Here is a 61,184-nt window from a genome sequence, read left to right on the forward strand (position 1 = left end):
CAGCCAGGCTTCTCAGCACTCATGAATTTCCATTTTAAAACAACAACTGCTCTTTGAATTGAAATTCTATAGCCAGAGAACAAGAACAAAATGAAAGCCTTTATCCTTAATGAAGGTTTATGACAATAAGGTGATTTTGAGTATTTCTTAATATTATTATGTGTTCAATGGAAAATCATTTTGTTTTCTTTGGTAGGACATAAATAATTAAAAATAATTTTCCCCAAACCAAATGAAAATACTTAGATATCTGAGGGGAAAAAACAAAAACAATAACAAATGATCCAAATGATCCAGAGCTCTTCCATTTTAATCTTCACACTTTCCTTTGAGGAAAATACTTTTATGTATAATCTATAAGTAATGATCCCTTTATATGTTTATAAACCACATCAGACCTGTTGAAACAATAAAACAAAACAAAACATGTTTTTGTTCTTATATAATTTTTATAATTTCAAAGAAAGAATAAGGAAAAAGTCACCTGTAATTGCATCACCCAGTGGTTATCTCATTGTATTCATTTCTTTAACCAACTGTTTTCTTACATTTAGCTTGATTTAAAAACAACTATTATAACCATTTGCTCCTATGCATATCTTTGTAGCTACATTTTGTTCAAACCTCTATTTATTTCTTGAAAAAGTTGCCTACAGGAAGACTGCATCAATTTGCTCACTCACCAACCGTATATGAGAGGTAGTCATGTAACTATTAATGGTTTATATCTAGTGAAACTGAAGGCTGCAAACGTCAAAATGGTTCCAACATTAGTGTCAGTAAAACAGGGTTGGACTTGAATCCTTGCTTCCTTCCAGTTTATTCTGTTGCGCTTCCTAGGAGGAGAATGACCAAATTCGCTGACATTTGGGGCCAGGAGTGATGGGGAGAACGTCTGAGACACACGCATAGGGTTTTGTTTTGTTTTATTTTTTGTTTCAGTCAGTTGCCCAAAGAACAATAGTTAGGAAACCAAGCCCTCAGAGGACCGCATTAACTTGTGCAGTAACAAGTTCAGGGACGCTGGGTGTCTCAGCTGTTCAATAACAAGAGAGGGGCGGAAAGGAAGGTTGCCATGGCGATGCCTTGCCGCACGTGCCGCATGGGGGTGGGGGCGGAGGTGACCTTCTGCAGAGCTAAAGGAAGCTGTGCAAGTCGCCTATCCTTGGCCTTGGGATGCGGCCCAAATTTGAGGCGTCTCGGCCGCTGCCTGGAGGCGGACTGGGAGCACACTGGATCCCTTGGGGAAGGCACGCTGCCCTTAGCATACAGCAACCCCCTCCTGGCAGCCATTTTATCGCATCACTTATTCCTTGGCTTCTTCCCGGCTCAGGCCTCAGTGGAGCCCAGTTCATTCCAGGGTCTGCAGCGGGAGGCGGGCGCGCCCCACACTGCGGGCTCGCCACGCGGTCCCTTGGCCTTCCCCATCTTACGTGCAGCTTCGCGCCCGGAAGGGTTGGTTTTCGTGGTGGTTTGATGTTGGGAGGGGAAATGGAAATTAAATTCCCGGCAGACCGGGGTGCGATCTCACATCTTGATCCTACTGCGGGTGCGTAAAGAGAAAGGAGACGCAGATGTGATTCGTAAGTGAAGGCTGTAGTCTTGGCGCACTTGGCAAAGGCTTTTTATTTCATACATTATTTGTATTCTGCCGCAGTGATTTCGGAGGCAAAGCAGACGCGCACTAGCCTGGAATTAAGACACGTATTCACACATTCGTTAAGGACGCCAAGCAGATACTAATCCGAGGTGTTTTCACAGAAAAGAGAAAATGCACAGGCAGCACATGTCTTTCTATTTCACTCCGCTGCAGTGGGGAGATGCAAGGCAGGGCCTGAGTAATAGTATGCTTTATTAAATTAGGTCGCAGTGCCTGCTTTAGGCATTTCATTTTTCCACCTGATGGATGGGGTGACACTAAACTGTGGCATTTTCTTGGTCTGCACTGTGTTTTGTATGTGCTACATGGCATGCAGTTTAGTGCAGAACTGTTTTTTTTGACAACTGGAAATAGTAACTTCTGTAATTACTGTACAGTGATGTAATCCAATGAAAAATCTTTTGGGTGGGGGGAAGAGCGTAGGCAGAAAAGATTGTTAAAGACAGTGATGATGGGATTTGGAGGCATAAAAAGGATAACAAAGCAGAAATAATTTAACTGCCCTCAAGCTAGGAGCAAAGCTCATTTATAATTCTCATAGTCACAGAAGCTAAAAGCTAAAAAATGGTTCTGTGAGACAAAATCTTTTCTAACATTGCCTTTTCACAGTTGGGGAAATAAAGATTTAAAGAGGTAAAGAATTAACTTACCAAGGTCACAAAGCCATAGGAATACAGAACTGCTTTTCTGGTTTAACTACGCTAAGTCAAAAAAAGCGAGGTATGGAATTAACTGCATTGAAAAATGAATGATTCTCAAACTTTTTATCTCAGTCTCCTTCACACTCTCAATTATTGAGGGCCCCAAGGACTTTCGTTTATGTGAATTGTGTCTATCACTATTTATCATACTAAAATGCAAAATTTGGAATAAAAATACTTATTAATTCATTTTAAAATAGCAATAAAACATTATATGATAACCCAAATAACCCATTTTTATGAAGAAGAAAATTAATGAGATACATAGATTTCCATTTTTTGAAAATTAATGTGGAGCTTGTAGTTGGAGTCTCATCTCTGCTTCTGCATTCAATCTGTTTTAATGTGTTGCTTTGATTAACATACATGAAGAAATCTAGCCACTCCTACCAAAAGAGAGGACCTGGTACCAGAAGGAGTCTTGAGAACTCTCAGTAAGTGGTGTGCTGCTCCACTTGTGGAGAGTGTTTCAATAACCAGTTCATCATTGAAGGAGAGAAAGCCCACTTTGTAGCACTGCCAATTTCTCTGGTGTAAATACTCCCAACATGGCTGATAATGCAAAGTTGGGAAAAGACAGGCAGTAGCACATTATTATATAGTATTTCTACCATACAAATACAACAGCTAGAAATAACCACAAGAGCCTAACAAGATTGTAGTAAAATGATGAGGAAATGATGGGTTGTGAATATCTATTATCTTTACGTTAATTTGTTTCATTGAACGTTTTTATAATATACATTTTAATAATGATTATGTTTAAGGACTGACTCACAAAATTCTTTAAAATTTGACAATGGGGACTGCTGAGTCAAATGGTATTTCTGGTTCTAGATCCTTCAGGAATCACCACACTGTCTTCTACAATCGAACTAATTTACATTCCCACCAACAGTGTAAAAGTGTTCCTCTTTCTTCACAGCCTCGCCAGCATCTGTTGTTTCTAGATTTTTAAATAATCACCATTCTGATTTGTGTGAGATGGTATCTCATTGTGGTTTTCATTTGCATTTCCTTAATGATCAGTGAGGTTGAGTATTTTTTCATGTTTGTTGGCCATATAAATGTCTTCTTTTGAGAAATGTCTGTTCATGTTCTTTGCCCACTTTTTGATAGGTTTGTTTTCTTTTTTCTTGTAAATTTGTTTAAGTTCCTTGTAGATTCTGGATATTAGCATAAAAATTATTCTATTATAAAGATACATGCATGTGTATGTTCATTGTAGCACTATTCACAATAGCAAAGACATGGAATCAACCTAAATGCCCATCAATGATAGACTGGATAAAGAAAACACGGTACATGTATATGATGGAATACCATAAAAAGCAACAAGATCATGTCCTTTGCTGGGACATGGTTGGAGCTGGAAGCCATTATCCTCAGCAAACTAACACAGGAACAGAAAACCAAACACCACATGTTCTCACTCATAAGTGGGAGCTGAACAACGAGAACACATGGGCACAGGAAGGGGAACAACACCCACTGGTGCGTGTTGGGGGTTGGGGGAGGGAGAGCATCAGGATAAATAGCTAATGCATGTGGGGCTTAATATCGAGGTGATGGGTTGATAGGTGCAGCAAACCACCATGGCACATGTTTACCTATGTAACAGACATGCACATCCTGCACATATATCTCAGAACTTAAAATAAAATAAAATACACACTTTGGGAGGCCAAGGTGGGCAGATCATGAGGTCAGGAGATCCAGACCATCCTGGCTAACACAGTGAAACCCTGTCTCTACTAAAAATCCAAAAAAAGAAAAAAAAAATATTAGCCGGGCATGGTGGCGGGCGCCTGTAGTCCCAGCTACTCCGGAGGCTGAGGCAGGAGAATGGCGTGAACCCAGGAGGTGGAGATTGCAGTGAGCCCAGATTGTGCCACTGCACTCCAGACTGGGTGACAGCCTGAGACTCCATCTCAAAAAAATAAAATAAAATATAAAAAATAATAATAAAACATAAAATTTGACAGTGGGTCCTTAAGAGATGATAGAATCTGCTCCAGCACACTGCTACCTCCAGGGATCCTCAAACCATAATGGGACAACCAGTGTATTAAGTTAATTCATCAAAAATTATTAAACACTTTGTGCTAGTGTCTGGGTAATACATATATTGAAATACACAAATAAAAGAGTAATATCAAGGGTGGGGAAAAATAACTACAAAATGCAATAATTTGTGCTTAGTCCATTCAGGCTTAGTCCATTCAGGCTGTTATAAGAAAATACCATAAATGGGGTGGCTTATAAACAAACATCCATTTCTCACAGTTTTGGAAGCTGGGAAGTCCAGGATCAAAGCACCAGCAGATGCAGTGTCTGGTGAGGGCTGCTTTTCTGGCTCATAGGTGGCAACTGTTTGCTGTGTCCTTCACATGGTGGAAGGTGCAAGACAGCTTTAGGAGGCCCCTTTTTTTTTTGAGACAGTGTCTTGCTCTGGAGTGCAGTGGTACGATCTTGTAGCGTCTGCTATATGCTATGATTTCACCCCAACCTTCATCTGAGGCCACTTTTATAAGGGCATTAATCCCATCATGAAGGTTTTTCCCTCATGACCTAATCACCTCGCAAGGTCCTACCTCCTAATACTATCACATTGGTGATTAGGTTTGAACACATGAATTTTGGGGGAACGCATTCAGACAGTAGCAATTAGGATACTTTAAACATTCCATTATTAACTCAATTTGAGTTAGTTATCTGGCTTCTTTATTGCTTTCCTAACCACACCCTTCCCTCCAAATGATAATGTGTTTGTTTTCTCTAGATGTTACCATTTTATATTTTGTAGTAGGGCTGTAGGCTAAGCCAATATTTTCATCTGACAGCAGTGATCTGGATGTAACATCTCTCTAAAGGTAAAATATTATCATCTTTACAAACAGAAGTACATAAACCTCCAGGATTTATGAATTTAAGCTTCTGTGCTACAGACCGCAGGATTTGTTTGGTCTTCAGCACAAGCATATTGTTTCCAGATTGGAGGGGCCATACTCATGGTGAATGCTTGAAATATGTACTGACATTGTGGAAAATTAGTCATTCAATGATTATTTATTGATCATCTGCTATATGCTAGAAGCTGGGGAGCTTACCGCCCTAAGTAGCTACTCAGTGCTTAAAGCCAACACTGATCACGGGTGCTTCCCTGGGCATTGGAATTGGTGTGAAATAGGCATTGCCCTGAGCACTGTGATGGCAAAGTGTAGGAGGCACAGTGCCCTTTTTTATTCTACAACTACTCAGCTATGTTTCATGTGCACACTCCCATGAACATATTCTTTAGTGATGATTTGAGTCACATTTGCTCTGGTTGCTGCCTTGCAACATTTGAAATGATTTGGAAATAAAATATTTTTATTTGTTGGTTTAATTATCAAATATAAAGGAAAAGCAATTCAATTACAAGAGAGACTTGGTAAGGGCCTTACCAAAGGACCGTTGGTAAAGACCTATACACTGCACCTCGGCCTAGTGTAGGAAAAGCTAGAATGTGCATCCATTTTAGATGAAGTGGTCACTCAGAGGGCAGGGCCTGCTTTGTGTAGCTGGGTGTCATTGATCAAGGCACACCTCTAAAGGGTGTGTGGCCTAATTGTCAGCGATGGAAAAATAGATTTGCTGTGGTCAGAAAAGCAAAGCTCTCAACTTAGCATGCCAGGCTGCATTTCTTCCATGCCTTTCCTTATCATCTGGGGTTTTAGAAAAGAAATCTGGGATGAGGCCGAAGAAATGAAAGTGACTTCATGTGATTCTCATGACTTTGCTTCCACAACATATTGCCCTAATGGGTATGGGTGGAAGCTCTTGGGATTAGTCCCTAAGTTGTATAAATAATTAACTTTATGACCCAACTCTGTGAGAAGTTGAAATAAATACCCTCTAAAGTTCTTTGTATTTTTATAATAATTTCATGTCTAAGACAAAATACTACAGAAGTTCGTAAAGACTATAAGTCTTTTGACATTAAAGCTAAATATTGCTCTGATAAGACCACCTCCAAATCCTCACTGCAGAGGCAATTTCATTGAATAATTTAATTAAGTGCATGAGCTCTGAAATTAGACAAAGCTGTATTTGAATGCTTCCTCAGCCACTTACTAGAGATGTGACCTTGGGTACATAACTTAAAACCTCTTTCAGATGCCATTTCTTCATCCTTAAGATTCATTCATGCCAACAAATATTTTTTATGAAGCACCTATTATATGCAAGTCACTCTTTTAGGCACAGAAGATATTAACAAACAAGACAGATCTAGCCCTCTTCTCATGGCTAATAATCTGATAGATGGAGATAGATGATACACAATAACTAAAAATATAGAATAGAATGTAAACTGGTGATATCTGCTATAAGGGATTGATCCTTAATTTTTTTTTGTCTTGGGACTTTGAAAATCTTAAATTACAAAACACCTAAAGAAGTTTTGTTTGTATAGGTTATATCTATTGATATTTATCATATTAAAAACTAAAACAAAATTTTTAAATTATTAATTTATCTAGAAATAATAAGAATTACCCCATTACATGTTAACATAAAAACATTTTTCCCTGAAAATGGCTATAGTTTACAAATTAAAAACAAATTAGTGGGAAGAGTGTCATTTTCCACATTTTTGCAAATCTCTTTAATATATGCATAACAGAATACCGCATGGTGGCTCATGCTTCTAATTCTAGCACTTTGGGAGGCCAAGGCAGGAAGATCACCTGAATCTAGAAGTTCGAGATCAGCCTGATCAACATAGTGAAGCTCTGTCAATATAAAATTAAAAAAAAAACAACGAGCATCGTGGCATGTGCCTGTAGTCCAGTTACTCGGGAGGTTGAGATGGGAGGATAGCTTGAGCCCAGGAGCTTGAGTCTCCACTGAGCCATAATTGCACCACTGCACTCCAGCTTGGGCAACAGAGAAAGACCCTGGGTCTAAAAAATAAATATAAAAAAAAGAATATCCAGCCTCACACAGATAAGTAGTTGGAAAAGGGAAGACTACTATAATAGCATTTCCAGGTAATTGTGGCTGTTCCCTAATGCTACATCAAAACTTGACAAGTGGTCGTTTCCTTAATGTTAATCACAACGTAAAATCTAAAATCATATCAATGAAGTTTCCATACTTTGTTACATTAAAAGCCATCAGTCGGCCTTGCACTCTGAGTAAATCTTTTATCCATTTATGATTTTGTACCATCAAGTATTGGCCATTTGGAAAGTATTGCTTTACTGAATTATGCACATCTTCCAAATTTTGATGTATTTCGTTTTAAAATATCAGAAAGCATTTGTTAATATGATCAATATTATCATCAGATAAGTCTTAAGCACTGGGAAGCTTTCAAGCTCATGATGGCATATACAGATTTTCCAAAATTCTAATTTTTGTTGGAAAACTCAAATTTTGTCACTGGCAACAAATACTGTCAGTTGTTTTTCTTGAAACGACAGACTCACTTGTTTATTTTTTAGAAAATGTCTGCCAAATACTCAAGTTTTTCAGTTGTTCTTTTGAATAAAATGCTGCTCCATGAAAAATGGTTAATTCAGTTCTCAACTCAATTACGTAAGTGTTTTACTTTGAGATAATCATTGTCTTTGTTGTACAGCAAGAGCGCTTTATGTGTACTTCCCATTTCATCACATAGAATATTGAAAAGATGTGTATTTAAGAGTGGAGTTTCAATAAAAGTAACAGATTTTACTATTTTGTCAAGGATATTCTTTAGTGACGCTTTTTGTTTTTCATTCTTTTTTACTATTATTATTCTTTAAGTTCTGGGATACATGTGCAGAATGTGCAGGTTTGTTACATAGGTATACATGTGTCATGGTGGTTTGCTGCACCCATCAACCCATCATCTACATTAGGTATTTCTCCTAATGCTATCTATCCCCTAGTCCCCCACTCCCCGACAGGCCCCAGTGTGTGATGTTTCCCTCCCTGTGTCCATGTGTTCCCATTGCTCAACTCCCACTTACGAGTGAGAACATGTGGTGTTTGGTTTACTGTTCGTGTGTTACTTTGCTGAGAATGATGGTTTCCAGCCTCATCCATGTCACTGCAAAGGACATGAACTTATCCTTTTTTATGGCTGCGTAGTATTCTATGGTGTATATGTGCCACATTTTCTTTATCCAGTCTATCATTGATGGGCATTTGGGTTGGTTCCAAGTCTTTGCTATTGTGAATAGTGCCACAATAAACCAATGTGTGCATGTGTGTTTAGAGTAGGATGATTTATAATCTTTTGGGTATATACCCAGTAATGGGATTGCTTGTTTTGTATCTGGAACTGCATGGTGGTGAAACACACAATGACCACTAGTACAGCTTGGGGCCAATGCCTTGATTCATGCCAAGGCACTAAGGGTCTTATTTACTTATTTTCTTATTGCTTTTACACCATTAGTACAAATGTAGATACAGCAAAAAAGGCAGATAAGATCTCAATATTATTATGAGAATATGATTGTCCTCATGTATGCCCTGAAAGAGCCTGAGATTCCTGCAGGGCTGTAGAGCACACTTTGAGAACCACTGATATAACAAAAATAATTCAAGGGGAAGGGCCATCAATTGACTTGGGGAGGGTAGGCAGCAACTCTAGCTTGGGTGGTCAGGAAAAGCCTCTCTAAGAAGGTGAGATTTAAGCTGAGTCGAGAGGGAACCAGCCAAATGAAGGCTTGCAGGAAAAAAGAATTCTGATGGAGAAAACAGCTAATACAAAAGCTCAGAGGTGGGAAATTCAAGAATAGAAAGAAGGTCACATGGATAGGACAAAGTGAGCAAAGGAAGATTTCAAGATGAGCTTGGTCAGTAAAAGTAATATAATATCTGAATCACAGAATTGGTGTTTAAATAAAATAATGCTTATAAAGTGCTTAGCTCAATACTTTCCTGCTACCTAGCACCCAATAAATGTAGACTGTGTTACTTGTGTATGTGGTGAAACTATGTGTTCTATCAGCTTTGAAATCTGTCTTTTCCTGGTATGCACAAGCTTTGAGGCATAAAAGACTGAGGTTATTGTGTTCCTTTTTAGAAAAACACTGTCAAGGCAAACATGTAACTCACAACGCTCTAACATTGAGCTCAGCACACTTATAGCTTAAGCAGTTGAGCTAAGATGTAATGTTATTCCTTATCTAAAAGAAAAAAATGGTTTAACATATATATGTATAAGTTTGTTAAACCAAAAGTGCAGCTTAGTGGATAGGGAGATGTTTAAAATCCAAAAATGCTAGAAACTAGTAGACAGCATAAAATGAGATGCATTCCAAGAGAAGGACGGATATTCTTTTCCCACTAGCTCAGTACAGATTGTGATTTACATTTATCAGATAATATGTTCTTCGTGATTGCCTCAGATTCATCAGACATTAAATAAGCAGTTGCTAGCCTTCTGTTCATCCTTTGCTTAGCATCATATTATGGCAAGAACTGGACCTGATATCTTTGTTCATTTGATTATTTATTCATTCATCCACCATTAATTGATGTTTATTATAGAATAATGGTTGTTCTGGAAGCTGAGATATAGAGATGCAAGAAATACTTGCATCTCAAGGAATTCCCAATGTGGGAGATGAAGCAGATAAACAAAAACAAATATATCTTACTTGAAGCAAATACCAAGTATTGTGAGAGTTAAGAAGGCAATAAAATCTTTGTGAGGAAGGTAATGTGGAGGATGCTAAAGCTTCCTTAAAATGGTGACATATAAGCTGACCCTTAAAAGGATAAGTAACAATTACTGTATGTCAAAGAAAAAATTGCACTGGACAAAGTTAAACAGGCAAAGATGGCTTGATTCAGGCTATTCAAATAGGCGAAAGAGGAAAGAACACAGTCTGAACTCAATTCCACTGAAACGAAAGGAGGGAGGGGTTTTAAGTGCTGCAATGAGCTAGTGGAAAAGTACTGTGGGACATTACAGGTAAGTCATAGGCCACTGATATTTGCTAATTGGCTTTGTCCAAAGGAAAAAACAAACTTCCCATATCTATATGACAGGACATCATTGTACTACATGGAACAAGCTGCTCACCAAAGTTAGGCTCCTGCTTTCCCAAGAGAGACTATGAAATAGGGGAGACAGGGGCGCTATCTTCCTTGATGATTGCATTTCAAATACATGGCTCTCAGATCCTGAAGAAAGGCATTCCTGGGTTGTAAAACTGGCAAGAGACTAGGAGAAGATTTACATTTCTCAAAAGCAGAGGAAGGATTTACAGTTACAAGCTTTCTAAAGCAAACCCTCTAATTAAATAGAAGTCAGGGACCTGAAGTCAGGGACCTAAAGTCAGGAAGGAACCTGTCTAAAGGTTAGTCAAGCAGAAGAGACCCGTAGGCCATTTTGGTCACCAGAAAAGTATGCAGAAAAGTCATTTCAGGCAATATAATATAACCATGCCACAAAGCACATCGATCACTTAATATATATCACACTAAATACTTTGGTCACACACATGCACCCACATGTGCAATTCCCATTTGCTATTCACATTTTATGAATGATTAAACTAGGTCTTAGAGATATTAAATAGCATAGTCGAGGCTGTATAACTAGCATAACTGCAGAGCTGGGATTTGAAACCTGGTCACTTAACCCCAAATTAGATGGTCTTCACCACTCGTAAAACACTGCTTTCCAGCTGGTTGAAGAAAATATATGTATAACTTATTTTGAGAGATTGGTTTGTTTTCCCAACATTTTGTTGTGTTAATTTTAGACATCCAGCAAAACCAAAGGCATTTTACAGTGAACCTCTATGTACTCCTGACCTATACTCTGCCATAAACATTCTACTATACTCACCTTATTACATATCTCTCTCTTCAATGCTACATCCATCCATCAGTCTCATTTTATATTAGTACTTTTCTCCCTAAATACACCATCACATGTATTATTAAATAGATTTGAATGTTGTTTATAGGTTTTTTCTTTTTTAATAAAATTTACAAAATAAAATGAACAAATCTCAAGGGTACATTCACTGACGTTTAACACATGCACATACTTGTGTAACTCAAACTCATGTCAATACATAGAAACTTACCATCACCATAGAAAGTTTTCTCATGCTCTTTTCTCATCACTCCACCCTCAACCCCAAGAGGCAAACTTTCTTCTAATTTTATGCTTCTCTAGATTAGTTTTCCTTGTTCTAGAATCTTAAATGAATAAAATCAGACAGTATAGTATCTTATGCAAGGCCTCTGAATAGTTAGTTGTATGTGTCAACTTGGCTAGGCCATAGTACCCAGTTATTCTCTCAAACACCAATATGGATGTTGCTGTGAAGGTATTTTGTGTATGTGTTTATCATCTACAATCAACTGACTCTAAGTAAAGCATACTATTCTGACTAATGTCATTGGGCCTCATCCAATCAGTTGAAGTTCTGAGGAGTAAAAACTGAGCTTTGCTGAAGAAGAAATTTAGCATGACTGCAGCATCAACTTGTACCCGGGTTTCCAGTCTGCTGGCCTGCCCTACAGACTTTGGCCTTGCCAGCCCCACAATCACGTGAACCAATTTCCTAAAATACCCTATTGATTCTGGTTCTGTCCAGGTTTTGGCTAATTATAAATGAAGCTGCTATAAGCAATTTTTAGTAAGTCATTTTGTAAACATATGTTTTTATTTATCTTGGGTAATTATCTTGGTGTGAAGAATCATAAAATGTATATTCAATTTTATAAGAAACTCTCAGAACTTTTGTTCAAAGTGTACAATTTAATATTCTCACTGTCATATATGGGAGTACTAATTGCTCCATATTCTCACCAACACTTATTATGGTCAGTCCTTTAAAATTTTGCTATTCTTGTGAGTGCATAGTGGCATGGCATTGTTTATTAAGTTGCATGTCCCTGATGAACAGCTTCTTCATGTGCCAAGTGGCCACTTATATATCCTTTTCTGTCACGTATCTGTTCAGTACACTTGTCTATTCCTCCACTGTCCTTTCTATCATCTGTGATATCATCCTCTGGCCAAATAAATATCTTGAGAATATCCTCTCCAGGCAAGACTGGCTTTCATTAATATAGCATTTGAGAGCTATTAAAGTCAGTGTGTTCTATAGGGAGATCATTTAACAAGGATATATCACAGATTTGAAGATAAGACTGCAAAACATTTTTTGAAAAGCATTAACTCCTTTCCCTCTATATTATAGAGTGGTTTTGTGGTACAGAGTGAGTTGAATTACACTGTGTAGCTCTGTATATACTTTATTGGACACATTTCTTAGTTTTTAACTTAAATTGACATAGTGTTTCTTAGTCTGATCAACACTTTAGTCTGCTATTTGCCATCACTTTTTATGGGTTGTATTTTCTTACATGAAACATTCCAATCACTTGTTTATTACTTCTATTTTCCATTTCTTCAGTAGCGTAGAAACTTCAAGCCAACGTCTGTGGGAAAACTACTTGTGTCGAAGGAAATGCCAAAGATCTCACTATGTATATAGTGCAAGAAATGCAAATACTGTCTTTCACTCTTACCCTAATCTACTTACTCTAGTAATGAAAATACATTCTTAAAAAATGATTCAATTTCTCTGTATTACAAATTTAGGGAGAGCTTTTCCTTTATTTTTAAGTCAGTTTTATAGGTATATTTTCCCTTCACTTCTCTATCCTAGTTATAGAACATAGGCTGTGTTTGAAAAGAAAAATCTTTGCTCATCTCACATAGATAGAACCTTTATGAAATGAGGGAATTCAGTGGGAGATCTTATTAGTAACACTGACACTGCTCATTTTTTTGGTGAGACCTCGACAGTTTTTCCCATTTCTACCAGCAGTACATGTCATTTCTCATCAGTTATTTTCCTTTTTCAGGATATATAAAAAGAGCAAGTGGTATTGGGAGAGAAAAAAGCATAACTTCCTCATTGTTATAAGTTCTTAAGAACCAGGGACTTAGCAGTTCCTTGATTAAATCTAAAAAGACAAGAAACTCTTTGGTCTCTTTACTTATTTTTCTTGGTACTTTTGAAGTGATTCAGACCTTGACCCTCCCCACATTTAGAAATCAATACACTGCCTAGCTAATGGAGTACCAATACAAGGCCACCTGCCTACTTAGAGAGTTGTTGAAAGATGAGAGACAAAACCTACCACATTGGAGTTTTTGGTCTGAGGTTTTTGTTTGAAGCACTCAAAAACTTTCAATTTCATACAAATTCTTTTTTTTTTCTTTTTGAGACAGTCTTGCTCTGTTGCCAGGCTGGAGTGCAGTGGTGTGGTCTCGGCTCGCTGCAACCTCTGCCTCCTGGGTTCAAGTGATTCTCCTGCCTCAGCCTCCTGAGTAGCTGGAACTACAGGTGCGTGCCACCACGCCCAGCTAATTTTTGTATATTTTTAGTAGAGATAGGCTTTCACCATGTTGGCCAGGATGGTCTTGATCTCTTGACCTCATGATCCGCCTATCTCAGTCTCCCAAAGTGCTGGGACTACAGGCATGAGCCACCGCACCTTGCCCCAAATTCTTATAGTATATTGTGGGAATGGGGAATTAAAATAAGAGACTCTAGCCAGGTATGCGCCTACTCAGAGCTATGGAACGTACGGGCTTAAAGAGATTGTTATGACTTCATTCCCCTGAGTTGGGTTGAACACATGGGTACAAAATCTCTGGAGCCTCTCAGTGTTCTTAGTTGTCTAGAAAGCATGTTCTTATTTGATCTTTACAAAGAACTCTTTTAGTTTTTGCCACCCCCATATCAAAGTAGTGCCACAAAAGTCAACAGTAGGAAAAAAATAAAGGAAGTTCATATGGCTTCTCAAAGAAAAAAGGAAATGGTAAATTAAAGCCCTCATTTATTTGTTGATGAAATATTTATTGAGTGCCTACAGTGTTCCAGATGTTCTAGTTCAGTGCCTTGGATGGGGACTCCATAGTTCATGTCTAGTGGAGAGAAATAGAAATGGGCATAGTTAGTTACAATCTCTTAGATATTAGATATTGAGGTGTGCACAGAGAACTATGGGTGTTTACGGGAGGATCCACCTACGTGTGTGTGTTAGTGTGTGTATACGTGTGTATTGCACAGAATGTCAGTGATGGGTAGAGAAGATTCCTGTGAAATATAATACTATGAATGGAATTTTGAAAGGACGAGTGGGAGTTAGCCAGGGCAGTAGAGTAGAAAGGGTATTTATGCTAGAAAAGAGCATTTGCAATGATAGAGAAATATAGAAGAACATGGCTCATCTGAGGAAGGTCGAGCAGCTTAGTCTGATTGGAGTTCAAGGTTTAGTGGGGAAGAGTGGAGACACGTGAGGTTTGAGAGCTTTGCCAGATTGTGAAGGTTCTGTTAGGCTAAGTAGTGAGTAATGGGTGGACCATCAAAGAGGTTTAAACAGGAGAATGCCATAATCAGATCTGATGTTAAGAAATATCACTTTTGCAAGGTAATGAATGAATCAAAAAGCAGCAGAATGGTCAGCAATAGTAATAATTGAAAACACTTGGTAATGTTCAATGCCAGTCTTTATCAGCCTGCTTTTTAGGCACTAACCCATGTAATCCTCATGACAATTTTATTCTTGAGTACTATTATTATCTGTATATTACAGATAAAGAAGTGGAGACACAGAGCTGTAAAGCAATTTTTCCAGGTTTACTCAAATAATGAATGGCAGAATAACAACTCAAATCCAACAGGCTGGCTGTCCATGTTCTTACCACCATGTTAGACTGCCTTTCAATAACTACAGCATTTATTAAGAGCTTTCAGTATACCAGGCAGTGTTCTAAGCATGTTACAAGCAAAAGCTAATATGCTAGAGCCACTCCATGAAGTACTATTAATATTAATATTCTCATTTTATAGATGATATAACTAAGGAGAGGGGTTAAATGATTTGTCTAATATTACCTAGACAGTAAGTAGCAGAGATTGAATTCAAACTTGGCAGTCTGAAATAAGAACCTGAGCTCTTCACCTCTGTATTGTATAGATGTGGGTAGACTATTTAGGGGTGTGTTAAAATAATCAAGGCAGAAGTCATGGTGGCCTGAACTAACAGAGTGATAGTAGAGATAAGGGATATAAATCCAAGGTATATTAAGAAAGTAAATTTTAGGGAATTTAAAATGACTATTGGAAGAACAGTGGGGAGTGAAAGTAAGATATTAAAGATGACCTGAAAGATGAAGCCTAACACGTAGGGTCTTGTATTATTGTCTATTGTTGCATAATAAATCAATCCCAAATTTAGCAGCTTAAAACAACAAATATTTATTACTTTGCAGCTTCCATGGTTCAGGAATCAGGGTGAGGTTTAGCTGAGTGCCTCTGTCTCAAGGTGTTTTATTAGATTGCAGTCCAGTTGTCAACTAAGTCTGTGGTGTCATCTGAAGGATTATCTTGCAGAGGACCCTCCTGCAGGCTCACTGACATGGATTTTGTCAGGCCTCTGTCCCTTGTCACATAGGCCTTCAGCATGATGGCTGGCTTCTCCAGAGTGAGCAATCCAAGAGATAGAAGCCACAGTCCTTTTATAGGCTAATCTCAGAAGTGACATCATATCACATCTGTGGTATTCCAATCATTAGAAGGGAGTTTGTATTAGTCTGTTTTCATGCTGCTGATAAAGACATACCTTAGACAGGAAGAAAAAAGAGGTTTAATTGAACTTACAGTTCCACATGACTGGGGAGGCCTCAGAATCATGGCAGGAGGTGAAAGGCACATCTTACTTGGTGGTGGCAAAAGAAAATGAGAAAGATGCAGAAGAGGAAGCCCCTGATAAAATCATCAGATCTCATGGGACTTGTTCACTACCACAAGAACAGTCTGGGAAAAACTGCCCCCATTATTCAAATTATCCCCAGCAGATTCCTCCCACAACATGTGGGAGTTATGGAAGTACAACTCAAGATGAGATTTGGGTGGGGACACAGAGCCAAACTATATCAGAGTCAGCAAGTCCAGTTGACCCCCAGGAAGAGCAGATTACTCAAGGACATGAATACTATAAAGTGGAGATCAGTGGGATTCATCTTTAAGGCCACCTATCAAAATCTTTATTCCATGGCATCCCTTTCTTAGGACACCATAATATCCTGTTTGAAAACCACTGATTTAAATGATGGGCAGAGAAATCAGAGCTCAAAATGGAAACTGGGACATAAGGAACTACAGAGGTAAGAGAGAAGCCACAAGGGGCTTCTAAAAACCACTAAAGTTTTGGGAAATAATGTCAAATACTATACTAATATCAAAAGCCACCCCTGAGAGTATCATTTGTAATCTAGGCAAGGCATTTGCATTACTCTAGGGGAGTGGAAGGCAGATTACTGTGGATAGAACAGTGAAGTTAAGGAGTAAAAAGAGTGAGAACAGGCGACTTTTTTAAGAGTCCTGTTGTGATGAAAGAAGAGTGTGTGCTAAATAGAGGTGATCTGTGCTTAAAAGAGACTTTAAATAGAAGAGAGATGCAACATACAAAACCTTTTCTGATGATAAGGTGAGTCTGTAGGATAACTAACAAAGAAGAAAATAAAGCCATGTGGAATGTGATACTGCAATCCTTCATCCCAGTGGCCAAGGCCTCCGCTGTCACCTATGCAAGTTGCAGAGAGCAAAACATGGAATCTATGCCATAATGTGGAGATAAAGATTTGAAAAGAAAGTCCAAAGGGAAACTCAGAAAAATGTTTTCTATAATTTTATTTCTGCTTCTGATAATAGGCTAAAATTTCCTGATACGTTATATTGCTGTGCTGTAACACAGTGTTCATTCTGAACATTTGGATCTTTTACCCAAGTTACATTTTTATTAGGGAGATAATGCTCATCCTAATGTATCCAATGTAATTGCGATTGTGAAGTAAATGCTAGGAAACACATTTCTTTGAATCTTCTTCCAATTCATGTATTTTTCCCCCTTTTTAATCTTCTGCCCTAATAGGACGTCTCCTGAGTGCTCTTAGTTAAATGTAATATCACCATGTTTCTTAGGGAAGCAGTTCTACTGTAGTGGTTAATGTCACAGGATCTGGAATTAGATCACTTGGCTTCAATTTCCAGCACTCACATTGATTATTATGTGACCTTGGGCAGATTCTGTAACTGCTCTGTGCCTCAATTTTATCACTTGAAAAATGGTAAACACTTTACCACCTGCAAATGATAAAATCTTTCTTACTGGGGTTGTTATGAGCATGAATAAAGTACTAGCAATTGGAAAAATGCCTAGCATATAAGAAACTCAACAAATGTTAGGTTCCATCATCAGCATCATCGTCATCATCATCATCCTATCACCTCCACCTGAAACCTTCGTTGTCATTGACCCTTCCCTCTTCAGCTTCATCCTTCCATGTCTTATTGACTATTCAGTCTGTGCTCCTTTTGAAGTAGCCAGTATACTTGTCTTTACTGAGAAAATTTTATTAGAGATATTAGACACAAACTTTGCCTTCTTGAAGTTGTAACAGTTAGGTTATTCCACTACTGGCCTCAAATATGGTAAAGGACATTGATTACTGTACTGAGTTAATTAGTGTCTCCCTAACACTTATGTCCACTTGGAACTTCAGAACTGAGAATGTGATCTTATTTGTAAATTGGGTCTTTGCAAAGGGAATTAGTTAAGATGAATCCATGCTGAAATAAGGTAAGCCCTAATCCAATGACCAGTGTCCTGATAAGAGAAAACAGAGATACAGAGACAGACACAGAAGGAAGATAGCCATGTGAAGAAGAAGGCAGGAATTTGAGCAATTCAACTACAAGCCAAGGAATGCTAAGAATTGCCAGCTAGAAAGAGGAAAGAAAGAATGCATTTCTAGAACCTTCAGAGATATGGCCCTGCCAACACCTTGCTTTTGGAATTATGGTCTTCTGAAAAGCAGAAGAAAAATTCCTGTTGCTTGTAGTCAACCAGTTTGTAGTAATTTGTTACAGCATGAGTGGGAAATTAATACAGTTACTAATAGACTTTCCCAAAGTACTTAGCACAGCATACAGTGACTCCCATGATCTGACCTTTTGTGCTTTGACCAGACTATGTTTAGGCTTCTTGTTCATCACTTATGCTGTCTTCTCAGTTCTGTGCATCTGCACTACCCTCCTACTCCATGTATGAAGCTGCTACTCCTACTTCAAGGCTCTAATGAGGCCTGAATCATCCTAATCAGAATTATTCTTCACTGTCTTTTATAGTATGTTGCTGCTACCTCTATCATATGTCGTATGTCTTTTTGCTTTGTGTTATAGATATTTGTTTAGGTATCCGTCTTTTTCACTCTAAAGTTCTTTAAATCAAGATCTGTGCCTTTTTAAGAATCTTTGTATCAATAATGAGTGCAGTGATTGGTTTGCTGGAGTTCACAACATGTTTGTTAAATAAATGAATGAGTGAGAGACTGAATCAAACTGGTGAATATCTAATACTCATGGCTTGGTTAGCAGATAGGTCTACCTTCTCTCCCTATCAATCAATGGCAGTGAATCTAATAAGCTCACCATTACAGATTCATTACTTCATATTATTGTGGACTAATTATCTCTTTAGAAGCCACAGGTCTAGAAAGAATAACTGTTAAATCCAGGATATTTTCCTGAGAATACATTTATCAAATCAGAGGTAAAGATAAAATGAAAGAACTGGGTCACAAGGAATAAAAGAAGGCAAAATGAGCTTTGAAATGAACCTCTTTGCAAGGTTTAGACACAACTCAGGAGAAAGAAAAGGGCCTCCAATTAGGTTTTATTTTTAAATCACATTTTAATGTGGAAGGCAGACAACGATGCTTAGTCATTGTATAATTGTTGCTACTTGACAAGTAGCCCTTTTGTGTGTATCCTATTGTGGGGAGAGGAGGGGAGGTGGACATGTGAATGAATGATACCAGAAAAAGGGTTTGTAGGCTTCCAGGTTCAGATCTACTACTTCTGTCTGTATTCTAGTTGCAGCTTCCCTCTGTATTTTAGGTCCTCCAAGGAAGCCATTTATTACAGCAGCCACATTCGGCAAAATCAATTATTTTCCCAAGTCCTGTTTATCCTAATTTCACCTCCTGTTTTGTGGGAAGGTCCTCTCTGGTTAGATACTGCAGTTACTTGTGTTTGCTGAGGCAGAGAGAGTGCTTCTGCAGCTGACTAGAAATGGTGGGGCTCTCTCTTCTCCATGAGGCAATGCAGCAGCAGGCTTTCTGTAGAGGCTCTTTGACTAAAAAAGCAGTTTATCTGGAAACCTCAAGGGAGTACTTGGAGAACTTGGGGTACTAGCCAATATGTCTGGACCCCTCCAGGCAGTGAATTCATCCTTCCCAAATATGTCTACCAATATACTTCCTGGGACACGGTGCAAATTTATTCACATGCCCATTTTCAGGCTTATATCAAAATCTTTTTAAATTATTTATGTTTTAATTATACTTTATTACTTTTTAACTAAAAATGTCATTTCCCTTGGGTGAAGAACCCAGTGCAATATGAGAAACTTCAAAGAAGCTTAAAAAAAAAAACCTGCACTAAGGACAGCATTTTAAGAAAGGCACGGCATGCTATTTAGGACCTTCTCTAATCTATGAGATAAAATGCCACACAGTGATTTGTGCTTCACTGGAGCTCAGAGATCAAGTTTGAAGCTGTCACAAAAGGTACTTTTTTGAAAAGAAAAAAAAAAGATTTCTAGGAGCTTTTCTTGATCAATTAATTTCTGGCAATATCCATCCAGCAGTTTGCTGTTGTTGAAAAAACAAACACAGCTTTTATTCTTTTCCTCTGGTATTGTGATTAAATCCAAATGATGTTTTAGCAGATCTTTACTCCCACAACTTCAGAGCTATCATTGCAACTACAGTGATTTTATGAAGGGAAGGAAATTCTACCAGCGCCTCTAGCATCAGTCAAAATAAGTTATTTCAAAGGAAAGAGGTGTCTTCAGTGGCTTAACAAGAAGTTCAGTTTCCCCTTGTTTCTGGCTGAAATCTCACTTTTGGCCAAATAATACCCCCCGCCAAGAAAAGGAGGTTCTTATTGCCAGGTTTTTAGCAGGGGAAATGATCTTTTGCAGAAAGTTGTAGAGCTCTGGTTCAGAAGATCTAGCTGAGAGACTTTTCCCCCTCAGCTCCAAAAATATGATACCTCTATAATCTCTGGCTTTTGTCTTAGATGTGAAATTTTTGAGGTTTTCTTATAGGTATTTCTTTGTATTAATTCTCTGTGGGCAAAACATAACTTTGAGTTGATGTTGATTTGGGTGGTAAGGTGTTAAGAATGTTTCCACTGGTGTGGCTCTTTAAAGACTTTTGTAAAACGTTTGATCATTGGCCGGACATGGTGGCACATGCCTGTAATCCCAGGACTTTAGGGGGCCGAGGTGGGTGGATCACCTGAGGTCAGGAGTTCGAGACCAGCCTGACCAACATGGTGAAACCCCATCTCTAATAAATACAAAAAATTTGCCAGGTGTGATGGTGCATGTAATCCCAGCTACTTGGGAGGCTGAGGCAGGAAAATCACTTGAACCCAGGAGGCGGAGTTTGCAGTGAGCTGAGATCACGCCATTGCACTCCAGTCTGGGCAACAAGAGCAAAACTCAGTCTTAAAAAAAAAAGAGAAATGATCATTAGCAAACACCTGGTATACTTGTAAAGCTATTCTACGTTACTAGGTCCAGGGCATGACCAAGAGACATCAGTTCCCATGACTGCCACTCATGGATTACCTCACTGAGATGGCCTTGGAGAAGACCTTCATTCTTTAGAACTTTGTTAAACTATTTTGTAAAGTGCTGAAATTGGACCAACAGTGATTTCCCTAATTGCTCTGTGGAACATTGTGATCTTTGACATCCTAACACGTGTTCTGCACAACACACAAATTCTAAAATAAAGCAAAACAAAAATTATCGCAGTCAAGCAGGTGTGATAAATGCTTCCTAATATATTCCTCTCTTGATGACTTATGTCTCCTATTAGCATTTTGAAGCCTTGTAGATTTACCTAGTAAAGAAACCTGTGTAAATCTGTATTCTTCAAACTTAACTGACCATTATATAAGTCAGTATAGATTAGGCTATGCTGAAATAAAAAAATACATGAAAATCTCATTGGATTAAAAAAAGAAAGTTTCCCCCTACCCATTATATGTCTAACATGGTTTAACTACCATGGATAAGAGCTCTATTTTTCATAGCTACTTAGGGATACCAGCTGGTGGAGTAGACGCCGTAATGAAACTTGCAGGTCATTTTGCTAGTAAGAAAAGAAGTTTAGGAGAGTCTCAAAGCAGTCTTTAAAGATTACCTCCCAAATATGATGCATCTCATTTCCACACACAACTCACTGGTCAGAAGTAGTCACATGACCATGATCTACTAAGAGGGAGAAAGATAGCAAGAGCCTAGAGGACAGAAAAATTGGATGGCAATGAGCAGGACTCATGACTACATCTGTGGAAATCTTTATTATTGTAAAAGCTATAACTGGCTTGTAGAATTACATTCTGGAAAACTGCAGCAGATGAGTTTCCAGCCCTTTCAGCTCTGAAAGTCTGCAATTCTATGATCCAATTACAAAAAACATTTCCCCCTTTATAAGTTAGTGTGTATGCTTCTCCAGGAGAACCAGTTTTTCTTTTTTTAAAAAATTGTAGTAAAATATGTATAACATAAAAGAACACACCTTATTTTATAAGCTAAAGTTTTATATCAGATGAACCTTTGAATCAACTAAAATACCTTTTAGGAGAGCTGGTTCACATCAAAGCATATCTTCTCACCAGTCACTGTGCAGAAACCACTTACATTTTTATGTCCAATTGCATACTTCTAGATTAACAGAGAAAAATGAGGGTTGTATGAGACTAAATCCCATTGAAGACCAGAATCTATGCAGTTATCTCTTGGGTGGGTTCAGGGACAATTTGTGAGCCCTTTGCTTAGGGGCCTTTCTTCTATCCACTTTCTGTTGTCTGTTAAGTTTCCAAATATAAGAGGAAAATGATTTTAAGTTAAGTTTCCAAATATAAGAGGAAATATACGAGGAAATGGTTTTAAGTTAAGTTTCCAAATATAATAGGAAAAATGATTCACCTGCTAAAAACATTATATATATGTATTAGGCAAACTGGCATCCTCTACATTTAAAATATGTGATTACATATATGTATGTATGTGTGTGTATATATATATATAATTGAATATATGTAATTGACTATATATATTCAATTAATCTGAAGCCCCCTTCCCAGCTCTCCCCACAAAAAATGTCTCGGGTGCTGGGAATACAAATAGGTAATGTCTTCACCAACCTTTCTCCCTGTTATTCACCTACTTCCTGTGACTTTTATTTTTGAGCCGTAAAATATCTTCATTTTCTAAAGAAATAGGACAACTGCAGCCTTGCAGAAATGAAAAGCTTGTGTTTAGCATGGTTTAATTTTTTTAGTGTAGGGATACAATTTTTCATGTTTGGGTGAGCTGCTGGCTTGTCTCCAATAAGAGAAGTTCAATTTATCTACAGTTCATTCTGAACGACTGCCTAGCGGGGACCTCAGTGGCCAGGGTAATATTTAATTTGTCCCAGAACAGCCTGAGGCTATGATGAATTCCCAGCCTTCTACCTCTCTCCCCTTAATACACATGTGATTTGTTGACGTGTTTATATAACATTCTGGGAATAGAGGCTGATTTATAAACATTTTGTAATGCAAAATAGATTTGAGCACACCACTGTGTAAGTCATGGTTTGTGAATTGCTAATAGGCCACGAGTTTGGCTTAAATATACATCACATCCCAAGACATTAATCAATTCCTAGAGCTGAGTGAACACAAGGCTTGTCCTTCTGGGACACCAAATGCCTATTTTGAAGAAAGGAATTATAACAAGGAGCACATAGGCATTCTAGACCTTGAAGCTCTTAGCAGCAGCACATCTTTTGTTTCATTTTTGAATGAAAAGCATTTGAAAGAAGAAGCTCATGGTAGATTCAGTCTGACTTTTTTTTTAAAAAAAGGATAAATACAGTGGTTTTACATTTATATGAAATATCCAATTGTTTGGCTATTTGTTGACTCCCAAATATTTGGTCCTTGGACAACATAATGAAAAACTCCTCTTCCGTATAAAATCTCTCCAAAGCTGAGCCTATCATGAAAAATTAATGGATTTATGAGTGGGAGAAAATGGAATCTTTTTTTTTCTTTTCTCTTTGTGTTTTGTTGTTACATACTGTTAAAACACTGATGCTTTTTCTTTGTCTATGTTTCCAATATACAGGATTAAAAAAATTTTCCTGTTATATTAAAATACATTTGGCATTCTTGAAGATGCCATATTTACATTCACAACACCTTTAAAGCACTTTCTCATATATCCTTTAGTCATCTGTTCAGCAGCATGTGAAAAATCTTACGCATCCTAGTATTCTTTGCATTTTAAAGATGTGATAACAGAACTAGAGTTTAAATGACTAGTCAAGGATATTTAGCTAAGAAGTGGTGGAACTGGAAAATCAGATATTCATGTTACTCATTTAGGGCTCTCCCTGACTGTGGTAATTGTTAATGCAATTATTTCCTTGGTTATATATTTTAGATTTTTTTAATAAAGTGATTCCTCAGGTTTTAAAACTAGTAATGAACTCTCCAATAAAAGTATGTTGCAAAAAATGAAAGTATATTACTAAAATTTAAAAAATTTGTTATAGAGTACACACTGTATTAAATCTAGAGAATTGAAGAACTTTTGAATTTCCCTTTGGTGTCTTTGTTCCAAGGTCCAATGTTCTGGCCAGTTGAGGCCTGACCCAGGAGTGGGAACATTCAGAATTTCTCTATAAAAATCTGTTTTGGGGAACACTTATCTAGCATGCTAGTTGTTTGCTTCCATGTGAAGGGAATTCAGTGAATCTGCAGACCTTAGTCTGTCTCTTGGGGGACACATCAGTCTATAGCAGGCTCCCATTTCTTCCTTCATCCATTCTTTTAATACATTCATTCGTTCATTGTCCTCCTTCCCTCCCTTCTTCCTTCCCATTCTTTCTTTATTCCCTTCCTTCCCTCTCTCCTCCCACTTCATCTATTTATTCTACTAACATCTTTCTGACATTTTTCTTGCATGTTGGGTTACTCCACTCTAGAGAAGGAGACATGACTTATCTGCTTAGTACATTTGAAAAGAGTGAACAGGGCATACACACACTCAGCTCTCCTACTTTCATCTACTTTTTGTAATAGTCTTCCTGCTCATCTCCTCCAAGGCTAGGCTCTTCACCTGTGAAGGACAGGAAAGGGGGCTTGTCACAGTTCACTGAGGCTGAGATTAGGTGGGTAAGTCTGCCTAATTCCCAGATACACACATCAACTGGCCCTGCTCAACTTTTATCTGTCAAAATGAGATATATGGGCAACCACCTGTCACTCCTTGGCCTTATTTTTTTAATTTATTCAGATCCTGGGGAAATTACAGAAGTGCCATTTATTGAGCAGGCTTAAAGATGTTAATAGCCATAAACTCAGCATTTGGATATCTTGTGAACTATATATTCATTTTTAACTTTGGAGCATTTTCTAGACAAATGTATTTCAAAAACCTGCAATATAGATAGTAATAATAATAATTGCAGCTGACATTGATACTGTGGTAAATACTTTACTTGTTTTATCTCAATGAATCTTCATTATACTAGTTTTGATGAATACATGTATTATCTTCAGCTTTCGAGAAACAACTGAGATTTTAGTCTTGTATCTTCTCTGAATTAAAATATTTCCCTTTATTGATAAAGCAGCATAAAAATGGTACTGTCTAAAGCAGAAAAGGATAATTGGATGGGGAAGGATTCTATGCTGTGCCCTCAGGATTGAAACTCTCATTGCAAAAATTATAATGGAGAAAATTATTGCAGTGAAAGAGATCTGACCTAACTGACTCCATCTTCCTTCTAATCTCCAAGCTATGCTCATTCCTTCCTGCATATGGGCCAAACTGACTTTGGAAGGAACTTAGTTTATAGTTTAACTTGCAAACAAAGATGATAACTGCCCTTTGCCAAAACAAACCCTCTGCCTGCCTAGGGACTAGACTGCCTTTGTAGGACTAACCGAATAGCTACAAGATTAGAAATTATGGTTTAGGAGCCATGCAGCTGGAGGCTGCAAGATTCTGAGCCTCCTCAAATTGTTCCTCAGGATAACATCACTATTATAAAACCTAAGATCAGTGCTTGAGATATTTTGCACACCCTGCACTTAGTGGATCAGCTGGCACCAACCAGATCAATAAACTGATTCTTCTGGTCTTGCTGCCCCCACCTAGGAACTGACTCAGTGCAAGAGGTCAGCTTCCACTCCCTATGATTTTATCTCTGACCTAACCAAATAGCACTCCCCACTTTCCAACCCTCTACCCACCAAATTGTACTTAACAACTCCATCCCCAAATTTTCAGGGAGATTGATTTGAGTAATAACTCCATCTCTCACATGGTGTGGTCAGCCTCATATCAGTTAAACTCTTTCTTTACTGAAATGTTGTGGTCTTTACTTGTGCAGCAGGCAGGAAGAACCTATTGAGCAGTTACAAGACCCCGCTTTAGAAATAAATAACTTACTGCCAGGCTGCTGGCAAGCTCTGGCTGTCACCCTTCAGCTGTTAGCCCTCTTGGGAACAGGCAGCAGGCAGTAGGCAGTAGGCAGTAGTTTGCTCATTCATACTTGCTCTAGGCAATGGAGGCCCATTGAAAGCTTTTGCACAAAACTTGTTCGTTCTCCTTGACATCACAGGGTATTTTCCTACACCATTATTTTACTTTCAGGCCCTCCTTTCATTCATTATTTCTGCTGTAACAAAATACCTGACATGGGGTAATGTATAAACAACAGAAATTTATTTCTTACACTTCTGGAGATGGGGAAGTCTATAATCAAAATGCCAGCAAGTTGAGTTTCTAATAGAGCCAAGTTTCTCTTCTTCTAAGATGTCACTTTGTTGCTGCATCTTCTGGAGATAAAACACTGTGTCCTTGCATGGCAAAGAAAAGCTGAACCCACTCTCTCAAGGCTTTTGTAAGGAACCTAGTTACATCCATGAGGGTTTCCCCCTCATGACTTTATCATCTCTTAAAGGCCTCTCCTCTTAATACTGTCACATTGGCCATTAAATTTCATCACATGAGTTTTGGGGGACAAATCAGATCATAGCAGGCACCTATTTCTTCCTTCATCCATTCTCTTATACATTCATTCATTTGTTCATTGTCCTCCTTCCTTCCCTTCTTTCTGCCCTTCCATGCTTTATTCCCTTCCCTTCCCTCCCTCTCCCCTCCCACTTCTTCTACTTATCCTATTAACATCTTTCTGACATTTTTCTTGCCCGTTACTGAAGCCTTGATCTGGATCAATGACTCTTCCCCCTTCTGCTTTGACTGTCTCAACAACTGCAATTTTGTCTCCTGGTAAATTAAACTCAAGCAATTGCTGGCAGAAAAGCAGCTCTTAAATGGCAGTGTAAGTTATTTCTCACTGGGGCTCTTTTCTCCCCTCACGTTTATGAGATAATTGGAAATAAATCTGTGAGCATTAAAAAAAAAAGGAGTGAAAAGATACTAAGATAATTTTACACCAGACTCCATTAGAATCTCTTAGAACTTTTAACTTCTGTACTTTAATATGTGGCTAAATTTCTTCACTACCGCTTATATTTTAAATAATAGTCTTCTGGGATAGATGTTGTTAGAGTATGAAGTATAAGCCATATAGAAAAATGTTGTACACTCAGATTTAACTGTCACAATACATCCTAATTCATAAACAGTAAATACTTAATTACTTAGCATTGTCAGAAAATGATATATTCTGCTTAATCCAAAATTCTGTTTACTAAAGCATGCTAAATAATCTAGATATAAATTATCAATTTCAAAGAAAAATATTAGAATTTTTACTGAAGTAAACTAATTTTTTTGATGATTCAAAATGTTTTATCTCTAGATTCAGATTAGTTGGTTTAGAAGCCCAACACTATTGCATCTTTGAGTGAATGTCAAACTTTCTAAGCTTCATGTATCTCATCTACAAAATGGGGAATATGATAATTTCTAACCTCATGGAATTATGGTACAAACTAAATAGAAATAATTTATATCACATACTTGGAATAGCTTCAGAGCGTATAATAGGTGTGGTGGATTTCAAATATGTCCACACATTCCTCAATATTTTTTAAGATGTAGAGCTTAGTTCACACTCCATTGACAGCTGCTACACTTAGTGATTTACTTCCAATGAATAGGCTATGGAAGTTTTCATGACATATCATTTCCTGTGCTAGTCATTTCCTGTGTCCTGGTTGCTCTCTTGGGTCATTTGCTCCAGGGAGAAACCAATTGCATGTAACTAGGACACTTAGCTGATGAATTGAGAGGCGCATGTGGTGAGGAACTAAGGCCTTCAGAAATAACCAGCAAGGAATTGAATCCTGCCAACAACCATGTGAACGAGTTATATATCAGATCCTACAGATTTCACATGACTAAACTGTCATCATCTTGATGGCAACCTCATGAGAGACCCTGAGCTAGAACTACCCAGCTATCCACTTCTGGACTCATAACCCTCAAAAACTGTGAGAGATAATAAGCATTTGTTGCTTTACATTTGTGCATTGTTTGTTATGCAGCAGCAGATGATGATTAATGTAATAAGCACTTAAGATTTGTTAGCCATTATTGTTATTCATTCACTCTCAGTAGTTGAGGCACCTGAGCACACCCATCTTTTAATTCGAATCCCATAAAGCTTCAGTTGGTTAAAGCTGGACAAAACCTTTTACATTAGTGCTTTGACCTGATTTTGAGGTGGTTTCTAAATTTAGAACTAGCTGTGAGTTAAATGCTCTCACTTTATAAAGAACAGCTTGATAACTTTATTTTCTAGAGCGGGATGATAATTTTTAAAAAAGTGACAAAAGATACTACTGCTCAAGTTTCATTGATGTCCAAAATAAAGGGGTGAGCATGTGTTCACTTGCTATATATAAGTACACTTCACATGCCACGAGTCTACTTATTCCCCTTGATCAAATGAGAGCCCCAAAGCTCAGAGAATGTAAATGAGTTTCTAAGATGCTACAGGAATAAGACTGCAGAATGAGGATTTGGACCTGGTTGTATCTGACTTCAAATCTGGTGTTCTGGTTACCTTATGCCTCTGAGGAAGGAAAGATGGGATCAGAGCCCAGATTCAAATAGTATCAGGCAACTCTCTCATAGGTAGACTGTTCTGTTAATGAAGTAGGACCCCTAGTCTTGTTCCTAGTGAAGGCCAATTGTTCTGCACATCCCTGCGCATGCGCGCGCCCACACACACACACACACACACACATCAGAGCTAGACATCACGTGCTTGATCCCAGTGAGACCTTTACTAATGGTATGTGGAAGGTCTCAGTGAAGAATAGAGGACACCAGATGAGCATATGGATGACTCAGTACAACTTGTCACATTGGTTAGGAAATTCAATTTCAGGCCATATTTGCTTTGCTGAGAATGAGTCAGTTGTTCTTTCTCTTCTCTGACACGTCAAAGGTTTACCTGAACAGGTCAAGGTTGTCATAGGAAATGGAAGAGCATAAAGAATAATGAAAACAGTCCAAGAAAGGTATTTTGATATTCATCAAACATGGAGTTTAGTGTCATTTCACTATATTCTCCATGAAATAAGATTTTTCCAAGAACATTTTTTTTAGCAAACAAAGGGGTAAACGGATAGCCTGAACTTATATGTATGTCTCTTTTGGGGAGAAAGGTGCTCTAAATCAGTTTTTTAATAGTGAGACATTTTAAAGTTCTTTCTGTCTATTAAGAGATTTGAGTGATTCCTTTCCCTCTCTAACAAATGGCTTGGCATTTCTACTGTATGGATTTTTTTTTTTCAAAGTAGGCATCTCAACCACTAGTCACTTAAAAAAAAGAATTCTATCATATCTTACCAAATCAATACTTGATAATAGTAAAGTTCCAACTACTGCCCAGTCATTAGAGGTCTGGTATGTAACCTCCAGAGTATGATTTATTAAAAGTAAACTCGGAGGCTGGTAAACATATGGTGATGTAATTCTAGAAATGCTAGCTAATAACTTTATTTGGGTCAGCTTTACAGTCCTGAGGGAATGGAAGTCTACCACTCAAATGGCTCTTGGCCACTCATGGATCAGTCTAATCATGGAATACTTTGTTTCAGCAATGACTAGCTGTCTAAGAAAGAATGGCAAAGCTAGCTATGGCCTGTATTTTAAACATCAGGAAACTTTTGGAGTTAGTTCCAGATTACCCATCCCTATTGGGAATCACAGGAAAGAAAATTTGGTAATAGACAGTTGAAAGTACATGTATTATCCAAAGGACAGGGCATTTAGGAGAACTGAACATTCCCACCGTTATTTCTTGGCTGAGAGACTTAGAAGCCTACTTTTGGTTTTGAAACAGAATCTGCCAGTTACTTGCTATGTGACCTTAGACAAGCCACTTCCCCTCTCTAAGGCTTAATACTCTCATTTGAAAATCAGAGTGATATTAATAATAATCTCAGAGGGCATCATTAGGATTTAACAAAATTATGTATGTAAAATGATTAAAATAATGCCGGATAATTGCTAATCACTCAGTCAATGTAAGCAGTTAATAGTAATAACATAATAGCAACATTAACAATTAGTGCTACAAAGTTACACTTTGTAATTCATCAAACATTTGACGTGCTATAACTCACACCAAAGTTACACTTTGTTGTTACACAGTTCATTTGCTTTTCGCATTTAGAATTACATATGACAAGTTTGTGTGTGTGTATGTTGTAGGGGTCATGGTGATGATGGTGGAAAGGAATGCTTGTATGCTGGCTATTATCTAGTCCCCTACCTCATGTTAATTTAAGAGGCCTTGAGGCAAGGCTCTGTTGGCTCTTTATATCTGGCCCAGACTGCCATGTATATCTGCTCAGGATCTACAACAACCACAGTCAGAAAGACTCCAGTAATTCAATGGGAATTGAGAGTTGACTCAAGTTTTACCACATTTTACTTCTCAGTTGCATTGGACATAGTATACCTACTGCTTCCTGAAACCCTTTTCACTTGGCTTCTGGAACATGTTGGCTTGGCTCCCTTGCTACCTCACTCAACATTCCTTCCCATTTCTCCTCATCATCTTAATCTCTTATTCTCAGAGTGTCTGGGACTGTATTTGGTATTTAGGGCATTTATTCTCTTGTCTATCTATAGTCACTCCCTGAGTAATATCATCCATTCTGAGATCTCTTAAAGCCATCTCTATCCTAATCATTTTAAAATTTGTATCTCTAGCACAGAACTTGTTACTGTATTCCAGACTCTTACCCAGCAGCCTACTTGAAACATCCACTTGGGTATTCGAGGGGCATTGCAAACTTACCTTGTCCCAAACTAACCTCCTGAATTCCTTCCCTGCTCCTCTTGCACTCTTCCCTGTTTCACTAAGTGCCAACTCTCTCTTTACCCTTTTGAGGCCACAACTACTGCAATGTTTAACTCCTTTTCTGCCTTACACTGCACATAAATAATCTAAGGAAATTCTGTCAGCTCTGTCTTCAAAATATGAATGGAATCCAACAGCCTCTCACCGTTTCCATGGTTTCTTCCCATGTCCAAGTTATCTGTAGTTTTATATGTGGATTATTATAATAGCCTCTTAATTATCTTTACCTGCTTCACTGACCATCTCTTGTCTATTTTCAAGTCAACAGCTACAGTGATCTTTCCAAGGGGTTGAATCCAAGCTTGTCACTCCTTTGTTTTAATTCCTCCAACAGTCTCTCAGCACTCAAAGCCAAGCATTTACAATGGCCCACAGGGCCCTAGTGACCTATTTCTTCTACCTCAACCTCTTTAACTTCATTTCTCATTCACTCTTTAATTCTGTTGCATTTTAACCTCTTTATCTTCTTTGAGCAAGTGGTCGTACTCCGACCCCACAGGCCCTTTGTACTTGCTGTCCCATCTGCCTGGGACAAACACACACACACACACACACACACACACACGTTCTCTTTCTCTCTCTCTCTGGGTACACTGAATGAAATCATAGATCCATCTATCTTTCTACCTTTGCCCTGAACAATAGTCCCTCTCTCTCCACATTTTCCTTCTACAGCATTTAAAACTGCCTGATTTTATAGAAAGATAGAATAAATATTCATTCACACATTCATATACATAGATGAGTTATAATTTATTTTCTCTACTTCTATCAGAATGTAAGCTACATAGATGGTATTTACATTTACATTTTGCTTATTGCTGTATTCCCAGATCTTAGAAAAAATGCTTGACATGAAAAAGGTACTTAATGAATATTTGTTGAATGAATAAATGAATAAATTAAATCTTTATCAAGCTGAACTTATTCCTACCGGAGGCACTACTTTTGAAAACCTTACCAGCCACAGATTTTCTTGCATTGCAAAGGACCTTAGACACTCAGTGTGTCTCCTAATTTTACAAGTGAGTATTCAGAGACCCAGAAATAAATAGTGGTTGTCTTAGGCCTTGGAGTAAATAAGTAAAATATTAAGGTCCAGACTGTCAGTTTCTTAACTCTTACTCAGTATGGTGTTCTATAGTCTTAAGACATGTCAGAAACCTCCAAAAGAAATTGTAGAGGACCTAATACTGGGGATAATGTGGACATTATATCAACAGGGACAAGTCCAGGGCTTGACAAGGACACTTAAAACAGCGATAAGCAGCAGAGTTCACTGGGAAATTAGGGCAGGAAAAAATAACAGATGCTAGTGACATTGCAGAGAAAAGGGAACAATTATGCACCATTGATGGGAGTGTAAATTAGTTCAACCATTATGGAAAGTAAGGTGGTGATTCCTCAAAGAGCTAAAAACAGAACTACCATTCAACCCAGCAATCCCAATACCGTGGATATACCCAGAGGAATATAAAGCATTCCACCATAAAGACACATGCATGCAAATATTCATTGCAGCACTATTCACAATGGCAAAGACATGGAATCAACCTAAATATTCATCAGTGACAGATTGGATAAAGAAAATGTGAGACATATACACCATGGAATACTACATAGCAAGATCTCGTCTTTTGTGGGAATATAAATGGAGCTGGAGGTCATTATCCTTAGAAACCTAATGCAGAAACAGAAAACCAAATTTCACATGTTCTCACTTATAAGTGAGAGTTAAGTGATGAGAACTCATGGACACAAAAGAAAGGAACAACATACATTGGGGCCTACTTGAGGGTGGAGGGTAAGAGGCGGGAGAGGAGCAGAAAAATAGCTATTCAGTACTAGGCTTAGTACCTGGTGATGAAATAGCCTGTAAATGAACCCCTGTTACATGAGTTTATGTATATAACAAACCTGCACATGTACCCCTGAACCTAAAATAAAAGTTAAAAAAACAAAAATAATAAAATGTAAAATGTGGTTCAAAAAGAAGAGGTCATAGAGACTGAAGAAAGGTTTGTTCATTGCCAATTGGTTAATTTGTTCATAATCCACTGCTTATGCCAGTTCCTATACTAGGGGCTGAAGGACACAGACGAATTGTACTTGCTGTGCCAGGGGCTGACATTCTTTTCAGCTGGGTGAGCAGGAGATGTGGAACAAGGTATACTTGAGGAGGATTTCACAGAAAAGATGAGATCTGAATTAAGTCTCAGAAAATAAGTGGACCCCAATAGGTAGAGGAGGAGTGAGGAGGTGGAAAGATAGTGAGCAGCATGGGCAAAGTCATAGTGGTATGATAGTGCATATATTCAGGGACTAAACATTAGTCAATAGGACAGGAGAAGTAGGTTAGTGGAAGGGGTAAGGAGGAGAGGGAGGACTGGGAAGGTGGACTGAGGCCAGACAGTGCATGGTGAATGGTATCTTAGAGCTTGAACCTCTAAACACCTTGCTGAAGGAGGGTCTCTCTCTCTCTCTCTCTCCTCTTTCTTTCTTTCTCTTTCCTTCTTTCTTTCTTTCTTTCCTCCCTCCCTCCCTCCCTTCTTTCTTTCTTTCTTTTTCTTTCTTTTTTCTTTCTTTCTTCCTTCCTTCTTTCCTTCCCTCCCTCCCTCCTTTCTTTCTTTCTTTCTTTCTTTCTTTCTTTCTTTCTTTCTTTCTTTCTTTCTTTCTTTCTCTTTCTTTTTGTTAAAACTCAAAAAGGCCTTTAATGCTATTTTGATGTTCCACCAACTTTCTTAGATATCAATTTTTCTATTATTTGCTTCTAGAGATTCTAAGCAAATTTTCATGTGCTTCTATTATGAGGAAAATAATAACACTTTTACATTAATATATGTCACATGCACAGATGTAGTTTAGCAGGCCCAAACTTAGTTCTAATGTACAATGCATAGGCACGTTGTGAGAGAAGATTGTAAGAATAAAAATGTATCTTGTATTGTACATTCTGATCTGTAATTCTTTTCAGGGAAAAGAATGTATGAATTTATTTATTTATATACCTAAGTCTTAATGCAGAGAATACTTTATTTATATTATAAAAATCCCAGGTGAGGAGCCAACAGAGTAATTTTAAAGTATCAAAGAGGAGTTTACATGGTGTAAATTACATTCAAGGAAAAGATAAGTATTAGATTTTTGTAGCATGACTCTCCTTTACATTACCATAAAATGGAGGAAAACAATAAAACTCCCAGAAAGTTCTGAAAAGCCAGTGATTCTTTTTAATCAAAGATGAGTGATCTGTGTATATTACTGTGATTAATCAAAATGATACAATATTTATTTGTATTTGTCAGGCAAGGTGCTGGAATTTTCTTAGTAGATTTTAGTGAAGATAGGAACACAGTGTAGCAGCAGCACTGTCTCCTTCCTTTTAATTGACAAATAACTACAGATAGAACAGTCAGAAATTGGAAGAGAGCAGGGAAAGTAGATGAATTCTTCCCAGATGATGCAGGGGCCCTGTTAATGGAATTCTGTTCACGTAGTCTAGAGCTCAGACCTGCCTTGGTTTAATCAGCTTGCTGAACATTATAGTTGAGTATAGCCATGTTGATCCAGTTCTCTACATACATAATTTATTTCCCCTAAATTAGGTCTTGTTTAGTTCCCATTGTTTGACACATTATATTGAAAGTGCAATGGTGAGAATATAGTACTGTATCAGTTTATGTATGCATGTGTCTCTGTATATATTTAAAAAATTTATACATAGAGCTCCAGTGTTGACACATATCACTCTATCCCAGGCATTTGATGACTACAGAAAAATATTGGATGTTAAGCAGGATGTCGACTTCTTCTATTTTGGCAATTATGTAGTCCCAGCTTTGCTGAAAATAAGGCCCATCCACCCTTGCAGAATTGAATAAGTCACAAGGATATAGCACGTAACACCTGTCCTGGTTGTGAGCAAGGTCTGCACTAATTCATCAAGTCCTGCAGTGAGGGATTCCACAAGAGCTGCTCATGACAAGCACAACAGAGACAAGTATTTAAAACCCAAGGATTTTGGACACATTGTTTTCAATGCTTTTTGGAAAATTTTGTCAAAAAATACAATTTTTGTTTCTTTGTTTTCCATCCATGGTTGAAAGAAAGAAATTCAAAAAAGTCTACGGAGTTGGAGTGAAAAAATGGCAGGCAAACCTGAAACACACTCATTTTTATGACATGTGATACTTAGACATTAGCAATTTCATAACCAGACCCAGAGTAGGACCAGAGAAAATGCTGGTAATTATATTGCCAGTGAAGTGGCCCCAAAAAATGAAATTTTTTTGAAATGCACCCATGATTTTTTTACTATGATTAAAATACAATTAAAATACGAAGAAAAATTCAAAATTGCTTTGTAACTGGTTTTAGAGTGGCAGTGTTCTTTATGTAAAGCATTATGTTTGTCAATAACGTACACATTTGGTCTTGTAGTCCTCATTTCTGATTCCTGACACTGTAAAAGGAGAACCTGGTTTTCTGAGGTGATGATATTTATAGTTTGGCATCATCAAAAAGCAATTCCTTGCCTATTTGGGATTCGAAGCCCAGCCAGGTCTCCCTTGTGACTCATTCAGCATTCATCCGGGGATCTATGCTTGCCTGCCTGTGCAGTATTCTCATGAATCCTTAATTCCTTTTGAACTCAGTAATGCCAGAGTCACTTTCCATCAACCCGCCCACTCAGCTGAATTGCGCCAGTCTCTTTTGTGCAAAGCATCACACTCCTGTTGTAAGATTGATTGGGTGTTGAGCCACCGCCACAGAGACAAAGGAGGTCAGATTCAGCCCCTGCAGTTTGCTTTTAAGACCTGATGTCATCATCATCCTGACTTCCAGAGCTGATGCTGATAAAATTTTCTGAGACCTACCTATATGTAACCCATGTCTTGTTGAACTAACTTTATTAGCACTTCATCACTGATAATGCAATAACATATTAATGACGTGTTGCTCTTCCCCTTTGTCTGCAAAGCAGAAGAGTTGAAACTAAAATGACATGGTGAGCCAGATCAGTCTGATGTGTAGACAACCCTGTATCATGGCATCTTTCTTATTCCCTGACTGCTTTTCTCTGGGATGATAGGGCAGGGATGGCTGGAGTGCTGGCCAGATGTCCAACACAGGGTCCTGCTCTAGGCTCTAGGAGTTTGCAGCTCAGGAAACCAGCATAGCTATTCATAAGAGTCAGAATATGGGCAAGTCAGAGAGCAAGCTCAAATCTAGTCCATGTGTCCATAAGTGAGCACATAACTAAAAATGTATGACCAAGCCAGGGGATCAGGTGTAAGACAGGGAGATGGACTCAGCATAGACGCAAGGGCAGGGGCAGGGGCGGGGAAGCTGGATTTCAGACAATTATGAAGAAGAGGCTGTTGTGATGGTGGCTTTCTAAAATTGGTTACCCACAGAGTTGCATGTATTAGGTTGGCCTAGTTTAGAAACACAAAGTAGGGGGTTGGTAATATGCAAAATACTAGAGAGGTTGAAAACTTACTTAGATAGTATTGGATTACATGACTGAGCTCTCCCCAGTGGCTTTTTAGTACCTGGAGCTAGAGATAAGTCAGATGTGGCCCCTGCCTGTGTTCACCATCTGCACAAGGAGAAAGGAATGTAAATAAAAATATTACAACACTCCCAGGATTGCTGGGACATAACAGTCTCATTCTACCAAGAAGGTAGTAATAATGGCTGACATTTATTGAAAACTCACTGTATACCACCGGGCACTATGTTAATTGTTTTACCTATATTTCTCACTGTATACCACCAGGTACTATGTTAATTGCTTTACCACATTAAATTCTTACAACCATATGAGGAAGTGCTATTATTTATATTTTATAGATTAAGCAAATGGAGGCTAAAAGAATTTAAACAATAATCACCCAGTGTTGCACAGCTCATTAGTGGTGAAGTCTAACTCCGACTTAGACTTTGACCTCTACATGAGTCTGTTCTGGGAGACACATTTTAAGATGGATGTTGGGAAATATAGAACTTGACAAGAGTGTTAAGAATGGTGTGGAGATGGGAATCCACAATCTATGAGCACGTCTCTCCTCAACCCCTTCCAATGAGTCTGCTGAGACTGAACATAAAGGGCGAGAGGGGGTGGTACATATTCTGGCTTCAGGTGTGAATGATGAATGGGTTATGGCAGACTGTTTCACTTGGTATAGAAGGGAAAGAGATTCATCTGCAGATTCCCAAACCACTTACTTGGCTCTGAGTGTCAAGTTCCTCTGGCACTCAGCAGAATGTTGGGGTAACTGATAGATCTTGGGAAGTTCTGCTAGTGAACAACAACTACAAAGATAAGAGCATCTAAGTCATGTTGATTTAGGAGAAGACATTTAATAGAACTCTCCACATTTGAAGAGTTGTCATACGAAAGAGAAAAAATAAATTTGTCCCTTGTGATTCTAATGAATGCAACTGAGACCAATGATTGGAAATGATAGGAGGCAGATTGCAACTCAGTAAAAAATTATTTTTCGACAACTAAAGCTAACAAATACAGAAGCTTGTGGTAGTGTCAGTTCTTCATCACTAGAGGTATTCACATAGAGACTGTGTCACCTTCTGTTGAGAGGGGTAGTTTTCAAATCTTAGAATTCATAAGAATAATTTCTGGGAGTGGCAGCCAGATTCTGGCTCAGGAGGTCCTCATAAGCATCAAGAATCTCTCCTTTTAATAAGCGAACTAGAGGATTCTGATGCAGGTTAGAAATAACAATCTGCAGACTGTAAAAGAGATATCTATTTTTAAAGGAGAAGTTAGATTCCATGGTGAAGTTTCCATCCACCTCTATGTCCAGACCATGTTGATCTATTTCTTCCCAGAGTTCCTGTTTTTTGTATAGTCCTTATCACATAATTTAATATTTTATTATATTTTGTCTCCCTCTTCTAATCATTTCCCTCATCCCACAAATATTTACTGATAATTTACCATGTGCCACGCACCATTCTAGGCACTGGGGAGACATTATAGAGACAAGCAGACAAGGCAGCCTGACCTTATGGAGCTGATAATCTAGTGAAGGGAGATTTTTAAAACCCCAAATATATCAGTTATTTTATAAATTTTTCCTCCATACAACCAGATGCAAACTCTTTTGGGAAGGACTCTGTCTTATTTAGTATTTTATGTAGTGTCTAGAACAATGCTCTGCCATAACAGGTACTCAAAAGTATATTTTAAAGCAATGATGGAACAGTAAAATAAGAATACACTTGGAGAAAAACAGCAAAAATTTATATTTTCTGCTATAAATCAGGCTAATCTCAATGGTTTAACTGAGGATTTCTTTGTGCTTTAGGATGGAGAATTTTTGTAAGCCAAAGGATTTTTTCTGCATTAATAGAAAATGTATCCAGAACAAGTGACACAAGCTTCTCAAGTTTTGCAGGTCACAGTCTTACAGCAGTAGTGAAAAACTGAAAGACATCCAGAATACAGATGACGAGGGTTCTTGACACACCATGGTATAAGACAGTGGCCAACAAACTATTTTTTAAAGGGCCAGGATATTCAATATTTTGGGGCTGTACACTCTCTCTCACAGCTAGTCAATTCTGCCATTGTAGTATAAAAGCAGCTTAGAAAATATGTAACTGAATGGACATGTCCTAATAAAACTTTATTTACAAAAATAGGTGACAGGCTGGATACAGCTCTTAGATCACAGTTTGCAGACAGCTGCTATAAGATAAATAGTTCAAAGAACTGAGATGTTTAGGTGGGTGTATTAGTCCATTCTCACATTGCTATAAAGAAATACTTGAAACTGTGTAACTTACAAAGAAAATAGGTTTAATTGGCTCATGGTGCTGCAGGCTGTGCAGGAAGCATAGCAGCATCAGCTTCTGGGAAGGTCTCAGGGAACTTACAATCATGGCGGAAGGAAGGGAAGGAGCCAGGCACTTCACATGGCTGGAGCAGAAGAGAGATGCGAGAAGGTGCCACACACTTTTAAACAACCAGATCTCATGAGAACTCTACAGCACCAAATCTGGAAATCTGCCCCCATGATCCAATCACCTCCTACCAGGCCCCACCTCCAACACTGGGGATTACAATTTGACATGAGACTTGGGTGAGGACATAAATCCAAACCATATCTCTTGAAGGAGACAGAAAGAGACCACCATTATTATTTTTGGATATTTGAATGACTTCCCTGCAGAAGAAGGATTTGACCTACACTAGAAAAACAGAGGATATATGTCTACTATCTTAATAGAATTCTCTAGGTGGTTATGAGTTTAATGAGTTTACCAGTACTGGAGGTGTTCAAGCAAATATTGGATGCCCACTTCTTGAGACTGTTCCAGAGCAGGCAAGGGAGTCTGGTGTACAATTTGATTAAATGTCCTTTAAGGTCCTTTTCAACCATGGGATTCTCTCATGAATATGAAGTTTAGTGAACAGAGCAGGGCCTAACGTATGCTGAGATTGACACAGAGACACAGGTAAATCATACCCCAGCAATTTCACATGTTAAAATTTATCTGTGGTAAATGAATGACTGAGTGAAAAGCAAGCTCTACTAAATGTTAGGTACCCATATTAATAAGCAGGTTAAAAATAGCCAGATTAAAAACAGTTAACATCAGGTAAATATCATTTCTATTCTCAGTGAGCTTGATTTACAGCCTTTTAAGATTATATCTGGGTTAAATGGATTGGTCATTCAAAAACTAAGTGGGTGTCTCTCAATCACATAGATTAAAAGAGAGGGAAGACTCCATCCTACCTTTTAGAATTCAACAATTTTTAATTTTTTATCTTTTGGACTTCTTGTAAAATTTCTTTGTGTGCCTTATGATGTTTTGCATTTATGAAGTTGTAAATGCTAAAACAGCACAAATTCATCCTCACCAATGGATGTGTAGATCTAGAAAATTAATAAACAATGATTTATTGGGAGCCTATTGCTCCACTGAAGAAACTGAGAACCAGACAGTGCCTGAAGGTTGAACATGACAAGGAGCTAAATGGTTTAAAATTTGTGGCTATCCTTAATATGCTACCCATGTGTGCCAATGAGGCAAATCTTCAGTCAGCTTGAGCCTGGTCTCCACCTCCCAGTGGAGGGTCAGATGGGGTGAGTGATTCCAATCAATATCCAGTTGTTAGAGTAACAGCTATGTCGGTTCTGGATGGCTGACTGGACGAAAACATGTTTGTTCTACTTAATGTGACAGTGTCTTGTCAAATTAACAGCCATGGTGGCAGGAACAAGCTTGCTTAATGGGTTAGAGTCAGTTCCACAGAGAATCTATCATCAACATGCAACTGAGAGGAATCCCAAACCTCATTACCAGGGTTTATTTGTAGATAATAACTGAAGGTATGCCATGTACTTACGACAGGATTTGTTTGGTTTTTTTGGCAACTCAGCTTCATGGTCTTTATCAAGTGTTGCCCTTTTAACTCCCCAAAACTCCGTATGCTCATGCTTAGTCTTGTGTTTAAATACACTAAGTAAAGTACAATATTTAAGCAGCTATGTTAAGATGTTTTAGCAAGATAGAATGATTATTTGGAATAACCATGTATTAGATGTGCAGGGCAGTGGAGAAAAGGAAGTACTCTTGTGAGTTCTTTAACCCTGCACGTCATGGTGAAAATTTAAATGTACTTTTCCTCCCTAGCCGTGAGCTGTTGTTCCAAAGCCAGAATCATAAACTGCCTGCCAGTTTTCTCTCACAGTTACATTGCATTTGGTTCATATAGTGGTTTTTAAAAATTGAAATGCTTTCTATCACTTAGAAAAAAGACAATTTCACATGCAGTTCTAGATGTTTCCTTTCAATGAAAAATTCAGAGAAGTCAGCAGCACAGGCCAGCTTTTCACAGGGCAGTAATTTTCTGGAGCTGTGAGTTAGTTCCTCTTCTCTAGATAGGCTGAGCGTTCTCCATGGTGTCTACTGTGCCTGCTTTATTCATCTATGTGACCTAACTAGCCCCTTGAAACATTGAAATTTTCCATCTGTGATAAAAAAATTAAATCTTGATTTTCTAATCATACTCATAGATGAAAAATGCAATATTATGGCATTACCATGTACAGATATCGTTAAGACACTGTTTGCTTCTTTCTTCCTCTAGTCCTCCAATCCTCTACCAGTGCCTCCCAGTGGCCTAAACCAGCAGGAGCCATATGAAAAAGAAGTCTGGAAGATGCTAGTCCTTCACAGGAGGATACAAGAATGGCAACGAGAAGATCTGAGGACTACGAGATTTAGGACGAACAAATCTAGGAGCTAGAAGATGTACCTGCTGGTAAACGCTAAGATCTTAAAAAAGTCTGGAGCCAATGTGACCTTCGGAATTTTTCTTTTCTTTTTCTTTTTTTTTTTTTTTTTTTGAGACGGTGTCTTGCTCTGTCGCCCAGGCTGGAGTGCAGTGGCTCAATCTTGGCTCACTGCAAGCTCTGCCTCCCGGGTTCACGCCATTCTCCTGCCTCAGCCTCTCCGAGTAGCTGGGACTACAGGCGCCCGCCACCACGCCCGGCTAATTTTTTGTATTTTTAGTAGAGACGGGGTTTCACCGGGGTCTCGATCTCCTGACCTCGTGATCTGCCCGCCTCGGCCTCCCAAAGTGCTGGGATTACAAGTGTGAGCCACCCCGCCCGGCCGACCTTCAGAATTTTTCATCTGTAAAATGAAATATTGGACTAGATGGTCCCTGAAACTTCTTAAAGTCCATGATTCTATGATGGAAGGGTTGGTACAGCTTTGATTTCATTGTCTGCTTATACCTGGCTGAATTCTCTTGTGACATGTGACTGTCCTTCTTAAGAAACTGATAGGCAACCAAGTAGCTGATTGTTGAGATATCGAAATGTTTTAGGGAATGCAGAGAATACAGCCTACCTGATATAAAGTCTGACAGCAACAACAAAAATCTCTCTGGGCAATTTTATTTAATAATTAAAACAAAAGGTTTGGAGGAAATATTCAAATTGCCACTTTAACAAGAGAGTAACCTGTGGTGAGAATGCTTCCACAGTGATCTGGACAGGCATTAGAGCTAAAGAATCCCAGCCTGATGTGATAGTGACTCTGGCTGCTTTATGTTCCTCAGGAATCCCAGGATGTCTTTCAAACAAACAAACAAAACAAGCAACAACAATGAAATATTATCTTCATCACTTATCACAGATGATTTTCCCAGAATTGTTGGCTCAAATTTTAAAAGAAATTCTAGAAACTGATTCAACATAAAATTCAAACCTGCTAGCTCTTCATTTAAATCATGGAATCACTTGTTTGCTATTGAACCACATGTTGACATTGAAGTACAGATATTTGATGATGAATTCATTCCTCTTTGTATAACAGCAACCACATGGTAAATCAGGGAAAATATGGCAGCATCTTTTATATCTTCATTTGTTTGAAACAGATAAAAAATATTTTATTTTCCTTATTCTATGTCAAGTAACCCAATAATGACAAAATGTAAACTTACATTTTCAAGGGATTTTTAAATTGTATTAAACTTGTAAAGGTAAAGCAATACGTTAAATTCAACACACAGTTTGAAACATATCAGTTATGGAGCCAACTGAGATGTCAATAATTTAGTAGTTCTTCTCTCTGAAAATAGAGAACATTCAGAAGCAGATCCAGAAAGTTTCATTTTAACCTCAACTGGAACCAGGAAGAGGAACTGAGGTTGCTTACTAGCAGATCATGATACAGTGGACACTGACATTCTTCCAGACATTAAATCATTTGCACTTTCTCTTTGACAGATTTAAAACCTGAGAAGTTAATTGTGGGAGCTAGTCCTGATTCACCCAAGATCAACTAGCAGTTGCAAGAATATTTTCGTTCAAAAGCTTGAAAACGAATCAAGTTTACTTGTTAAGATGTCCAGCAAATAGCAAGATAAACATGGTAATATATTCAGTTTTAAATATATAAGTTTATATCAATAATATATTTAAAATAGCATACTTTAAGGCTACTAATGAAAATGTGAATCAAAACGACAAGTGTTAGTTTGCGAGAGAAACTGATTTTATTTAATGGGTTATTTTACTTCAGTAAAATCTTGGTTATGCAGAATAATTGAAAAAAGAAATATCTGAGTAAGCAAAGCTTTGATATGGCTAGAAAATAAAGTATATTTTTCTTGTACTTGTAGCCTTACTGTTGAGAATTTTAAGAAATGATCCTCCTTGTTTAAATTCAATTGGCCTTTAATGGGCACATATCACATGCTGGGCATTACAGTAGGAGGCTGAAAAGAATACCATAAATAAATAATCCCCCTGGCTCTCAAGGAATTCTTAGACTCAATGAATAGACTACATTGAACACAAGGGAATAGTTTTATATATATATATATATATATATATATATATATATATCTACAATATATATTTATTTATTTCTAGAATCCTTCAGACTTACATTCAGTTTCAGAAAAAAAAAACTCATTTTGAGTTTCAATTTCCATTGCCTTAGCCTGAAGATGGAAGTGGAGAAGAACAGAGGAAGGATCACTGGCTTTAGAAGAAGTCTTGAGGATGAAACGAAATAATGTGTGTGAATGCTTTTGGCATAATATATGCTACTTTGCAAATGTCAACAGCATTAATATTTATTTATTTATTTATTTATTTATTTATTTATTTATTTATTTATTGTATCAGTCACATGGCAGGCATTATTATGTTGACTGTCTCCCTGATAAGAGCTTGTGGATGGGAAGGAAGTTGGATGTCACAGACTTTTTCTTAATTAATCAACCAAACATGTATTTTGTATCTATCAGAGTAAGACTGAACTACATAGGTTGAGTCATACAAACCAGGTTGCTCTGAGAACACATAGGAAGGATATCAAAACCAAATGTTGGGTTCCAGAAACTGATTACTTAAGGAAACCAATATTTGAAGAATGAGGTGAACGTGCCCTATGAATGAGGGTACATTTTTAGACAGTTGTTCGAAGTTTAGAGCAGTTGTTTCTGTGAAACAAATGAAGGAATTGTTGGTTTCAGAAACCAACAATTTCAGACACCAGTCAAATTTCTAAGATAGACCAAAAAACCCTGCAATTATTCATGAACTGAAATATAATCCTTCTTTTATATAAAATTTGGTCACAAACTATTGGAATGAGCTTACCTAGTATGCATTCTATGTATTATAATTATTGAGAAATGGAATCTTAGTACCTGTCTGCCAGTGTTAAATGGCAACTAAGGAGCACTTAATTCATCAAAAATGTACTGAGTTTCTATTAAATTGATAGAGCTGTCAGAGGACAAGGGAATATAAAAGAGATTTCAAAGTTGTCTCTTCTCTAGGAACTTACAATCTACTGGGAAAGACATAGATACATATGCACATAACTAAAGCAATTAGGTTTAAAATAGAATATGTACAAGTGTTATACAGATCAGTAAAGTATGGAGCATTTAGTTTTACAATATGTTAAGGATTTAGAAGCAATAATAAAACAAACTATGAGGATAAACGGTGATGGTTTAACACTGTCTCTAATTCTCCATTTGGTTCTGAATATTTAAAATCACTTTAAAGCAGAATTGTTTGTATGCCCGGAAGTCAGAATATTGACTGTCTCTTTCCTCTTCCCGTTTGTCTTACAATACATTTTTTGCCATCAAAGCTTTTCTGCCTATGTTCTTGGATATTTATAACCCAACGAAAGGATGTATATTACTCAGCATTCTATAAGAATCACCTGATTTAGGATCTTCAAATTTGAGACGTGGATCTTAGCTGAAGGGCCAGAGATCATTTAAGGTGTTCTTTGTAGTGGATGTAATGAAAAATGTATTACTTCAGAAAGAATAACAAAAACTTCTGCTAAACCTTTCAAAGAAGAGATGTTGTGAATCTATTAAAACCTCAGTTAAAACTCTGACTCTTGTGTATGTTTCAATTGGTTCTTATCCCATTCTGTCTTTGGTTCACACTTCACCAGCCACACTGGCTTTCCTTCTGTCCCTCAAAAAGCAGATCGTTATTTCTTTACTCCTTAGACTCTTTATCCTGACTGTCCCCAACTCCTCCAGATCTTTGGCCAGTTAGCTACTTCTCATCATTTAGGTTTCAGTCCAAACGTCACCTTTTAGAGAGATCTTGCCTGACCATCTAGCCTTTTGTGTCGTTTGTTTTCAGGAACAGGTAAAAGAAAATGTGGTTCAAGTTTATGTTAAGAGCAGGAAATATGAGATCCTACAAGAGGAGATCCTGAGGTCAGGTGAGTTTCGAGTGATTGGCTTAGTACCCTAACAAGTTCGTTCCTTTTTTAACTCCAGCTTCCATATCATCATCTTCCTCCTAAAGCTGGTTCCCCCTTCATGGTGGTAAAAATGAGTTCAGGGAAAATCTGGGCCACAAGGCTTCTTGTTAATACCACAAAACTATTAACTTGTTATGGCTCTTCTATAAAAAATAATTTTTTTAAACTTTCTCAGATGCCTGCAGTAAACTGGTTTTACATTTTATTGACTGGAACGGGGTCACGTGATTATGCTTGAACCAATCATTGATAAAGTAGATGGGAATAATTTATAAATATGAGATATGAGTCATCACCAATTGAACTGAAGTCCTTCTCCAAATCTTACATTGTTGTTATTCATCAAGAGATGCTGAAGTAAGTGCTGGAGATTCAACCAAAATGTCTACATTTCCCTCAAGTATAATCTTATTGTCTTTTCGAGTTTTTGCATTCATCACAATTTTAAGTTATATATTTATGAGTGTTGTTATATATATATACATGTATATAATTGTCTGCCTTGCTATCATAATAAAAACATCATAAGAGGATTATTTTTGTCTTATTTAATGATGCATTTTTACTTAGAAAAATAAAATAGTTGGTGCTCAATAAAATTGCCGAATTAGAGGATGAGCTGGAAACATCACGTCATCACTTTCTTAGTCCCTAATAGTCTTCTGACTTCATGAGGATGAGAAACTTTGAGAAGTTATTATTAACTGACCTTTCCTTCTTATCTCCTAGAGTCTCTTACATTCCTCGGAGGCCCCAGTTATTGGTGGAGGGTTCCTAAACAACAGTAATTTTATCAGTCTTGGACACTTTTGAAGTAGACTTTGAAGGATAAATAAAATGATGTCATTTTTTAAAAATAGAAGCACAAGAGAAGATGAAAAGGAAATACAAATTGTAGGAAGACATGATGAAATTGCATGAGGTGTGCTGAGAAATGAAACCAGTCTGGTGTGACTAAATCTGGGAGCTGTAGAGTGACTGGGGCAGTAAGGCTGGGAGGGAAGCAGTGAAGCTGACCTACAGATAGTCTTTCTCAGTTATGTCTATGGTTCTGATTGGCTCTAATTATCTGGTCACTGGTTCATTGACCTCAGCACATTTATAATTTGTTTTATATTGAATTACCTTAAAAACCTCTTATTTATTTATACTTGATATCTCAGGTATAGTTTACCTTTTGACTTGTTTGTAAACTCATTGATAACACTCAATAGTTTTACTGTGTGTTAGAATAAAACATAACTGACCTGGATACAAGCTAAGCTTTAAGAAAGGATCTTGAGTGACTTTTTTTTAAAACCACTTATCCTCAGTCCACATGGGAAACACAGTCATCCTGGTAAGATAATACTGAATAAATGAAAGACAGAATGACTCAGAAAACCTGTCTCTTTGTTTTTTGTTTTGTTTTGTTTTGTTTGTTGTTGCTGTTGTTTTTTAATCAGGCTTCCCCTTTACTCGTGTGATCATAGAAGAGTGTCGCTGAATCCTTTCTAAGTTTGATTTCCTCATTGGTCAAGTGAGGATGATAAAGCTAATGACAATTGTTGAGAGATATAAGTCAAATGAGGAAGACCCTTGGGAAAATGAAAATGCTACAGAAATGTATATAATGGGGCTGGACATTATTCTGAAATCAGAATAATAGAAGCAAAGATGAGAAAAGGAAAAGGTTAAGATTGTAAATTTGGCGCCCAAATGGGAAAACCTAACTCACATTTTTTTTTTTTTTTCCTGTCTTGAAGATTTCAAGCTGCACATACACGCTTAAAAAACAAGTTTCACATTTCACTGTAAGAAATGGAGATAATCAGCTGAGTAAATAGTTATAAAGCTCCAAGCCCAAAGACTTCTACAATTTCAAGATTCTGTGTTAAGTAAATATTTCTGAGTTGGAATGGGCCGCTTTGTAAGCAGAGATTATGGAGATTTATAGCCTATTTGAGATTCTTGTCTTTCTCTTCCCATCTTCACTTGAGAGGGAATAAAGAAATTATCTTACCTTAATATAAGAAAAGAAGTCACTGCATCAGGGCCCAGGAAACTGTCCACTAATTACTTATGTAACCTTGTATTTACTCATAGATTCGGTTTTTCTTTATAAAATGAAAGAACTATATGAGATAAACCCCGAGATTCTTCTGTTCACTAAAATTTCACAGTCCTTAAGCATCCAGAGGAAATAGTGAATTTGAATCCCAGGTAACTTTCCCTGATCACTCAGCTGAGTCCCTTATATTTGCAGTATTTGGGGGAATATCTGTCAGCTTCCACACACATTTCTACAGAATTCTTTTATTCTGGTTTTGGCTGACTTACCTCAGGGAGTCATTTTGCTGGCTAATTTAGGTCATGTCCTATTATCCAGCTGGGTGATAATAATAACAGCTACCACCTATATCACACTACATGCTGGGCACTATTTTAAGAACTTTAATATATTAACTGATTCAATCTTCATAACAGCTTTATGATGTAGACATTATTGTGATGCTTATTTTATAGATGAGTAAACTGAAGCAAAGTGTGGTTACGTAATTTGTCTAAGTTACACTACTATTAAGTGCCAGAGTAGCACTTCAAATCTAGGCTGTTTTATAACCCCACATATGTGTGCTAAAGTAATAAACTATGCTCAGTATGGAGGGTAGAAGGAAAGATGGCAAAAAGAGGTCTACAACTAGGAGGAACAGAGCCAGGCTCCCAGATCATTATGTCAGGTATACAAGGACAGGTAAGCGGTTTAAACACATGTGGGCAAGTGACCAGAATCTGAGTTCTATCCCATAGGCCAGTTTACTCTTGGAAATTTGTCTTTGGGATTGCCTGCCAAAAATGTGACTTTAAATATAAAACCAACAAAATGAAATCATTTCTTGGAGAACCTTTCTGTGGTTCCCTGTGGCATGCCAAGTTCACAATATCTGTCTTACATTTTCAAGCACATGTGTTGTAGTAATTTTATGGGGTAATGAGTTGGCTTCCATTAAAGATATTTTATTTTTACAGGGGCTGGGGCTGGAGAAACATTATGTGGCAGGCAGTGAAATACCTTGCTTTTTCAGATTGCTTTAACTAATCATCTCAGGTGGATTTTCCAGGAACTCTGGTTTTTAACCATTTGACTTCTGTGGATTTCAGTGGGCTGTGACTGAGACTTTGAATGTAATTCCATGGAACGTAGTGGTAAGGAATGGAGAAATTCAGGATTTGGTGGAAATAATAAGAGTAGAGTGGAACGAATGTGGTACTTTCATTTCAAACTGAAAACTTGAGTGTAATTTAAGTGCATTCCTTGGATTCAATAGAAAATAGCTTAACATGTGACTAGAGCTAGCAAATGGAGGCCAGATGTAATTTATCAAAGCTAGCATAGTCTCCCATTCCGGTTCATCACATGGAGGACGCTGCTAGTTATCTACCCAATATCTAACTTCTCCTTCTTTCTTATTGGCAGAGACCCAGTTTTACTACTAAAATATTTTATTCCCCATATTACCTTACAAAAAAAGAGTTGGAGCTGTGACACATTTTTGACCAAAGAGATCTATTTGGAAGTTGACTGGGATTTCCTGGAAAGCAGCTTCTTCTCGATCCTCCTAACTGGTGAGTGGGACATCAACAGCTGTCTTACAACTATGAGGAAGAAACATTAGTTATGGTTAGCCACACAGAAAGATGGAGAGATCTAGATTCTGGATTCGTTGTGAAGCTGCTGTAGCTACATGTAACCACCCAGGCACAGAATTTTTTGTTTCCTAAAAAAAATATATATATATTTGTATGTGTACACAGTTGCCTAATTCTGAGCCTGTTAGAAATACTCTCACTGTGCTTTTTCCTGTTACCCACGCCCTTCTTGTGGCCTCAACTTAGGAGTTGACAGGCTTCCACCTAGTTGTGCCTGTGCCAAGGGATCAGGAGGGCTCATTCCTTCCACTGCAACTGCCATTCTTGATTATGATGAATTTTTCTTGATGTTCTCAGAGAAAGAAAAGGAATGTAATCTGAGATATGATCACTTGCAACAATCTGTTTAATTTCAACATAATAAAGATATTAGGGTAAAAAATAAGAGAGAGAGAGAGAGGGAGAGAGAGAGAATTTTACTTGAGAGGGCAAGAGAACATGAAAGAGCTTGGTGCCTGATCCTTGTCCCATATTGGGGTACAGAAAATTCCATGGATCTTCTGATGGAAAGAAAGCTGTATAAGGCTGGTGGCAGCCTTCAACATTCTGGTAATGGAATACAGCCCCATTCTCCACTGGGTAAAATGTCTCTGAGGCTAAATATCAGTAGGATTTGAGATCTCTGGTCAATAAATGCTGTTAGGGAATTTTGACAGAACTTTGAAGGGAGAGTTTAAGAGGTACCAGAATTAAATGGATGTAATTCACACAGTTCATCTGATGTTACCAAGAAAAGACAAGCTTGAAGCTGAAGACCTTCATGTTGAGGATGGCATATTAGAAGCTGAAGAACTGCATGTTGAGGGTGACATATTAGAAAGGTCGTTGATGGCATTGTTACACTTAAACCAAATGACCTTGGGCTTCTTTTTGCATGAGTCAAATAAACCCTTTACTTGTTCAAGCCACTGTTGGTTGGGTTTCCTATTATCTGGAGCTGAATTCATTTCATACTACTACATCCTCTCTTCTCTCTCAATACACCCACTTGGTGAGTGCTCAATAGATGGTTGGTATGTCAGGGAATGATAACTGGGTGAAAGACATACTTTGTGATAGAGGAGTTTGACTAATTGTCTAAGCCTCTATAATCTCTACTTTGTACTTATGTTTGTTAGTTTGTTTTGTCCAAAAAGTTTTAGGCTGATTATATTTGGATGTGTTCTATAAATATCAGTTTCTTTATCAGTTTGAGGTGGGTTGTGACCTTCTAAGGAAATGGGGGCATTTTGATTTTCTAAAGACAGTTCAAAGAAGGTAGGATGAAAGGCAGAGAAAAAGGAAGGTGAAACGAGGATAGAAATAGTAAGCAATTGTGCACGAAAGATATGCCTATCATGCTGTTATGGTTTGAAAGATTGTTCCCTCCCAAAGTCATGTTAAAATTTAATTGCCATTGTACAGACTTAAGAGATAACTAGACCGTGGGGAATTATTGAGGGTTGAGTGCCTTCATAAAAGGGCTTTCAGGTGTGGGCTCTCTCTTCCTCTCTCTCTCTGTTTCACCCTACCACCTTCCAACATAGGATAGCACACCAAGAAACCATGTGCCAGATACCAGCACCTTGATATTGAACTTCGCAGACTCCAGAACTGTGAGCCAAAACATTTCTGTTTACACACAGTTTGTGGTATCCTGTTATAGCAGCACACAAAACAGACTAAGACACATGGTGCAAGTCATCATGTAATCTTATTTATTTATTTAAACAATTCTTGAGGCATATTTTCTTAAAACTGCCACACAAAGTTAGAAATCTTATACCCAAAATGGGTAAAATACCTTATCAGTAAGTTTCAGAACCAGATTTCATATCCAGATTGTCTGATTCTAAGCATTCACATTTCCTGTGACCTTTGCCCCAGGAAGAGACATTATCTTTAGTATACCAGACATTATCAAAGCTACCCTTTGCTCTGGGAGCTTGGGGGATTATATCTATATGTACCAAGGCCATTTGCTATACAAACAGCCTTGAAAATATAATGGGGAACAATGGCAGCCAGTGCCTTTGTTTGCAAACAGTATAAAAATGAGAAAGATCCATGGATAACAATGTCCCCAAAGCACTTACTTTTTGAATCCTCCTTTTCTGATTCCTCCGGAGTCTTCTGTCTCACACACTTCTCACCACAGTTCCATCTTTGTTCCCCTTAATTTATAGGTGCCTGGGGCTTTCATCTTTTTACTTCTTCTTATCATCAGAGAAAAGTTTTTGAAACACATTTTAGGCAATATACACACACACACACACATATATATATATACACACACATATATATATATACACACATATATATATATATATATATATACACACACATATTTACACTGTATTCCCAAGAGTTTTCATATGATCTTTCCAACCAACTAATATAGTTTGGATGTTTGTTCCCTCCAAATCTTATGTTGAAATGTGATCCCCAATGCTAGAGGTGGGGCCCGGTGGGAGGTATTTGGGTCATGTCATGAGGGCAGATCCTTCATGAATGTTTTGGTGCTGTCCTCATGGTAGTAAATGAGCTCTCACTCTGAGTTCATGCAAGATCTGTTTAAGAGTCTGAGACCTCACTTCTCTCTCTGTCTCTCTCGCTACCTTTCTTGCTATGTGATACGTGGCTCCCCTTCACCTTCTGCTATAATTGTAAGCTCCCTGAGGCCCTCTCCAGAAGCTGAGCAGATGCTGGTGCCATGCTTCCTGTGCAGCCTGCTGAACTGTGACTCCAAATAAACCTCTTTTCTTTGTAAATTACCCAGTCTCAGGTATTCCTTTACAGCAACATAAATGGACTAATGCAGCTACAGAAGCATAAGCATTCATTCATTAGCTCATTTATTTATTCAGTGTTTATTGTGTAATTTCTACAGGTTGAGCATTGCAAGTCTAAAAATCCAAAGTCTGAAATGCTCCAAAATCCAAAAACTTTTGAGTACATCATGGTTAAAGAAAATGTTTACTGGAATATTTTGGATTTGGGATGCTCAACCAGTGAGTATAACGTAAACATTCCAAAATTGAAAAAAAATTGAAATCTGAAACACTTACGGTCTCAAGCACTTTGGATAAGGGATACTCAATCTCTATATAGAAAGTACTAAGTGCTTTCCTTTGAGAGAGGGAAAGTTTTAATAAGCCAGCAAAGGAGCACTTCAGATACTGGTGAGTCTAAAGAAGTAAAAAGTATTCATTTCACTGGGGGTGAGATTTGTTGCTTTTACATTTTATGGTCAAGAAAGACCTCATTTAAAAAAATGAAGTTTTACCTAAAAACTCAAAGGATAAGAGAATCATCATAAAAAGAACCTGAAAAATAATATTTCATAAAAAAAGAGAGAATGTATCTCTTTAAGTGAAAAGACCCTGAAAAAACAAGTCTTAAATCTAAAGTTTATACTAGGTGAAACTGCTAAAGTTGTACACCAAACCAGTCAGGTCTTGGAAATTTCATACTAGACTTGGAATATTTACATTTTACTTACTGGTTGAAAATCCCAAATCCCAAATGCTATGATGAGCATTTCCTTTATTGTCATATCAGTGCTCAAAAAGTTTTGGATTTTGAAGCATTTTAGATTTGGAGTTTTCAGAATTGGAATGCTCAACCTAGAAATGTTAACTGACATGCAGTCACTGCTGTAAGAATTATGTGTGTTTCGGAGTATCTATTTACGTAATTTCATTGAAAATAAGTTTACAAATTCTGTGTCACTAACTTTGAACTTGATTCAATGCATAAAAATGTAAGCATCACATACTTTTTCAAGGTTTTCTTTATTAATAGTTTAAAAGTTTGAAGAAAATGGCTAAATGGTTTGCAAAACTCTGAGAAACTACAAAAAATATAGTGCAACTTTACAGGGCAGAACAAATAATCTATTAGACAAAATGAAACTCTACAAGGATAATAACTGGAAATTAAAACAGGAGAAAGCAGATTATAAACAAATAAAAGTTCTAGATGTCAGCAATCTTTAGTCAGCATGGAAGCATTTAATGTAGGAAATACGTGTTTCAATTGTGGTTTCTATAAGGCTAAATATCGGAAGTAAACTATTGCATGAATAACTGCTAAGTTATATTAAGAATATGTATTTTACCTCTAGGGACAGCTATTTAATAATCTATTGTGTGAGTATTAATTCTGTGTGTTAATTTGACTGAACCATAAGAACTCAATATTTGGTTAAGTATTTCTCTGGGTGTATCTGTGAGAGTGTTTCTGGATGAGAATAACATTTGAATCAGTAGACTGAATAAAGCAGATTGCTCTCCCCAAAGTAGATGGGCTTTGCTCAATCCATTGAAGGCCAGTATAGAACAAAAATCAGTGTTTTTTCTCATTGTCTGTTGAAAACGTCTATACATGTGGTATAAAAGAGTATTCAATATGGAATCTTACATTGTTTGTAATTTTAATCTAATCATATTTCAGAAAGGAGAAGGAAATAGATTATTGACATTATTGACACATTCTCAAGTGTTGTCAAAGTTGTATTTACAAACACCTATGTATCCCTTCTTAGTGATTCATGAACACAGAAATTCCTTTGAGAACTGATGAAAGCTATGAACACTCAAACAACCTACAAATGTTTTCTTGCAGTTTCAGTGCTTCACAATAACCCTGAAAGTAGTTCAAATATCTCGGTTTAAGAACTCCCACTTATTCCTCAGAATAAGTCTTAGAAATAAATATTTGTATACCCTTCTATCAATTAAAAAAATAAAAGATTAAAGAAGTAAAATAATTACTTGCCCAAGTTAACATAGCTAATGAGGAGCAATACTGAAACTAAATTCAGATCCACCTGAATCCAAGTTTGGTCACTTTTAATCATATCATACTTCAAATCTAGTTTTTCAGTTTTTGTTTTTATCACTTAATATCTGATTTTTTTTAACTTGCAATTCAAGGAAGTTAGGACAAGATCTGCTTTTTACTGTTGTCCTACAGCAATTATAATTTGAACTTTGACCCCTGTACTATCAAAATAGAATGATTAAAAATGCCTATCTGCTAGAAGGTTTTGACGTTTGAAAAGAATGCCTCATTAGTTGACACAGAAAGATACTCCTACTGCATGCCTTATTTCTATTTCACAAACTGGGCACTGGTATTATGGTCTGATATAGCTATAAGGTAAGAAGGTTTATGGTAAGTTAATTAAGTTCAGGGTTTGGCCTAAGACATAACTGCCTCTAGATGCAAAAGTGTATCCAAATTGTATGAGATTTTAAGTAGCACAATACAAATCTAAAAGCTCAATGAAGCTCTCAGAATACAGATGGAAATGATGTTTGGCTTGGGAAATGGGGCCAGGTCCAAAGGGATTGTGAAGACTTTTGGGATTTGAGAAAGCATCATAGTGGCATTAACCTTTCCACAGTCGCTTAAAATTTTCTAATTGAAATATGAATGTGAAAGAACATCTCATGGTCTATGATTTTTCCTTTAACGGAAAAAGTCTGGAAGGAAAATTTATAAATAAATGTAATTGTCAACATGCAATTTATTAAGAAAACAAATTTACATGTTACCTATATTGTGATGTCTAGTGTGTCCTTGGTCGTTAATGAGTACTGTATATTGCATTTGACTTCTAATTGGCCACCAGAAATGAGTAATGCTTAAAAATATTTTTAATTTAAAATTTTGAAAGAAATTTACTGTATAGTTTTGAATCAAAACAAAACAGTGCTAAAAAAAAAAAAAAAAGAACAGATGCCATGTAATGAATGCTTCCATAAGAGAAAGTCACCACTGACTGTGTAATTTCTCTTGAGATCAAGGGCTCATGATCAATAGCTCATTTCAAAGTTTCTTTTTTAAAAAAATGACCAGAAATACTTGGAAAATAAGCAGGTCATTTTCAGAAAGGAATGTGGCATATGGAGAAGGAGAAGGAGAAAGTGCAAGGATTATGAACACCTATGCTATTTCCTTCCTTAAATGCTTCTTTTTCCTCACAGCTTTTTTAAGGTATAATTTTTTTTTTTGAGACAGAGTTTCACTATTATTGCCCAGGCTGCAGTGCAATGGCACAATCTCAGCTCGCCACAACCTCTGCCTCCTGGGTTCAAGCAATTCTTCTGCCTCAGCCTCCCAAGTAGCTGGAATTACAAGCATGCGCCACCAAACTTGGCTAATTTTGTAGAGATAGGGTTTCTGTATTTTTTTAGAGACAGGGTTTCTCCATGTTGGTCAGGCTGATCTTGAACTCCCGACCTCAGGTGATCTGCCCACCTCAGCCTCCCAAAGTCTGGGATTACAGGCATAAGCTGCTGCACTGGCTTAAGGTATAATTTATAACATAAAATTCACTCATTTTTAAATATACAATTCAATGACTTCTAGGACATTTATAGAGTTGAGCAGCCATCACCACAATCTGATATTAAAACATTTATATCCCTCCCAAAAGTTCCTTTGTGCACTTTTGTGATTAATTTCTAGTACCACAACTAGCTTCAGGCAAACACTGATCTATTTTCTGTCTCAATAGATTTGTCTTTTCTGGATATTTCATATGAATGTAATCATACAATATGTAGTTTTTTGTGAGGGGCTGCTTTAACTTACCATGGCTTTGAGATTTTTCCATGTTGTGGCATCAACGAGTAGTTTTTTTATGGCTATTATTCCATTGGATAGATAGACCACATTTTGTTTATGTATTCACCAGTTCACAGACATTAAAATTATTTCAAGTTTATAGCCACTAAGAGTAATGTTATTGTGACATTCACATAAATGTCTTTATATGTGTAAAATATATGTGTAAACATATATTCCATTTCCTTTTGGTAGATAAGTAGGGGTGGAGTTTCTGGATTGTATTTGTAATGGACTAAATTGTGTTCTGCCAAAATGTATATGTGACTATATTTGGAGATAGCATCTTTAAAGAGTTAATTAAGGTGACACAAGGTCATAAGAGTGGGACCTTAACCCAATATGAGTGGTATCTTTATAAAAAGAGGAAGAGACACTAGGAAGACATGTGCACAGAAGAAAGGCCATGTGAGAACACAATGAGAAGCCCAATGTCTGCAATCAAAAAGGCATCAAGAGAAGCCAAAACTGCCAACATCTTGATCTTGGACTTTCAACCTCCATTACTGTCAGAAAATTAATTTCTGTTATTTAAGTCTCTTAGTCTGTGATATTGTGTTATGATGGCTGTAGGAAACTAATTCAGTAAGTTTATGATTAACTTTTTAATAAACACTAAACTTTTCCAAACTGGCTGTACCAGTTTTACATTTCCACCAATATGTGGGAGTTCCATTTTCTACACATTCTCACCGTTAATAATACTGTCTTTTTTTTATTATTGACATTCTAGTCAATGTGAAATGGTATGGCTTTGTAGTTTTAATTTGCATTTCCTAATTATGTGGATCATCTCTCATTCTTTCTTTGCCTCCCACCTGCATACACCAAGGAAAAACCACCTGAGGACATAGTGAAAGGCAACCAACTGCAGGCCAGGAAGAAAGCCCTCATCAAAACCAAATTGACCAGAACCTTGATCTTGGCCTTCCAGCCTTCAGAACCATGGGAAAATAAATTTCTGTTGCTTAAGCAGGCTAAGGTGTCTTGCTGTGGTAGTTCAATATGACAAATATATAGATTAATAGAAGATAGCTAAAATTTGACTCCACACCTGCATGTGGAATAGGCTCAGAGTTTAGGTTGCTAATTGGAGACTTTTTCACACTATAAGACCCAATCAGAGTCAAGTTTTCTTGCTTTTTTATGGATTGGTTCTTTTTAGTCTCACTTACATGAAGGAGGCTGCTCTAATGCTCTTCAGCTTTACTCAAGGCCCCAAGTTTCAGCTTTAAACCACTGTTTTTCTATCCCTAAGAAATATACCCTAAGTACTAGATTATAGGGCCTATATCAGGGTTTTCTCCTTCCTAGGATGTTACAGGGTTAATAAAATTGCTTACCTTTTTCTTTTGAGTTCTCTCTTTTTTTTTTTTGTAAAATTTTGGATTTTTGCTCATTCTCCTGAGTACACCTATTCATTTGTGTGCATTTGTTCTTGCTATTGTTAACTTCTACTATAGTGTGTTTTTGAGGGGATGAGGAGTCTGTGTTGGATGTTATTCATGTTGCCAAAATCAGAAGTCTCTTCTTACATATTTGTGAATATACATTTTGTGCAAAATTAGCAATAAGTGCAATGCACCTTCCCTGGATCATTATTGATCTTCCTTTCTTTGTGTCTGTTTCTCTCTCTTTTTCTGTCTCTATCTTTCTCTTCCTCTCCTCCTCCCATGTGAGGACTCAGCAAGAAGGCCACATGCAAACTAGGCAGAGGGCCACTGCGGTTTATCAGAACCTAACCATTTTGTCACCCTGATCTTAGACTTCCCAGCCTCCAGAACTGTAAGAAATCAATTAATATTTTTAAGTCACCTAGTCTATGATATTCTGTTATTGCTACCTAAACTGAGACAGAAATTATTACCAAGAAATAGGGTGCCACTATAACAAATACATAAAATTGTGGAAGCAGTTTTGGAACTGGGTAATGGGTAGATGCTGGAAGAGATTGAGGTGCGTGCTAGAAAAAGCCAATATTGGGATGAAGGGAATATGAAAGATGAATCTGTTAAGTACTCAGAAAAAAAGGAAAATAACTATAGAGAAAGTGCCCATCTTGAAGAATACACAAATAATCATGTACAGAAAGTTGGTAGAAATATGGATGATAAAGGCCATTCTAGAGAAGTCTTAGATGAAAACGAGAAACATATTATTGGACAGTGAACGAAAGGTGTTCTTTGTTATAAAGTTTCAAAGAATCAGGTGAAATGTGTTTGTATTCTAGTGTTTTGTGGAGAGCAGAACTTGTGAGTGATAGAATTGGATATTTAGCTAGAGAGATTTCTAAGCAAAGCGTTGAAGGAGCATCTTGGTTCCTCGACTCCTTATAGTGAAATGAGAGGAGAGGGAAATGAATGAAAGATGAGATTGTTAAGCAAAAAGGAACCAGAACTTAAAGATGTTGAAAACTCTCAGCCTATCTATGTTGTAAAAATGAGAAGGTATGCCCATAAGAGAACACCAAGGGGATAACTGACCAACATTTTGATAAGTTGATAAGTGATGGTATGAACCATGAACCTAATCAGCTATCTCAACAGAGGCCAGGAATAGAGATGGGGTTATACAGCAAAGATACAGCCAATTTGAAGGGACAGAGAGAGTGGAATCACAGCCAATTTGAATTAAAAGGGACAGAGAGAGTGGAATAAATGGAAATAAAGGAAGACTTTCAAATTTCTTAGCTTCTACAGGACAGAATGATAAAGCTATTCAGCTGTAAATTTGTGCTATTCTTCAAAAAAAAAACATAAATAAAAAGAAGAAGGAGAAGAAAAAGAATCGCCCAAAGGCAGTTCAGAGAGCATCAGCTTTTGACAGAGCAGAGCTCCAACAGAAGCCATGGGGGCAGTGATTTCTGAAGCTTCAGGGGTATGATCCTTTTCTGGTAGGGAACTAAGATAGCGATTTACCATCTAGCATTGTATTATCGAGGAACTCTTCTTTCTAAAGAAGCAAAAGCAAAGCAAAACTCACTCTGAGAAGAAGCAGAATTTTTCTAAACTAATGAAGAACTTTTAAAATTAGATTTCTATCAGCTCAAAGAATGTAGCAGAAGTAATTGTTCCTTTATGGAAATCATTCTTTTATTGATGTCTTCTTAGGCAATTTTTTCTGCTTCCACTGAATTGCAGTCAATTACTCCCTGGTCTCTGAGCACTGCTAATAGGTAGGGAAAAACTGAAGAATGGATATAAGGAGGAAACTCAAGTCATAAATATGCCAACTGAATGTAAGCAGCATTAATTACAGGCACTCGTGGATGACAGAATATTAAAACTCCAAGCTGCTGGAGTTTTAACCTACACTCACTCTCGCATTAAAATATTTCACCATGTACTTTGGCAAGATCTGTATTACCCTACTCTGAAGGTACCTAGAGTTGGAATACCAGACTTGAGAGTCCGACTCTCAACCCTCTCATATATTGTGTTCTGTTGGGAGGTTGCCATTTCTCACACAGTCTGCTGACCAAATGAAAAGAGATGCTTAAACTGATATTTTCTTAAGCTTTTATGTTCTCCTGGAAGTGGTCATTATAGATTTATATTACACTGCACTTATGTTTATAAAACATATAGAACGAATGACTTATTTCACCTAAGTCAAACTTTAGGTGGGTAGTCCTCATTTATAAGGATTTATAAGAATTTATCAGAATTCTTGAGGATGACGTAATTCAGAGGGTGGAGAGAGTAGAAATAACATGAGCTTGATTGATAGAAAGACAAGAGCTTTGTCATTTGTCATTGTATGAAAACATCAGGTTCCTCACCTGTAGAATTGAGATACTGTCTCCCTCACAGGATTTTAAAAAATAGAGTAAATGTGCATTGAGCCCAGCCCTAAGAGCTCAATAAATGTTAATTTTCTCCTCAGCTTTTCTAAAATTTTGAATTAATTCACAGAATTTTACAACTATAAAGCTGAAAAGAACTTTGGACATCTTTGTAACACTTATTACCGGTGTGGAAATAGAGTATAAGATATTGAGTTGGTCATGTTCATTTAGAAGATGGCTTAAAGCCCCACTTCTGATTCCTTCCTAACATTCAGCTAAAAACTGATGGCTTTCTGCTTTTCTTCTTGTTGTTTAATAAAAGGTTAAGTCTGTGCTACCTCTGTGATATCAAGGAATTGTCTTTTTCCATACGATTTTAAAATCTATAATTTGCTGTTCATGATATTTGTTTGCCTTGTCATTATCTCCAGCCACTTGTCTGTACTTTTCCCATCTCTGTACTGTCCTTGTCATGCTGCTTGGTACTTCAAAGATAAACCTCTAACCCTCACCTCACCCCAGGTACAAAGAAGTGCGGAAGTTAAACCTCTCTCCAACACACAGGCAGTAAAAGACCTTCTGTACTAAGGACACAAACAAAACAAACAGAAAACAAAAAACAAACAAACAACAACAACAACAACAACAAAAAAGGCAGAGAAGACTCCACAAAAGGTTAGACTTTCCAGACTTAAGGGCGAAACGGTCTTTCATTTTCTAGGAGGACACGAGTGAGCTTTTTATCTAACCGAAGCTCAGGAAACCAAATAGCTGGAAAATGAAGATCATTAATAATTTCTTCTTTTAAGAGGTGTGATTATAAAATTAAAGAATGAGTCATTCTGCTGTTTAGTCTATGAAAGTAGGAACTGGTTTTTCTTTTGTTTCTTTTTCTCCTCCCCTCCCCAAAGGAACACACAGATGATTTAAGCAGCCTTCGATTACAACATACCTAAAATAATAAAGCAATTGAGGAGGGAAAAAAATCAGCTGAAGGTGTAAACCCCCTCCAGGCTGGATGATTGTGGTATATTTCATCTTCGCATTCTAAATCAATGCTAAGCAAAGCACAGAAATGTTTACCTTTGTCTGATCTCTAATTCCCTAAATTTATGTGGAATCATGCACAGATGCGCTGGAAACCAGCCTGGAAAAGCCTGGCATTTTAATTGATCCCAGAGCTTCTTGCCTCACGGCTCCTGCTGTGATGAAGTCTGCTACTTGTTCCAAAGATTCTCCGCCTGGTTGCCTAGCCACGGCAGCTGGCCAATCAAGGTGTCCGTATGCAGCGAAGGAAGTAACCAATCAATTGTTTAATTTCCTTCTGTAAACGGGAGTGAATCAGGGTGGATTTGAAATCTCATTAGTCAAAAGTAAGACGTGTAGTGTGCACTTTAACATATGTATTAGTTGAATACATTTGGCATTGAGTTATAAATTCTGAAGAATATTTGAAAGCCCATTTCAGACAAGTTCGAACCTTGAACCTTGAGTTACTAACTTTTAAAAAATGTTTTATATTCTTACTAGCGCACTCCATGTATAAAATTTAAACAGACTTCCCCTCCTAATTTAACAGCCGCCTCCTTGAAAACCAGTTTCTTATTAAAATTTCCTTTTAAAGACAATTTTATTCTGTCAGTTTGGCTGGATTTATCCTGTCTCATGACCAGTACTCTGGTTTAAGGCCCAGATTTCTTCCCATTTGGATTCTGAAACAGCCCCCGATCCTAGTTCCTCCAATCTCTTCTAGATGCCATAATTGTCATATAGTTTCTCCAATCTTTTCTATAAGGCATCATCAATTGTCATTACTTCAGTCCTCTTCCAGAAAACTTCTACTCAAATGCAGGCAGTCATGGGTTGAAGTGAACACTTACTGATTGACATATTTCAGTAAATTGGTAT

At 37.4% G+C, this 61,184-nt stretch overlaps 1 long non-coding RNA gene across 1 annotated transcript; it reads right to left on the reverse strand.

Moving 5' to 3' along the window:
• Positions 1–14,203: 14,203 nt before the first annotated feature.
• LOC105739142 lies at positions 14,204–60,464 on the reverse strand. Its single transcript, XR_001115012.1, has 4 exons — positions 60,360–60,464; positions 48,684–48,820; positions 36,381–36,479; positions 14,204–14,308 (listed from the first exon to the last, which is right to left on the reverse strand). It is a non-coding gene; the product is annotated as an uncharacterized LOC105739142 (long non-coding RNA).
• Between the last annotated feature and the right edge of the window lie 720 nt (positions 60,465–61,184).

This window comes from Nomascus leucogenys, chromosome 15, assembly GCF_006542625.1.
Source record: "Nomascus leucogenys isolate Asia chromosome 15, Asia_NLE_v1, whole genome shotgun sequence".
NCBI lineage: Eukaryota > Metazoa > Chordata > Mammalia > Primates > Hylobatidae > Nomascus > Nomascus leucogenys.